The sequence below is a fragment of the Benincasa hispida genome, chromosome 11 (genome assembly GCF_009727055.1).
Source record: "Benincasa hispida cultivar B227 chromosome 11, ASM972705v1, whole genome shotgun sequence".
Classification (NCBI taxonomy): Eukaryota; Viridiplantae; Streptophyta; class Magnoliopsida; order Cucurbitales; family Cucurbitaceae; genus Benincasa; species Benincasa hispida.
In genome coordinates, this window is record NC_052359.1 from 67,801,592 (window position 1) to 67,873,680 (window position 72,089).

General features: G+C 35.7%; 1 protein-coding gene across 12 annotated transcripts; it reads right to left on the reverse strand.

The window, feature by feature from the left end:
• Positions 1-15,882: 15,882 nt before the first annotated feature.
• On the reverse strand, positions 15,883-34,771 carry LOC120090353 (regulator of MON1-CCZ1 complex). Of its 12 annotated transcripts, XM_039047954.1 has the most exons (16): positions 34,574-34,771; positions 34,269-34,338; positions 33,804-33,897; positions 33,075-33,176; positions 32,016-32,131; positions 31,668-31,930; positions 31,312-31,571; positions 30,593-30,746; positions 29,107-29,216; positions 28,907-28,994; positions 27,438-27,767; positions 27,272-27,346; positions 25,190-25,767; positions 24,771-24,879; positions 24,500-24,679; positions 22,862-23,577 (listed from the first exon to the last, which is right to left on the reverse strand). In XM_039047954.1, exons 6-16 carry the CDS (start codon positions 31,833-31,835, stop codon positions 23,368-23,370), a joined length of 2,262 nt encoding a protein of 753 aa, XP_038903882.1. In that variant the 5' UTR covers positions 31,836-31,930; positions 32,016-32,131; positions 33,075-33,176; positions 33,804-33,897; positions 34,269-34,338; positions 34,574-34,771; the 3' UTR covers positions 22,862-23,367. The 12 variants fall into 12 exon arrangements, with proteins under 12 accessions (XP_038903891.1, XP_038903881.1, XP_038903887.1 ...); XM_039047963.1 differs by lacking the exons at positions 22,862-23,577; positions 33,804-33,897 and adding an exon at positions 15,883-16,665; XM_039047953.1 differs by lacking the exon at positions 33,804-33,897 and having other exon boundaries at positions 22,861-23,577; positions 31,668-31,871.
• Positions 34,772-72,089: the final 37,318 nt, after the last annotated feature.

Sequence of the window (72,089 nt, forward strand, 5' to 3'; positions counted from 1 at the left end):
CGGATGTGGTACAATCGCTTGATTGGATATTTATTTAAAGAAGGATATCAAAATAATCTAATATGTCCTTGTGTTTTTATAAATAAATCACAATCAGGATTTGTTATTATAACTGTATATGTTGATGACTTGAATATAATTGGAACTCCTGAAGAGATTTCAAAGGTAATAGAATATCTTAAGAAAGAATTTGAGATGAAAGATCTCGAAAAAAACAAAATTTTGCCATGGTTTGCAAATTGAGCATTTAGCAGATGGAATATTTATTCATCGGTCAACTTATACAGGAAAAATATTGAAAATATTTTATATGGATAAAACAGATCCATTAAATATTCCAATGAAAGTCCGTTCATTGGATATAAAGAAAGACATATTTCGACCTCGAGAAGATAACGAAAAACTTCTTAGTCTTGAATTACCATATCTTAGTGCAATTGGTGCACTTATATATCTTACTAATAATACGATACTAAATATTGCATTTTCAGTAAATTTATTAGCTAGATATAATTCTTCTCCTACAAAAAGACATTGGAACGGAATTAAGCATATACTCAATCTCCAAGGAAGAATCGATATGGGTTTGTTTTATTCAAATAAATCAAATTTTGATCTAGTTGATTATGCAGATTTTGGATATTTATCTGATCCACACAAAGCTAGATCTCAAATAGGTTATCTGTTTACATGTAAAGGAACTGCTATATCATGGCGATGGGTGAAACAGACTATAACGACCACTTCCTTAAATCATGTTGAAATTCTTACAATTCACGAGGCTAGTCGAGAACGTGTATGGCTAAGGTCATTGACTCAACACATTCATGAAACGTGTGACTTGTCTTCTAATAAAAATCTTTCAACAATATTATACAAATACAACACAGCTTGCATAACCCAAATCAAAGAAGGAAATATTAAAGGAGATAGAACAAAACATATTTTGCTGAAGCTTTTCTACACTCATGATTTTAAAGAAAATTTCGACATCACTGTATAACAAATTTGTTCGAATGATAACCTGGTAGACTTATTTACAAAGGCGTTACCAACCACAACTTTTGAAAAATTGGTGCAATATTGGAATGCGGCGACTCAGAGATCTTAAGTGATGTTTTCATGAAGGGGAATAAATATATATTGTATTCTTTTAGGAGTATATATTATATGAAATATGTACTTTTTTTCCTTCACTATGGTTTTTTCCCATTGGATTTTTCTAGTAAGGTTTTAACGATGCATATTTCATATATATATAGGCATCTAAGGGGGAGTATTATGAATATTATAATAATAAATAGATGCCCATTGCTTAGTGTTCCAAAAGTCATGTGTCACCCTTCATGTTGTCCATGTGCCTTGTAATTAATTATTCATGCTTGGTGTCCATGTAAGTCAACATCCGACTTGCCACTTTGCCTATAAATAGTGGCACTTGGTGGATCTTAAAATCACACATACATTGATGAAAATTCCACTTCAAAATTCTACTAATTTTCATATTATCCAATTTTATAATTTTAGTTATTTTTTGTTATATTATATTTTATATATTTAATATTATTATATAAATATATTATATTTTTTTCTATATCTGTATTCCTGTTGTGCTCCTCAAATTCACAAAAATTTTTATTTTATATATTTTTAATTTATTGATTAAGAAATATGTTAGAGAAATAGAGTTATATTTCATGTTTTCATATATGTGGTTGCTAATATATCTAAAAGCTAGATTCTAATTTAAACAATTATTTAACTAGGGTTTAATCCAGTTTCTTAACTATTTTTTTATTTATTAATTTTTTTTTAAAAAAAAACAACTTTTTATTATCTAAAATCACCCAATTTACTCTTTTAAAAAAAACAACTTTTTATTATCTAAAATCACCCAATACTCTTTTAAAAAAAACAACTTTTTATTATCTAAAATCACCCAATACGTTACAATAAATACGCTTTAAATTATTAATTTTTTAAAAGTTATTAATCAATTTTATTTAAAACACATTTTTTTCTAAAAGTTTTATTACAAAATATTCATAAATGATGTCACATATGACATATATATAAAATTGTACGACCAAATTACTCATCGTCACTCGTTATTGTTATAATATGAAAAATAGCAATAATGTTGACCTTTGATATTAGAAGAAGGTATTTGGTCCACACAAATGTTTTGAATGAGAGAGAGGAAAAAAAACTTAACCCTATTTGTTAGTTTAGTACATAGTAAAAATTATTTAAGCTAGGTAGAATTGAGTGTAAATTCATGCAAAAGTGTGTGGTTGTTTTCATGACAAAAAAATAATAATGAAAAGATTGAAAAAGGGAAAGAGAGAACAGAGAATCATTCACACAAATCCATGTCCTTTATATGTTTGGACAGTTAAAGTGAGAGCTGAAATGAACAGCCAATATTTTTATCTGAATTTGGTAGTTGTTAAGTTTACAACTCTTCACATGAATAATGTTCCCTCCATTTACTTCATTTGCAGCAATATTTGGTCCACCTTCTTTAAATAAAGATGTTGACTTGACAACTCTTTTTCAAATATCTTCCCTCTATATTTTCTTTGCTTTTTTTTTTTTTACTTAAATAATCTTTTCACTTTTTTTTTTTTTTTTTTTACTCTCAAAGATCGACTTGTTTCATAGATTTTACCATAAGATTTCAGATAAACATTTAGTATCCTTATTTGTTTCACATGATTCTACTTTTTAAACCCCAAGATATAATTACCTAAGAAATTTTAAAACCTATCTTACGTGAGTTTTTTAATACCCTTCATGTAAGTGATATGAGTGTTTTTTAATTTTCTTTGCTTTTTTTAACTAAATAATCTTCTTTATCAATTTTTTCGCATTTTTTTAACTTTTAGGACCGGTTTATTTCATAAATTTTCTCATGAGATTTCAACAAACATTTAATATTCTTGTGTGTTTCACAAAATTTCAGTATTTAAAATTCAGAATATTATTATTCAAAAAATTTTAAAACTTATCTGACATGAGTTTTTAATATCCTCCATATAAGTGAAATTTTCATACCTCAACAGTAGTCTACTTAATTTGTAAATTAATATCATTTAGTTATTACTATAATTTTAATTAATTATTAAATGTAAATATATTATTTAAACAAACTTAATAAATTTCAACTATTACATTTACAAGTAATGTTTGAGGTTATTTTTACTATTTAATATAAAATTCTATCATTAACTATTAATCTTCTAATTAGTTTATATTTATTTAATTATTTTTAGTAATTAAAGTAAATAATTTAATTAATGTTTAATATAAAAATATTCATTTATTTTTATTTTAAGTGATTAAATAATTAATTAACATAACAATATATTAAAAAGTAATAAATTTAATTTATAAATAGTACCTTAATTGTTGTCTTACATTTAATTAAGTAATTATTTAATCTTCATTTCTATATATAAATTTGGTAAGTCAAACATACATATGTGTGCACTATACCATTAGAGATATATATTTCAATCAAAATTATCAATAATAAAAAGACTTGATTTCAAATTTTCCTACCTTATTTGTTGTACCTTTTAATGTCAATTTCATTCCAATTTGATTTAGGGTTAAATATGAATATAACAAAATTTCTTAAATTGAGATCAATCCTAGATGGCTTGAATTTAATTAATTTTTTATTAAAATATTTAGGATAAAGTTATAATATGTCCAAATCTAATTCAGGGTAAATGTTAGATTCTATCCATTTTTTTTTTAGATTTGGACTAGAATTCTAAAAAAACTTTATGGAATTGGATTTCGGATTAAAAAAAAATAATTATGTCTAAATTTAATCAAATTTGAAATTTGTCTAGTTTATTTTTTTTATTCAAATTGGAGCATTTTGTAGGTTATAATTTGAATCAAATATCTAATATGGTAAGATTCCAAATTGGGTAAGTTGTTATAAATTTTGTTAATTTTTTCAATATTAATCTTCTTCTTTTGTGGAGTTATTGGAAACAATGGAGGAAGGAAGAGAGATAGAAAAGCATAGATAAAATTTTTCGATAAATATGTATACATCAATAGAAAATACTATTGAAGTTGGTAAATTGAAGTTATTGAACACTGGATTGTGAAGTATATGGGTCAACTAGTGAGTTGATTATATTAACCATCTCAACCAAACTCAAATTGATAGATGAAACAATTGGGAAAAATTTCTCAATTCCACCGCAGTAATAAGCAGAAAAATAACAGAAAAATCAAAATAAGCAATAAAATTGGAAACATAACAACTAATGTGGAGAAATCCTAAATTGGAGAAAAAGTCCCAGACCAAAAAGAATTTTACTATGTGAAAAATTATTACAATCACATGGAAATCTCTATTTGATCCCAATTACAAAGAAAACACTCTCTCAAAGTATTATACTACTCACACAACTAAATTAGTATACCATGTGAGAAGTACTTTAAATTGGAATGATAAGAAACCAAAGACATAGAATCTTTTTACAGTGCTTGAAGTTTATCCGTCATCACTTCTTTTAACCTTTATGAGACAACCACTCTTCTAATATCTTGCCAAAGTCCAACAAAAACACTCTTCTAATGAAAACAATCAATTGCTTGATTTTTTTAATTAGTATTAACGAGTTGATGTTTGGAGACTTAAATCTTCAATCTCAAGAGAAAGAATATCATGTCAATTATCGATAAGTTATATGCTCATCTTGGTGATCATTTACTTGATTTCAAGTCTATATATTGTGTTTAAATATGCAACTTTATTTTAATATTTTCAATGATGCATCCAGTGGATTTATACATTTAAGAGAAGACACAAGATTTTTACCCAAGAGGGGAAAAACTATTTTTGAGAGAAACTTTTGAGTTGAAGAGGGGAATATAATGTTAAGAAACAAGTACTCTCTAATTTGTATTATATAATAATGGCCGGTAAAAAAGTACTTGAAGTAGTTGAGATATTTATAGTTTCAATAAATTAGAAAAGCATATAACAAAAAGTATCATATACTATAGATATTATAAATTTATGGATGGATTCTTTTAATTCATACACTAAAAAGAGCATATTTGTTACTTAATGCATGAATTGATTGATTTGAAAAAAAAAAAGAAGAAACAAAAACAATTAAATATATATATATATATACTATATATATGTAAAAGATACTTGTTTTAAGTGGAAACTTTTTTATATGAAAAAATTTTAAGAGACAGTTAGCAATTCAAACTTTCTACTTAAGAAAAAAATTATTAATTATTTTTATTATTATTATTTGAAAAGCTTAAACAAGGGATATTTAGAGATATTTAGACCACGAAACACAAAATTAAGCTGAATAATCTTCCATATGATTATGAACTCTAATTAACACATGCAATGATAATACTTGTCCCATCCTTTTTACATATAATAACCCCCCCAAAAAAAGACTTAAATTGATGCACTTGACTTGTGAGCTTGAGAATCAGTAAAAAGAAGTACAACGAGCGGAAGTGATTATTAAATGATAGAGAGAAAATAACATTACAAAAGTTTGAATATATAATGTATTGGTCTGGTACCATGTTAATCAAGTTTAATCAACTCAAAAAGTTGAAGTTAATGAATTAGGGTAAATTTTATCATTGTAACAAATAACGAAAAAGAAAATTTTCACAGATAAAAAATGTTAAACTGTTTATTGAAATAACAAAAAAAAATACTGATAGATATTAATAGACTTCTATCAACATCTATCAGTAGTTTTTATCATAGATTTTGATAGACTTCTATAAGCCTCTATAAGAAAAAAAATAAAATTTTGCTATTTTTGGTAAATAATTTCCTTTATTTTTCTATTTTTGAAAATCCCCCTTGACAATATTTTCTTTAGTTAATCATTCCATAATAATAAAAGGTTTAAATACTATTTTGGTCTCCATACTTTTAAATTTGGTTCATTTTTGTTCTTATATATACTTTTAAAATGTTCATTTTAATCTCTATACTTTCAATTTTAGTTGATTTTGGTCCTTGTACTTCCAACTTTTGTCATTTTGGTTATTGAACTTTAAAAAATTACCCATTTCAGTCCATTGAAAATGAAATAAAAAGACAAAAATGGTTACATTTTAAAAATATAATAACCAAATGAACATTTGAAAAATACATTGGCAGAGAAAACATTAGGTCTCTTTTTGACATTTCTTACAACTTGGCCTCAAAATTTCACTGTGGTACTTCACTGAATAGCCCTAAAGACAGAGAGAGATAGAGAGAAAGAAAGAAAGAAGTGTGCTTTTTTTGGCTTAAATTGAGAACTTCTAAGCCTTACACTCTGAAATTCTACCATTCTAAAAGTGGTCCTAAACTAAAACTCAATAGTACTTATTACTCTCTTCTTTCTTTCTTCTTTCTTTTTTTCCCCTTTTCTTTTCCTCTTTAAATGGATCTTTCTAGCACTGCTCAATTCCTCCAAACACAGCTTGAGAAGGGAAAAATTTGTACTTTTTTCCTTTTGTGCTTACAGAGTGTGTACTGTAGGGCCCCTTTGAGGTGATGCAAAGAAAATTAAAAGTGCTTTGGAAACCCATAAAAGATGAACAGAATATATATATATATATTATATCTACCAAAGTACAACTGCCTTAACTAGTAATGCTGTTGAAAAACCCAACTCAAAATTACAAAGCTTTTTTGGATTTGTTGTTTTGTAGTTTGTAGATTGGAAACAGGATGTTTTATAAGATTAGTTCTCAAACAGGATATTAATTTTGACCTAAAATTCAAGACTCTCTTAGCTAGAGTACCTTTGACGACTAATCTCCCCCTTTTTTTATTAAAAAATTAACTTTAAAATTGATAAAATATTAGTGGGGCCTTATATATGTTTTCCCCTGTATAGACTACAAATCTAAATCTTTAACTTCTTGATCGAGAATAGATACCTAAATCATATGAGATAAAAGTTCAGATTGGCTAGTCTACTTGAATTGTTTTTTTTTCTTTTGTAACAATATGCAGGTGAGAAATCGAACCTTAGACCACGAAATTGATAATATAAGTTCATTCCAGTTGAGTTATATTCATGTTAACTTTTTCAAACCGTTATTAATAAATGGTAGCACATTCAAATTTATATCACTTTAACTAGTAAATCAATATAAAGACTAAAAGAACATGTACTTATTATCTTTAAATATAGAGATTAATTATCTCACTACTATCTTTACTTTAACAATGTTTTAACCGGTTAAATTATACAGATGTTGATCGTTAAATAGAATCAACGCATAAAAAGAATAGATTGCCAATGATGACTTTTTAAAAAAGAAAATACTTTCAATACATGTATACGAAAAAATAAACGTTATTAGATACAGATGACATCCTAATAGAAAATCCCCATCGGAAAAAGTCTAACAAATTTCATATCCAATAGAAACCCTACCACAATAATTATTAGCTGCAACTCTCTGATCTCTCTACCCAAAAACCAAATTTAGGTTAAAAGTTAGAAAAATGTGGGGAAAATATATATATTTATGAGAAGAAAAAAAAAACTTGAAAGTAGAATTGGCAGGCATTCACACAGCTGGAGATGTAACCAGTTTATGGGTATAAGATTTAATGAGATATTAAAAGCAATCTGAAGCTCTCTATTGGATTCTACAATAATTGAATCTGATTCCTTTTACATTTTGTGAACCAATCATTTATTGATAAAAAGGTTTTGATTCTTCAAGTTTTTTCTTTTCTTTCTTTCCTTCTTTTTGGAAAATGACATCTGTCTCTCTTGCTTTCTCTTATAGTTATAGTGATTGGTCAACTAACTGTTATTATTCCTTCAATGCAACTTAGGAGAGATTTGCCAATTTCTCACTTTTCTTTTCCATATTACATCATATAATAAGATATTGAATTAAATACGTGAAGTGGGAGATCAAATCTCCGATCTCGAGATTGATAGTAAAAGTACTATGTCAGTTGAGTTATGCCCATTTCGATATTATGAGTTCAACAACATCTAAAGTAAAGTGAAGAATTGATTTCTTAACTTTTGATTGAGTATGTAGTGTTCTATGTTTGATTGACATTATTATATAATATAATCTCATTAGTTATTACAAAATCTTACACTAAAGAAGATTTATAACAATAATGTTGAATGTTTTTGGGAGAAGAAAAAGAAAGAAAAGAATGGTGGGATTCTTCCCTTTTTTGTCTTTCCCACTTATGGTAGTAATTTCCATTTGGGTATTTTTCTATATGTTATGAGGAAGCTATGAAATTCAGCTATGAGGTTGTATTGCAATAATTTTCTTCTCTCTCTCTCTCTTTAGACAATAATCCTCCAATATTTTCATAATGATATAATTTTTTTTAAAGAAAGATACTTAAGGACAGCATAATCAATAGGTGCACCGGAACATTTCAACTAGTTTGATACAATATTCTTAGCACCCTCATACCCAAAGCAATTCATTCCGCAAAAAGATCAATATAGAGAAGAGCGGGAGAAAAGCTCATGGGAGACCTAAGAAGTCAAGGCTAGAGGGAAGCCAGAGAAAGATTATGTAGTGGATGAAGTAGAAAACATGAAAAATAATATAAAGGTAGTTAAATTGAAGGCAATAGCGGAGGGACTATAATTTTCTTTTTAAATACAATTTGGGGTAGGGGATTTGAACCACAGACCTCATAGTTATTAATACACTCGTATGTCAATTAAGCTATGCTCAATTTGACAATGACTGTAATTTTTTAAATGTTTTGATCGATGTGACCAAAATCCAGCCAGATGCTTTTGAAGGTACAGTTATTTCTTTCGAGCCAGAGAGATCAAGCATATAGCAATCAATGCGTTGAAAAAAATGATGCTCTTCCATGTGAATTGATTCATTAAGCAGAGTTCCTTTACACACAAACAAAGAAAAGAATCCAAAGGGAGGTTTGTGTTGGAAGTGCGAACAAAATCCCACATTGGTTAGAGAAGGGAATGATCATGAGAATATAAGTAAGGACAATTATCTTCATTGATATGAGGCATTTTGGATGGTACCAAAAGTAAAGCCATGAGAATTGGGTTTATACCAAAAATGGACAATATTATACCATTATGGAGGTCCACTGTCCTTGTCAATAGTTTGTAACCACATAATGGTATGATATAGTCCACTTTGAGCATAATAACCCTTATGGATTACACCCACAAGTCTCATACCAATTTGAGATAATTATCCTTATTTGTATACCTATGATCATCTCTTTTTCTAGCCAATGTAGAATTTTGGTTGCATTTTCAACACAATTTAAACTTTGTAAGATAAAAGTTTGTAACAAAAATAGTTCAAAACTTTAATAGAGTAATGAAGAATGGAATGATATATTTTATATTGCAACAATTCTTAGATGTTTGGTAGCTACCATATTCTGTATGTTCAAAGGAAATATATTCATGTTACAAATTTGAAAGTTGCACTATAGTGTAACCTTTTATCCTCTTCTTATAATTTGAACATGTGTTGGTTTCAATTTGTTTGTTTTAGGCATTTGGAGATATTATTGCTTGCCTGATCACTCTGCCTACCCCTTCATTATAATGAGTGAGATTGAAGAAAAATAAAAGAACCTTTTAGAATGGTCCCTTGCATAAAACTAAGAGAAGTACTCATCTAAGAAATTTCGAAGGACTTTTTATCTCCTCACTCAAACATAAAGAAGGAACTTGTTAAGGATTCCACATTAAAAAAAAGGAAAAAAAAAATTAAGGGATCTCACAATCTCTAAAAGGTATGAGTTACTGCTCTCATCATCAATTAGTTTAGATCAAAGTTCATAAAGCTACCCGAATAGGCAATCGGTCCAAAAAACCAAAAATTGAGATCCAAACCCAAGAATAGTGAACCCAATGAAGGCACCATCTTGAGGAAATATGTTGAGAATCCCTGATAGCTGGTAGAAATACAAGTTATTGTAGCTTTTTATTTAGAATGATGACGGCTAACAAGTAGAATATGCGTTGATAATACTAAGAATTCATGTGAAAAGTGAGTTTGCGTCAATCAGCACTAAAAATCTCTGCTAACCTAATATTATGCGTTGTTTTGCATCAAAATGTCTATTTCCGTAGCTATCGTAGGAATCGATCGTATGTGTTGAAACCCAGACCATCGCAAAGTTGATCGCATGCGTTCATCGCATGGATGTTGCGGCTACAGAGTAATAACCATGATAGAAGGGTGATTGCAAGGTGAGTGGAATGCGTTGGTATTTCAGAAAAACAAGCATGAACGCATACCTTGGGAGTATCAAAAGGATAAGATGATGTTGACATTTCACCTACCACGCCAAAAGTGACAGTGATTCAGAGCGGGACCACCAATGTTGTCGGCGTTTGAGCTCTATAAATAAAGCCTTAGAGCCCAAATTCAAGGCATCTGAGCTTCTACCTTAAGGCGGATCCTTATGATCACAGATGAGAGCATGAACAGACACTCTTTGAGGATTCTTCACCTCCACAGCCCATTTCGAGTGACGACCGGAGTTTCATCGGAGATAGAGCTCGAGAGAGACTACTCCACCACCCATCCATGGCACCACCGACAACCTTGACGGACATCTGATGGAAGCAAGAGATTGCTTACATCTAGCCTTTCATCTTTCGTCTTATCTCTGTATTGTACTACATTTTGGCTTAAGACATTAATACATTTTGTAATCAATGCATTTCTTTAGTTCCTTCAATACCATCTTCTTCATCTTTGACATCGTTTACCTTCATCATTTAGTTATCAAAGGCGGTCGCATACTCAATCGTGTAGCCTAGAGATAGGACGCATGTAGCAACCTACCGAGAGGTGTACGTTGTGCGAGTATAGCAAGTCAATCCTCTTTGCTTAGTGCGAGGCTATCGCAATGCTTATCAATGAGCTGATAGCTATAACTACTGCCCGAGAGGGTAGCTAGTGGAACTCATTAAGCAAAGTAAGTAGTGTTCCTAGAGATAGGAATAATCTTATGCTCACGTAACCATGCGTTATAGATATAAGCATGAGGCTGACCACCGAGAGGTGTGCGATACATTAGTATGGCGAGCTGGGATTACTCTTGCGACCAAACTTAATGCCGCGGTGAATTTATCACCTCCACAATTCTATTTCTTCATGCATATATTACGCGTTAACAGTTGTCGCATCTCTACCAATCATCATAGTTAAACCTTCATTGCTTAATCTGTTTAGTTAGGAGTAGGAGTAGCACATAATCCTTGACTTTTATTTTTTTACTTTTATTCATTGTCTCAAACGCATTACTTCACAAATGTTACAAGTCCCTGTGTTCGACCTCAGATCACCCCGAGAAACTTGCGTTCTCCTTATACTTGGCGAGAAAACTTGTGCCAGGAACGTATGGTCATCGCATACATACTTAAACGCATATTGTACATTTTCTCCCAATATGACCATCAACGCATGGAGATCAACGCGTACATAAGATGCATATTTATTTTCCTCTCCTTTTCCTAACCCATCAATCCCACATCAGAAAAATCAAGGACTTACTCTGAAATTCTTCGAAGCAATAGGACAGTGTTAGGTTTTTGGCAAAATAATATAACTGTAGTTGTCCCACATAAAAAAGGTTTAGAAAAGTCATGGGCTTATCCTACATCAAAAAAGTTTAGGAAAGTCATGGACTCCAAGCCTATAAAAGGAGTTCATGCCTTTGTTTTTCAGTTATCCCAGTTAGAAACACTTAAGCTTAGTGTGCTAACTCTAAGTAAATTTCTTTTGTATTCTCTAGTTTAAGAGTGAGAAAAGAGGTGTAAGTAGTCAAAAGTTTTGAGAGAGTGTTATTGTAATTGGGATCGATGAGAGAATTATTTTGTGTGATTGTAATAATTTTTCACATAGTGGATTTTTTTCAAGATGGCCTGTCGTTTTTCTCCAGGTTTGAAGTTTTCCACATAAATTCTTGTTTTTCCAATTTTAATGCTTTCTTTTAATTTCTCTATTATTTTTTGGCTTATTCTTGTGGTAGAAATGGGAGGTATTTCCCAACAAAGGGTATCAGAGTGTCAAGTTTGTAGTTTCTTTAATTTCTAAGTATGCTTTGTAGTTGCAGCATTATCGGACCTTTCACATCAGAAAAGAATTCTTGAAACGGGCTGTGGTATTATGAATAGTGTGGGTTGTTCACTATTTGCTGTTTTACTAAGAAAAGAAGCAGATGTGTCAAGCTTTATGAATTCGGTAAAGTTTGACGTGGAGAAATTTGATGGAAGGATCAACTTTGGCCTGTGGCAAGTGCAAGTCAAGGATGTGTTGATACAAGTTGGGTTATACAAGGCCATGAAGGGAAGACCAGGTAGTGGTGCTTTTAAAGAGTTAAGTGGTGATGGTGGTCTAGGAAATTCTAGCAGTGGTTCTAGTAAAAGTTGTAAGATATTCAACATGAGCGATGAAGATTGAGAGGAGATGGATTTGAGAGCTGAAAGTGCAATCAGGCTAAATTGGCTAAGAATGTTCTTGCAAATGTGCATTCAATTTTAATAGCCAGAGAGATTTAGAAGAAGCTTGAAGCAATGTATCAAGCAAAAAGCATCTCAAATCGGTTGTACCTAAATGAGCAGTTTCATATGTTGTGAATGGTGGAAGGTACAAAAATATCATATCATCTGGCTATTCTTAATGGCATTTTTTTTAGCTGGAAGTGATAGGAATGATGATAGAAGATGAAGATAATGTACTCCAACTCATCTAGTCACTTCCTCTTTTTTATGAACACGTGAAATCAATCTTAATGTATAGGGAGGAAACTTTAGTGTTTGCTGAGATTGCTAGTAAATTTTTGTTTGAGGAAAGAAGACTGAATAGTGAAGGACATTTCACAATAGGATTCAGTACTGGGAACCAACAAGTGGAAGAAGAAGAAAGAATTCATGCATAAAAAGGTTTGTTGGGATGTGGACAGTCTGGACACATGAAAAATGATTATCCTAATAGAGCAGGTTTGTCAAAAAACTCTGAGCCGGATGCTAATGTTGTCTCCGTCATTACAGAAGATGACAATCTCTTCCATTGAAGTAAGGCAATATTCATTCTCATGGTATAACCGCTTTATCATGATAGAGGATGTGATGTTAGCGGTTCCACAAATTTGCACACGGACATTGACTTGCCGGATATGCAAGGTGTGTGGTGGAAGTTGTGGCGATGGCTGAAGGACTTCCAAGTGAGCCAAGTAGGTGGAAGTTGCATCATAAATATCAGCATGGTTTATCGACATGTGACGAAAAAGGAAAATATTGGGAGGTGGTATTCCAAGTGTTACTTTTTATGGTGAAGTAGGTTATAATTCTATGAGATGTTATAGTTGAGCCTTGGAAGTAATCATAGTGTGATCCATGGTTGAACTCTATTGGATAGGTGGTGTCCGCAGGTCAAGAGGAGCTAGCCTAGATAAGAGTTAGACGGATGGATGACTGTTTGAAGGGAGGTTCGTTGGTCCATTATTCGAGGGGAGGATTTTTGGGAATGCGACCAAAGTCTCACATTAATTAGATAAAAGGAGGATCATGGGTTCATAAGTAAGGATAACTATCTCTATTGGTATGAGGCCTTTTGGAGTGGTCCAAAAGTAAAGCCAGTAGGGTTTATCCTCACTTATAAATCCATGATCCTCCCCTTATCTAACCAATGTGGGACTTTGATCGTATTCCTAACAGACAAGTCATGGAATTCAACGAGCCCAATTGGTAATGCCATGAGTAATCTTGATAAATATAAAGACAAAACCAGTTGTGCCACTCCAAACAATATTGAACTCAAACAATTAAGAAGAAAACCGACAAACTAAGGTTATGTAAACTTTAAGATCATCTCTTTTTGGCATCTTAATTCTTGGAATTATTTAGCTTCATGCAATTGGCTTATGATATAATATTTAATTTTGAAGTTATTTTCGCTCTCTAGCCACTTCAACTTTCGGGTAAATTGTACAAGATATCCCTAAAGTTTGGGTTAAGTTTCAATTATGCACCTAAGATTTTGAAAAGTTTTATTTTTATCCTCTAACTTTGGAATTTTGCTCCAAAAATACTTTTGGTAGTTTTTTCTTTGATAAATAAATGAAAATTAGTACAATGATTAATGTATAAAATTTGAAAGACATACATGAAATCATTTAAAACATCAATAAATTTACATCAATTGACATGATAATTAAAATGTGTAAAAATTAATCATATAAATGATTTTAATGATATTTTTTAAGATGAAATAAATAGTAGCAACAATATATTCTTAATAGTTGTAAATAACATCACCTATGCCTTTTAATTTTTAAACATCAAATGTCATGTCAGTTTACATCAAATGAAAATTACATATATTTTTTTGAAAGTTTGGAATAGATTTTAAAGTTTAATGATAAAACAAAAAATTTTTAGAACGTAATTAAAATCTACTCCAAAGTTTAGGAGTATTTTGTATAGTTTAACCTTTGTTATATGAACATTTTGTTGGTATCATTGGTATGTTGTGATATGTTGATTATTAGATTTCGAAAGCTAGTAATGGTAATAGGCAAAATTATAAATAAAGAATGTGCCTAAAAACTTTCTCCTTTTGTCTAAAAAAATGTTCTTATATACTTTCAAAAATAGTAATATCATCCGTAACCTTTCACAAACACTTCAAAAGTACTATTGAAGTGTGTGTGTGGTGGACATAAAATCAATAATTTTCAAATGTAATTCTTTCAAATTTAATTCAAGCAAGCGTCCAAAAACCACTACCATGTCGTTCTACATCATTACCACATTGAATTTCTGTTCAACATTCTAAAAGATTTCACTTTAAAAAGATGGTTATGAAATGTGTTTTATGGAAGATCAATTGTAATGTTACAGATATTTTTTAAATAAAAGGGCAAAACATCAAGAACATTTTTTTTATATATAATTTAGCTATTTTTATAGGATGGTCCAATTTGAATCAATAGAACAAGGTAACTTTAGTTATAAATAATGTCCACTTTGCACTTATTGGAGTCATTTGACTCAGTGGTCCATCAACACCCACTTGAAACTAGTACGTACGTCATTTGTGGATCATAAATATTTTACATTCAAGCAAGTGGAAATTGAATAATTAGTGATGCTCAATAAAGTTTCCATTTTCTCAAATTAACCCATAACTCAATTGTATCTTCTTTTTATTTACTAATTTTAATTATTATTCTCTACTTAAACGGTAGAATTTAAAATGGCTAAAGCTTGTAAGTTTTTTTTCCCTAAAAGAAAAAAGTTGTAGCTCATGAGAGCCCAGCTCTAAAATTCTCATACTATGACAATAAGGAATTACTAAGAACAAATTCACTTCCATATTTGTTTTTTTTATTTAAAAAAAAATATATACCCCACTTTTTAAAACTTCAATCTTTTTTACCTTCTTTTTTCAATTACATCTTTTTTTTACCTTAAATTACCAAGATAGGTCAATGTACATGCAGATTAAATCTCGGTCTTCTCACTCCTCTCTCTATTTTCACTTGCTCCTCTTGCTATATTGACTTCATGTTTTTTTCCTCTCGCTCTCTATTTTATCTCTCGCTCACTTTGTGCACTTGCTCCTCTCTATAGTAGCAAAAACAAGAGTTGAGAATGCAACACATGTATAATAAAATCATTTTGATAATTTACGCCAATGATAAACCAAGTAAAAGGTTAAGGGGAAAAAACTTGGAAGTTTCAAAACCACGGCAAATTCAATTTTGGACCCAAAATTTGGGTCAAATGTACAATTACTCATAAAAGTGAATCCCTAAACGAAGACAAGAAATTACCCACCTAATTTAGAATTTGTACGTGACAGTTCTGGTTACAATTGAGACTTTAGGGTTGTTCATTGCAAATCTTTGGCAGTTCAAGTCCACTGACATCATTTTAACAACCATGTTTGTGACTAGTGTCCAAAGATCAGTTGCTGTAGTTTGTTTACCTTTGATATCGTTTAACATTATTAACCATTACAATAGAATAATGACTTTCAATCTTGATAATGTTCATTTAGGTAAAGAATTATCTGCAAGAACCTGTTTTGTTGATATCTTTGAGTGAGCTATCATCACAGTTGAGCAAGTTGTTTCATCTCTCACATGGGAAGATTCAGTATTATTTCAGTACATCAATAATCAATTTGAGGTATCCAAATCTTTGCTAGAGTGAAGTAATGCTAGCTTATTCATTTTCTCCCTTTTTTCTAGGGAGGGGGTGGCCAATCATCTCAATAGCTCTCTATATAGTCTCCTTTTTGCACCATCTTCACTACTACACCTATTTTCTTCCCTTGTTTCTAAGGAGGGTGTGGCCATCTATCTCAGGATGTTGACAGCAACATCAGACATTTCCATCTTAAAAAGTCCAAGAGCTTCCTTGACATTTTCAGCTCGATCCATGCATCTACTAGGTCTCAAAAATCTCAAGCAGTAGTACAAGAGTTCATTTCAGCGAGAATGTTATGGTACCTACTGTAATCTGAGGTATTTTTGAAACCAGGAGTTAAATCTGACAGGAATCTCAAAACTGCTGACAAATGTTGCGAGTCATTGGTTGCAAAAGCCGCTTGAAGAAACAAGGCCGGCCGGACTGTGTCAACCTGCATCACGTTTTCAGAAAGTCATTCTCAGTTTAGTAAATAGGAAAGGTAATTATTAAATGAAACATAACATAGATGTTCAAAATATATGGATCAAATTGCCAACATGTGCATGCATATATGCTCTACTTTAAAGTTGGAGGTTCAAATCCTCATATTACATACTAATACAAGAAGAAAATTTCTTCTCAATTTAATATTCAAGGAAGGCGAGGAACAAAAATTAAACATCAACAACACCGATATCGTTTGGATACATGGATAGAATCATAGAGGTAAGGACAGAATATCAATATCCACCGATTTTCTTCAAAATTGATGAAAATAAAAGAAGAAAAGAACACACAATGTTTTACATGGAAAACCCTCGAACAGGGAGAAAAAACCACGATACATAACACTTTTTATTTTTTTCTATTGAAACATACAAGAGAGGGCACAGATATAAATAGACTCGTAGGAAACCCTAATACAACTTAGGACGAAGATATAACTAAAATGTGCTTAGGGCTAAACGGTGAAAGCCCTCTATTTTCAACACTCCCCCTCAAGTTGGGGCATAGATATCAATAAGACCCAACTTGCTAACACAAAAATCAAAGGTTTGCTTGAGTAACCCTTTTAGGAGAATATCTGAGACTTGTTGACCAAAAGGAATGTATGGAATTAAGAGACTGTCACTGTCCAGTTTCTCTTTGATGAAGTGTGTATCCATTTCCACGTGTTTTGTCCTATCATGTTGAACTGAATTATTCACTATGTTTATCGCTACTTTATTATCACAATTAAGCTTCATCGGACAATCACTATCTTGATGGAGATCTGGCAGAACTTTCTTCAACCAAATTTCTTCACATATTGCCAGACTCATAGCTCTGTATTGTGCTTCAGCACTGCTTCTAGTAACCACCCCTTGTTTCTTACTTCTTCAGGTAACAAGATCACCTCATACAAAGGTACAGTATCCAGATGTCGACTTTCTGTCTACAACAGAGCCTGCCCAATCAAAGTCAGTGTAAGTTTCAATACATCTTTTGTCGATTCTTCTGAACATCAGACCCCTACCAGGAGTGGTTTTCAAATATCTCAAGATGCATTCCACAGCTTTCATATGCTCCTCGTAAGGTGATTGCATAAATTGACTCACTACACTGACAGCGTAGGATATATCCCGTCTAGTATGGGATAGGTAGATCGATTTCCCTACTAGACGCCAGTATCTCTCTTTATTGATAGGAACTTTGTCAATAGAATCACTAAGCTTAGTATTAAATTCCGCAAGAGTATCCACGGGCTTACATCCAGTCATACTTGTTTCTTTTAGTAAATCATGTGTATATTTCCGTTGAGAAATTGAATTCCCTTCTCTTGACCATGCTACTTCCATTCCTAGAAAATACCTTAATCTCCTAAGGTCTTTAATCTCAAACTCCTCAACTATTTTCTTTTTAAGTCTAACAATTTCAATGGCATCATCCCTTGACAAAACAATATCATCTACGTACACAATAAGAACAACAATCTTCCCTGATACCATCTTTTTGTGAATAGAGTGTGATCAGAGTGCCCTTGAGCATAACCTTGGGACTTAACAAAGGTAGTGAATCTATCAAACCAAGAAATTGTTTCAACCCGTATAGAGAGTTTCTTAGTTTACACACTCAGTGATCAAACTGAGCCTCAAAACCCGAAGGGGGACACATGTAGACTATTTCTAACTCACCATTAAAGAATGCATTTTTCACATCAAGCTAATGGAGCGGTCAGTCTTTGTTCACGGCCACTGACAGAAGAACACGGATGGTGTTTAGCTTTGCTACAGGAGAGTCTCTAAGTAGTCTATCCCAAAGGTTTGAGTAAACTCTTTAGCAACCAACCTAGCCTTGTACCTGTTAAGAGTTCCATCAGACTTATACTTTATGGTGAACACCCACTTGCATCCAACTGTCTTATGCTCTTTAGGAAGAAAAACATGATCCCAAGTATTATTTTTCCCAATAGCTCATTTCCTCCATAACCACAGCTTTCCACTCAGGAATAGCCATTGTCACATGTATACTGTTTAGTATTGTTATTGTATCCAGGCTCGTAGTAAGAGCCTTGAACTCAGGGGACAAATTACAGCAAGATAGATAACTATGCATAGAGTACTTAGTGCAAGATCTAGTACCTTTCTTCAAAGCAATGAGAAGATCAAGAGAGGTATCATGACTATTTATTCTGTCTGACCCTTCATCAATAACCCCACATCCATCCAACTGCTGTAGGGTTTCACCCTCTCATACTTTTTCCACACACTCTTCCTTACCCATTATAGTATCACTATCTGAGGCGGTTTCCTTAAACCTACCACTTTCAACTGTACCAGCATCGCACATAGCTTCCTTGGTACAAGCATCAGTACTGTTAAGAGATTTTTCCATTCTCACCCCCATTACACATATCATTCTCAGCACAAACATCAATATCATTAGAGACAGGAGTACGAGTACCTTGAGCTGATGTCAGGTCCGGCTCATGGACCAAAACCCGAGAAACAACAGGTGGCACTATTTTCTTCCTGAGATTTTTCCTATAGTATGTTATCCACAAGACTTGTTTGGTAGGTAGGACAGTTCATTAATACTCGAGATAGGTTCAGGGAATGAATCTAATGAAATCGAAGATGTGGACCAATTAGCCTCTTCAATAGAGCTCTCTCTCTGAAAATGACTAATGGGAAAGAAGGACTGATCCTCAAGGAAGGTAACATCCATCGAAACGAAATACCTTTGGGATGATGGGTGGAACACTTATATCTGTGATGATAAAGGGGATATCCGACAAAGACACATTTTTTAACACGAGGGGTAAATTTAGTGCAATTAAGACCATGAGTATGGACGAAGACAACACACCCAAACACACAGAGAGGAACATCAGGAATAAGGCGTGTGATTTGATACGACTCTTTGAAACACTCAAGAGGAGTGAAATTTTAGAACTCATGAAGGCATGCAATTAATTAGATGCACTGCAGTTAAGACAACATCCCCCCACAAGTAAGACGGAAGGGAGGAAGACAACATGAGGGAATGTGCAACCTCAACTAGATGACGATTATTCCGTTCAGCCACCCCATTTTGTTGTGGATTGTAAGCACAAGAGGTTTGATGAACAATTCCTTTAGATGCCAAAAATTCACGGAAGGTATTATTAAAGAACTCCCACCCGTTGTCACTCTGAAGGATGACAATTTTCGTGTTAAACTGAGTTTCCACAGTGGTATACAACTGTTGGAACACTGATGACACCTCAGACTTATCGGTAAGAAGGAAAACCCAAGTAAGGCGAGTATGATCGACAATAAAAGTCACGAACCAACATTTGCCAATAGAGGTGGTAATGGGTGAAGGACCCCAAACATCACTATGGACAAGAGTGACGGTTTGGATGGTTTAAAAGACTGAGATTGAAACGAGATCCGATGTTGTTTAGCACGAATACACACATCACAAGTCAAGGAGGAAACATCAACATTATGAAACAAATGAGGAAATAAATATTTCATATATTGAAAACTAGGGCGACCAAGACGAAAATGCAATAACATAAAATCTTTTTCAGAAATAAAATAACAAGAAACGAAACTAGTCCTATAACTGTTCCTAGGGGAAGCATCAGCATTAAGGAAATAGAGCCCCCTATCATGTCAGACAGTGCTAATCGTCGTCACCGAGCTCAAGTCCTAAAATAAAACAGTATCAAGTGAGAAAACCGCTTGACAACCCAGATCTCTCATAATTTTACTGATAGACAATAAGTTGTAAGATATTTTTGAGACATGTAACACATCTTGTAAGGTCAAACACTCAAATGGGGAGAGATGATCTTTTCCTGCAACAAGAGCGAAGGACCCATCTGCAATCCTAATTCTTTCATTGCCAGCACTCGAATAATACGAAATAAATTGATCAGATGAGCTGGTTAGGTGATCTGTAGCTCTCGAATCAAGGATCCACAGCTTTCTACCATTAATACGGTTGAAGATTAGGGTTTTAGCCCTAAGGGCATTTTAGTAATTTAGCTTTTCCCTAGTTTGTATTAGGGTTTCCTACCAGTCTATTTATATCAGTGTCCTCTCTTGGATGTATTATCAGAAAATAATAAAAAGCTCTGTGTCATGGTTTCTTCTCCTTGTTCTAGGATTTTCTACACAAACATGTGTGCTCTTTTCTTCTTTTACTTTCATCATGGTATTAAAGCATGGTGATGAAACCCTAGCCGTCGTCGATGAAAATCAACTAGGGGAGTAACAACCAGCCGGTGACAATGGCACCACCACCGTCGACATAGCCACTATTGTGCAGGCTGCCATAGAATGGTATGTTCAGACAGCCCTTCCTCACCTCCTCAAAGCCAACCGACCAGCCGAATGGAGCCCAACCGGCAGTACACCCGATCGAGATGAGCAGCTTCCAGATGGCGTCCTTCCAATCGAGTGCCATCGAGCAGATCCAGCCAGTCGCCTTCACAATCAGGCCAAGGAGCATCCAGACGGCGTCGATCGGTTTCGAGCAGACCCAGTCGATTGTCGCAGCACAACTTGTTCCTTGCATCAACGGCTTTGAACAGGTTCAGCCAACTACCCAGCCTCCGAGTCACTTCTGGCGCATCGGTTCTGCTTCGACCAACCAACCCAGTCGCGGTTGATCACCAACCATCCTCGATCAGAGCTTCGACCAACAACGTTGTTTCTAGTGGTTTAGTTCCAATGGCTCCAAGCGGCAGCAGCTACCCAGCGTCGAGCGGTGGAACCAGTGGTAACCAACAGAGTTTCTTTGAGGTTGGGGAGTCTCCTTCACCCTATCTCAAACAGCAACCAGTTCGGTCAACCACCACCATGTGCACTCTATTTCTAGGGGTCAGGGCATTACAGGTCCCACAAATCTATCCCCAACAGAGATCCAACAATGGTTCGCTCATCTTCAACAACATATAGCAGCTCTCGGGGCAGCTTTTGGGGATAATTTTGAAAATCTCCATTACTAATCCTTTGTATATCTTGGTGTTTCTAACCATCCACTCATTTTTGCTCAATCGGCTGTGTTATGGTAATAGACATATGGTAGTACATACAAGTAATAGTGAAAACTCAATCCGATTGATCTTTTGAGTCCGCTTCAAGACAGGATAACTAGTGACCCAAGACAACCACAAATATCCAGTTGTTGATGAGATTTTGTTGAACACAATTATGTGTGTTGCATATCTTAAGCTATGCGTTTATGCCCATGCGTCAGAGGTCCGTCAGAGGTCATGCGTTGGAATGAAAAGTATGCGTTAATCTAGTATGCAATGACCATGCGTTCCTATCACAAGTTTTCTTGCCTTCTCGCCAATTATAACGAGAACACAAGTTTCTCGAGTAATCCGAGGTCGAACACAAGGACTTGTAACTCAATAATGCTTGTGAAACAATGCGTTTGAGGCGATGAATAAAAGTAAAAAGAAGAAATTAATGGATTACACACTACTCCTACTCCTAACTAAACAGATTGAACCTGTCTCTTATACACATCTAGATGTGTATAAGAGACAGATATACAACAACTGTTAACGCATAGTAATGTTTATTATCTTAAATCGCTCGAGTAATCCCAGCTCATCACACTAACGCATCTGTCTCTTATACACATCTAGATGTGTATAAGAGACAGTTATTATCTTAAATCGCTCGAGTAATCCCAGCTCGTCACACTAACGCATCGCACACCTCTCGTTGGTCAGCCGCATGACTATATCTCTATAGTGCATGGTTGCGTCGAACATAAGACTGTGCCTGTCTCTAGGAACAATGCATACTTTGCTTTAGTGCGTTCCATCTCTTACCTTCTCAGGCAGTTAGATGCGGCTAATTAACCTATAGACAAGCATTGCAACAGCCCATCGACAAGCGTTGCTACAGCCTCTCACCAAGCAAAGAAGATTAACTCACTATACTCACACAACGTGCACCTCTCGGTGGGTTGCTACATGTGTCCTATCTCTAGGCTACACGATTGAGCATGCGATTGCCTTTGATAATTAAACGATGAAGGTAAACAATGATAAAGATAAAGACGATGAAGAAGATAGCATTGAAGGAATTAAGATATACATTGATTACAAAATGTCTTAATATCTTAAACTAAAATGTAATACAATACAAAGATCAGAGAAGAAATGAAAGACTCTGCATCAAGGCTGCTGGTGATGCCATGGATGGATGGTGGAGATGTCTCTCTCGAGCTCTATCTCCGGCGAAAGCTCCGATCGTCACTCGGACTGGTTTATGGAAATGAAGAATCCTCACAGAAAATCTCGCTCATGCTCTCATCTATGATCGCAAACCTCTGTCTTAAGGCAGAAGTTCGGATGCCTTGAAGTGAAGGTCCAAGGGTTATTTATAGAGTTTAAATGCTGACAACAATCATGATTGCATTCTGGCTCACTGCTACCTTTGTCGCGGTATGGGCAATGTCATATCATCTTATCTGTTGATACTCCCAAGGTATGCGTTCGAGCTTATTTCAATTGAAGTATCAACGCATTCCACCCATCTTGCGATCGGCCTTCTATTATGGTTATAACTTCATAATCGCAATCTCCTTGCGATGACCGCATTCGCTTGATGGCCGCAACTTCTCTTCGATGACCGCATTCGCTTGACGGCCACAACTTCTATGCGATGGATGCATGCGGCTGATGGCTGCAACACTCATGCGTCGAACGTATGCGTTCGCCTTTGCGATGGAGAGATTCCCCACATGCAGTCATCTTTGCGATTGCTAGGCTTCCGTGTATGCGATTGTCTTTGTGATCGCCAGGCTTCAGCGCATGCGTTTGATTTTGCGATTGCCTTCCAACGCATGCGTTTGATTCCTGCGATAGCTACAAAAATAGACAATTTGACACGGAATAACGCATAATATTGGGTTAGCCAAGATTTTCAATGCTGATCGACGCAACCTTAATTTTTCACAAATTCTAAGTATTATCACTATATTTTCTACTTGTTAACCCTCATAATTCTAAATAAAAGGCTTAAAATAACTGGCATATCTGCCAATTATCACCAGTCAATCCCGGCCCACTTAGGTCTCTCTTCCAATCTACCGATGTATTCTGAAAATCTAGTAACCTCTTTCCCTACTCTACACAACAAATTTCTTGTTTGGATCAAGATAGCTCTTGAGGGACGTCATAAATTCGGATATTTAACAGGTGAGATACCAAAACCCAGGCCTGGTGATCCTCAAGAACGCATCTGGAAAGGGGATGACTCATTACTCCAGTCTGTGTTAGTGAATAGCATGGAACCACATATAGGCAAACCCTTGCTTTATGCTGCGACCACTCAAGAATCTGGGATGCAATTCAAAAGTTATACTCAAAGAGACAAAACGCTTCTCGACTGTATACGTTACGGAAACCCTAGAACACAATATTTTACGTGGAAAACTCTAGAACCGAGAGAAAAAACCACGATACAGAACACTTTTTATTATTTTCTAATGAAACATACATGAGAGGGCATAGATATAAATAGACTGGTAGGAAACCCAATACAACTCAGGATGAAGATAAATTACTAAAATGTCCTTGGGATTAAAGGGTGAAAGCCCTCTATTTTCAACAAAAATCATAAAACTTTAAAATATTATTTCAATTCATACTTAAGCCTTTTCATTTTCTAAATAAGTCATATCTTTTTTTTAACTAAAAATCAATTTTTCATTGAAGGAATGAAAATGGACTCATTGCTGACATTTCATGTTACAAGAATATTTATAAGAGATATCGAAGAAATTACCTTAAACTTCCGTGTGTAGCGCAATGCTTCGAGGTAATATCCATCTTGCACGAGCAGAGACACATAATCATAATGTAGATAAAGCTGCCGGAGCATATCTAGACCCAGTTTCCTTGTCGGGAAATTATGGCGACCAGACTCCAGTAATTGCAAGGCAACCTCTTTAGAAGGTTCAATAATCTGTTAAAAGAGAAAAGACATCTCTAACTAGTGTATTCATTTGTGGTCACTCTCACTCTTCTAGGAAAACCTTGTAAGAAAAGATCAATACCTTTTGCTGCACAAATAATCCAATTTCTGTGTATCGTTCATTGCGAGCTAATATTTGGACTGTCAAGACATAGATGTTTGGGTTTACTTTGATCTTTTCTGAATTAACCCTACAAAAAAGGAAAGGTAGAATACCAAATGAACATACAGAGAAATGTACAAAACTGCGCTTATGGTTGATGCCAGAATATAAAACCGATATGCAAATTCGAAAACTTATATCAACAAATCATTCATATATAATTGAACAACAGTAAATTGAGTTTCTTAAAATCCTATACTTGGAACTTATCCATAGTTTATATTTCTTTATCACAGCAAGTATCAACAAGAAGCCGCTATCATTATAGAAAAGAGAGTGCAGAATGATGATAAACTTTCGAAATCACAACCATTTCACATTGAAAGAATATCACATACCTGCGGAGGAACTCGATAATTATAGCCAGCAAGTAAGAAGGATCTCCAACTATCTCTTCCTCAACGGGAGCAAACACAAAGCTGTACATCTCATCAGGTGAGATAGATGGTGACGAAATCAGAGATTCCTCATCAGAGACATCGTCATTCAACCGGTTACATCCAGGTCCAAGATGTTGATACTGTGAAGATGATGCCTGAACTTCAGTAGAACTTATTATGCCTCTCCATCTTTCCCGGTCTACTATAGACTGATGGTTGCCTGGAACTGTATTTAGTTGTTCAATGTCAGCATTCTCCTCAGAATCTGAAGATGGAAATATTGAAGTTCGATGAAGAGCTTCACTTTCCACTTCAGTAGTTGAATCACGGTTATTAGTACCAGGTACAGGGCCAGAGCCACCAACTTGAGGCATAACCGATTGTGTCCTGTCAGTTTTTGATTCCTTGACATTTGGACCTACTTTGCTTGAGCGGGTATATGATGAGACTAGAACATCTATAGCCTTAGCAACAGTGGCCACAGGCCTGTGCTCCAGAATCGTAGTTCTTGTCAAGGTCAAGCACAACTGCTTAGCCTGAACATAAGTAGGAATTATTTAGTAGTTCAAGGAAAGAAATACTTGTGACATTCCAAGAACTTGGGAACCACAACATACAGATAGCCAATACACCATACGAAATCTACATTAGGGGCAAAAACAGTAAAGGGAAGGCAGTGTCGCCTCAAAGGATGGGTGGTTAAAAGAGAGATGGTTTGTGTTAGTCTTATTCTTAAGAGGGAGTTGGTCAGTTATGAATATAAGTATTTAATAACCAAATAAATGAGAAGGGAGTCATCTTAAAATTATTTTGAGGTTTTGGCAGAGCTTTCAGACCTCTTGAATGTTGGAGTGAGATTTAATACCTTTTTATATTATCAATTAGGGTTTATAATATTGTTTGTGCTATAAAGTACACATATTGCTGAAATGGTTCTCAGTGTTGGGGTTGAGATAACTATTGACAATATTATCATCTATCGACCAACGCAAAAGCTCTTTATATATTTCTTTCATGAGAGAGATTCTATTTGGTCCGGTGGCCCCTATAAGCCCAGAAAGAATCAAGTGAATTGGAAAGAACTGATCCTCTCTTCCCACTCAGCATTGAAGATTGGGGGTTGGATCTCTAAAGCAGAACTCTACCCTTTTTGATAAAATGGCTGTGGAAATAAGCTTAAGAGGAAGAGAATCTATGAAGGAAAACCGTAGCAGCTAGCTCACTACCAAATGCAGGTACGGAATCAGCCAAAGGAAAGCCTTGGGTAGATACTGGATATTGTTAAAAACACTAGAAGCTTCGTGAGTTCCCCCCCCCCCCCCCTTCAAAGCCTCCAATAGGAGGCACATAGAAGGCACATTTGATTTCGGAAAGATACAACCTTCCTTTCTCTGTACTGTTTCCCAAGTTATAGAGTCTATCTTCAAAAAAGGAGAACGTGATTGCTGCTTGCTGGAGTGAGTAATCCTACACTTGAGATTTTGGGCTGAGAAGAAATCTTTCACACGGATTATGAAGTGGGCTGCTTTCACGGAAAAATTGAACTTATTTCAAAGAGGTCAAACTCATGATAAAATTGTATGGAATTTGGATCCAGGGGATGGCTTCTCAGTTAAATCTACCTTCTCCCATTTGACGAGCACAAAGGCTATATAAAAAGTACCCTGTGGTGAAGAAAATTCGGGGTTTTAAAATACCTAAGAAAGTGAAACTCTTTCTCTTGTATTTATTCTACAGAAGTCTGAAAATAGCTGAAAACCTTTGAAGGAAGTTCCCCCATCGGTCCATTTCCCCCTCAATCTGCTGCTTACGAACTGAAGAGACTCTCTACATTTTTGTCCATTGTTTTGATGTTTGTTNTTTTTTTTTTTTTTTTTTGAGGGGTGGGGGAGTCTCTTTCCCAGCCTAGGCTGCTCTCTTCTTTTTGTTTATAGAAGTTCTGAAGTTTCTTACAGGGGAAAAAGAAACAATTCAGAACAAAAGGAATTCTTGTATTTGAAGCACAAATCCTCAGATCAATCAGTGAAATTAAAGCTCTACCTTGCTAACTTCCAATTTCCGTCGCTGCAAGAATTCTAGAAGTGATGGCACTTCAGAGCTACTTGAAGCGATCGCCTGCCATTAAAAAAAGAACTTAAGAGCCTAAATTTTGCATGATAAATAAGTGGGGGAAAGAAAGAGAATAAATTAAAAATACAACAATAACCTCCAAGTCTATATGTATCTTCCACACTAATTTGTTAACATGATCACAAATCAGGTCTGGGACAAGAAATTTCCAACCATCCCCGTAGACGATTGCTTCATCAGGTACTGCATCAGCTTCTAAACTGGCACTACCTTGCTTACTACTTCGGACATCAATATTTGGTCCAGGAAAACCTCTCAACAATAAAGGAAGTGGAGCGGATATGGGTGCCCTTGAATCAGTAAAAATATCATAAAGGATAACTACTTTTGCATCTACTTGATGAACAAGCAACACATTGTCAACCACGCCCACAGAAATCCAACTCGAATAGATTGGTAAAGAACCCTGCAGATAACAATGACAGCAAAGTAAGTATAATAATCCTCAAGTCAAAATTTGATGTCGAAGTGTTAACTTAGAAATCTAGAGCAGATATGAAGCCTGACTAACGTACATAGCTCCCTCAGCAAAGTTTGATCCCCTATGAACCATAACACCAAAGAGAACTTGAATTTAAATTGAAACCTGACTAACAGTATAATTGGACTTCTGACAGACTACTGCATGGTAGAGCTTATTTGCGGATAATCAATCCATGCATAACCCATTCTGCAAGGGTGTATCCCCTTTTCTCCAGTTAAGAATGAAATCAAAACATGAATGAGATTTTGGTTTTTAAAATCCTTCTGCATGTTCCCACTCACTTCTAAACATTTTCATTCTAAATTAATTGCAAATATGGAACAAGAAATATTACAAGACTTCATTGAGAAAATGATAAAATATGAAATACAATTTAAGCAACCAAAGAAATAAATCCAGATAGCAAGCTGCAAGCAGCAAGGTAACCTTAGGCCTTTGTTTTGTAGCTATCTTTAGTATAGAATAACATTCTATACCAGAGTCCAGACGAAAGCCATTTCAATTATAAACCTTTTTCACTACAAGATCCCACAAGGAAACTACGTGGGAATAAACATCCCAAAGAAAGGCAGAGTATGAGAACAGACGCAAACACCACCAACGGAGACCACCTCCTAAATTTTGAGGGATCACATTAACTCCACCACATAACACATCACCATTGGCCCATTGCAATTACACTTGTAATGATCTTGTTAAATTAAAATTCACAAAAAAGAAATCTTCGTGATGTATAAACATTCTTTTCTCATGTGCGATGAACTCAAGTGAGAGAAGTAAGATTTTTAGAGAGGCTGTGTGTTGAGATTTGGAAAGTGGTTGGAAAGCAGCGAGGTTTAATGCCTTACCACAAAAGACTGAATTAAGGTACAGGTGAGTTTTTTGTACCTTAATTAGGTCTTCTGCGAACTGGAAAAATCCTTTAACCTTGGTCGTACACTGAAATTAATTATTTTTATCCACGAAAAACATTGGAACCAACAATTTAACCAATTTTAAATCTCAACAAATTTTTTTTTAAAAGAAAAAAATCTACATGGGTAAGTTTTTGAAACATATACCTGCTGCACAACCGCGTCACGATAGAACCTGTAGGTATGAAGTAGCATCGCAATTCTATCCACTTGCAAGCAATATATTCTTCCATAGCTGACAAAGTTTAGAAAATATACATATATGAGTTTTATTTTGATTAGCAACAAAAACCAATTTCTCAAAGAATGTAGAAAAAGAAAAGGGGCAAACTGATTGAAACCCCTACACAGTGATAATAAAGATGTCCTCTATAGCTAGGACAGGCTTGCTGTTAGCATCAGATTTTGCCATTGCCATTTCAAATTTTGGCAAGCGAACAATCCCTGCTGCTGAAAGCTAACCATGAAAAAAAGGCATCCAAGTCAGACAACGAGCATATATTCAAGGGATAATTGGAATTCTAGCATAGTTTAAATAATATAGCAACAAAAAAAGTTAAATACAAAATATAGCAAAAATTAGAACATGCACATATAAATTGTTACACTTAATTTAATCAGTATGTAGGTTCATAAGTGAAAAGTGATTACATTAATTATAAACTAGAACCCCAATTCTTTTTTCATTTGAGCTTTGTCTCAAGGATCATGATGAAAAAGATTATTTATAAAGGAAGTGAATATGGAGGGATTTACACATTTTATCATCTGAGAGTTGAAGGACATAGCATGAACTGGAGTCGCATCCCCTCTCGAAGTGCATTTTCATCAAAGTCGTTCATCTATGCGTTGAGTAAACTCTAACTTGAGTTTCATAATTTTCCTCCTTTAGATTGTATGGCAGTTAGCTAGTCAACAAATGAGCTAGTGCTTGCTTGGAGTTAGTACGTTAAAATGTCTAAGACCGTTATCCAATCAAGTCGAACTAAATTTACAATATTTGTTTACTTTCGTTGAGGCCTTTCTCATGTAATTTGGTATATTTAATAAAAAATAAATAAATGTATTGTTCTGACTTATTCATTATTGTATTTCCATGCTAAAATTTTATAGCAGATAATTATGTCTCCTCAAATTTTAAGAATGACAATGTTGGAGAATGGTTATCTAAGTAAGAACCCAGGTCTTACTCAGGTGAGGAGCATGAAACTTTTAGCAACCCTCCTAGGTCAGTTACAATATGGAATAATAGACATCGTCTTAAAATGGGAAGATCCTTAAAGTTTCATATTCATTTTAAAAAACATTCTTGGCTGAAATTATTTTTGCAACCTGTTTCTGAAATTAATCACACGCCCTCATCTGTTTTAACCGGTGACATTTTTCATCAACCTCTGTTTCCAAATTCCAACAAAACCATTATTCCCTATTCAACCAAAAATCTTTGATTGTATTTAATTCTTCTGTAATATTCATCCTCACTCAAAAAGTTGGATCCAAAACCTTTCGGGAGATCTTTCTCAAGTTATATATTTGTTCATCGAAATTCATCTCTGCAATAAAAATTGGTAACATTAATAGATTGAATTTTACCATTTTCTTCGGGAAACTGGAGGAAAATTCTTCAGAAAATTATCTTTATACTAAAACTGTGGGCATACTGATAACAATACAAGGTATGGAGTGCCATTCATCATAATGTCCCAGAAGTAGAAACCATATTTTATGGGTTTTTGCCAAGTAATGTTGTCAGGAACACAGAAAAATTAAAGTAAATAAATAAATTGTGGAAGTTCAAATAAACTCAGCATGTCATGGTTGTAAAACTTGTACCTGAAATCCATGAAAAGTTTTGCACTGCATTCCAGAAGCCATAAGCACCAATCGACTTTCATGTGTGTAGGCATACCAGCTCACATTCAATTTCTTTGACTCCACCAAATGAATGGACTTTGAATCAGAACTATAAGCAAACAAGTCCAGCCCACTGCAAAAAAACTTCACCTTAGGTCCTTAGCCAAACATAAATATCAACAAGCACAAAATCATAGACTATATATATGTTTTTGGACTTCAAAAAAAGCTATGACCATCCAACCTTTAACCTCAAAAATTAGATCATACAAATTCCTTCAGGCCCAAATAGTATGCCTTTTTTAGTTTAACAACCAAAAATTATTTATAAGGAACATCTAGATTGAATAGAAAAGGGGTAAAATAGAAGGGGATGGCAACAGAGCTCCAACAAAAACCTCAAAATTTGAATAGACTACATAGATGGGTCTCCATTAGCCATTACTTAAAATATGGCCAGAAGGCAGACTCTTTGATGGGAAAACCAAAATAAGCATCAAATTATAACTGTTCCAACACCTCTCCTGTCCCATTGCCTATTCCTCTATAAATTGTTCAATTTCTAACTTTCCAAAAACTCCCACACAATCACAAAGATAAAGTTTGTCAAAATGATTTTAGATTTTCCCAGCAAAATATGTATTGAAGTGGTTCCCCTTTTCACTCATAATTTTGAAAAGCCAATATTTTGCTGTTACCTGGTCTTCACAAATACAATATTGCACAAGGGACAATCCGTCCAAAAAAATCCCAGAATGCTCTCCGGCTCTGGTCTACATTTCTGACTAAAAGTTTCACCTGTTTCTCTAATCAAAAACTGTATTTCGTGGTTTGATCTTTGTATTGCAATAATCTTTAAGTCTAAGGAATATCGAATAGATAAGATGGGCCCTTCTGTAATTGCATCAGTGGTATAAGCAACAGCAGGATTAAACGGAACAGTTTTCCATGAGAAAATCTATACAAAAGACAAAGAGAAACATAATCAAAACAGGTTTAAAAAGCTCCAGATGAACTTTGAGTACTAGTGCATCAACAGCTAAAGATCTATTACCTGATCCCCAGTTCGGCAGATCAATAACTTATTTCCATCATCAAAAAATAATCCCCTTAGTCCAGGAATTCTACATCGTAAGGGTGGATATTGTATATAAGCATGTGAGAGAGCACTGGATTTGCTTAGACCAGCACTGGGTTGTAATCTCGATGGTCTTCCAGACATTTTATCAAGTCACCTCTTAACCTTGGAGAAAAGTTTCTGAAAGTGAAACCAAGCAATTTATGCAATCCAAATTAAGCTTATTCACTCAAACCTCACTGCAAAAGGAAAAATGCGAATGGCATTAGGAAAGCAGAAAACATTTGCAAATGTTCAAGTGGATCTTTATAAGACAGTTAATACCACATTCGCGTCAATGTCGTGAATGTAGAAAATTTTGCCTAGTGCTCCAAGCTTTACGACTCATCATATTGGTATTTTCTTCAATAAAGCAATGATGCTTATCATTTCCCCCGAAGCTATCCAACAACCATTTGATTAGTTGAGTGCAAATATTTCAACAAGATAAAGCCAAGGCCATTTTTTGTGACAGTTTTGTTTTTAGGTTTTGGTTTCTTAAAAATTACGCTTATAAAAACTATGCATAACTGTGTTTTTTTTTTAGTTTTGTTTTTCACTTGTATATAAACACTCTAGTAATCTTGACCAAATTCTTTCTAGTTTTTAAATTCGAACACGATTTCGAAAAAAAATTTGAAAGTAGACTAGGAAACAAATGAAAAAAAAAGGGCAAATATGAATCTATACCCCTTAACTTTGGGAGTTGTATCAACTTAAACCCTAAACTAAGAATTGTATCCAGTTAAACCCTAAACTTTGAGGGTTGTATCAATTTAAACTCTGAACTTTTAGAGTTGTATCAATTTTTAAGCCCCAAACTAATAATTGTATCAATTTAAACCCTGAACTTTCATGAGTGTATCAATTTAAATTCAGGACTATCATAAATATATCAATTTAACCCCTTAACTTTCATAAGGGTGTCCAAATAAAACATAATGGAGGGTTTAAGTTGATACAATTATGAAAGTTTAGGGTTTAAATTGATACACTTATAATAGTTTAGAGTTTAAATTGATATAATTATTAGTGTATGGTTTAAATTGATACAACCTCCAAAGTTCAAGATTTAAATTGATACAATTATTAGTTTAAGGTTTAATTTGATACAACACCCAAAATCCAAGGGTATAAATTGATATTTTCTCTAAAAGAAAAATAGTAAATAAGCATTGTTTTTAAAAAAACAGAAAACCAAAACCAAAACTGTTATCAATCAGGCCCTACAGTTATTTGTTTCCTCATATATGTTCCTTTTTATTTTTCTTCTTTTTTCCCCCTTAAAAGAAACATTGTTTCCTCAAATATGTTAAAAAAGAAATTGTAATTATTGATAGATACCGTATTTTGCATGCAAGACTTCAGTTCAAGAAATTCTTTCAAACACATATCACGTTCAACTTTTGGAACCTTTGCCGCAACACAAACCCCATATTGTTTTGCCTACACAAACAATTAATTAATTTTAAAATTGATACCATATATAATAAATGGTGTGGAAAACCAACCAGGAAAAGAACACAAATTAAGTTCGCAGTATGTTCTCTTACTTTCCTAAATCATTTGAATCACAATTCAAACAATAACAAATTATTTTTGTCAAAGTTCTTAACAGTCCCATAAACACAAAGCCACCAAATAGTATCAACTTTTTGTATACATCTCTTTCATGGTGTNACACAAAGCCACCAAATAGTATCAACTTTTTGTATACATCTCTTTCATGGTGTAAATTCACATCTTACTTTTGTGATTACAATCTTAGTTCTCTTATGTCACAATGGAGTAGTATCATGTGATCCACCATGGCTATTATTGCCCTTCTGTAATTTCATCACAATGTAATTATGATCTCCCAGTCCATTTCTGTATAGCTAGTCGTTGAGACACCCTTTCTCAGGCTGTTTGTTTTATTTTTTGTATGGCCTTCTTTCTCTAGTTTTCTTCATGTTCCTCAACGAAAATGAAGTTTCTTATTAAAAAAAAAATGATGCAACTACAAAAGTATGTGCCTAAAGAACTTCAACTAGTGGCTTTTAGAAAGTATGTCTACTAGGGAAAAGGCATAACCTGGAATTCCGTCTTTGAGCCCTGTCATGAGCGCTGATGCTATTTTGAAAAAGTTCCAAAATTAAACTCTTAACTCTCTGTTTTCTTTTTTATCCTTTTGATAAGAACTCGAGTTTTCATTGAGAAAAAGGAAAGAAAGTACAAATGCATAAGAAACACGCCCATAAAATAAGTCCACAACTATAAGAAAATACTCCAAACCAAAAGTATAAGACCAAACTAATAAATGAAAAGTTTTGGAACTGCATATATTCTTGGGAATATGAATTTCAAAGAAAGGGTGTCATTACTGATATATTTGCTGTTAAAACTTAAAATTAGCTTTAGCCTTCTTTTTATAGGAATCAAATTCATCAACAAAAATAGGTAAACTTAAACATATCTCATTGAATTTATAGAATTGCATTTTAAAGAAGAAGAACACATTCCAGTATTTATGATTCACTTTCGATCCCATTCACATACCTGAGACGCACAAGTAATTAGAACACGCTTAAGCAAGGAAGCTGTTCCTTTGTCCTTCCGGTCCATAGCACTGCGAAAAATCATATACAATATACAAAAAAACCAACCACATATGATCAATAAGCTTCTTAGGATAGAATAACAAAGCATAATTTCATTAAGAGATAATAGCCCACAATTCAAATTGTGCCCTAGAATCTCACTCCTCAAAAATTCCGACTTCTTGGGAATGTATTTTAGTAATTGACGGGAAAATTGACCCCAATCAAAAAAAAAATTAAAATGGAAAAAGACAGGTGATTTACCAAATCAAACAGCACCCATAAGAAAGAAATCGCAACTAAGCTCGCGATTCAGTGAGGGAAGATTGATAGATTTATGAACAGAGACTATGAGTGTGAAATTATAATTGGGAGACGGAGAAAGATCCAAGTTTTCTTCTGGATTTCCTTTAGACGGCAGCGTTCTTCTGGGTTCTAAGATAGACGGCGGGTTCTGCGATTTTACACGGGTAATTGACATTTTTAACCCCTTTGATAGTTTTAGTTTGAAAAATTGACCCCTTCCAAGAAATTATTTTTTTTAGTACCCTTTGAGTTTTTTTTTAATAGGTAGGTAAAAATAGGGAAATTTGCATGGATGACCCAATTTTTAGGTCTAAAATGTCAAATGACCCATTTTTAAAAAATAATGTCAATTGACCCTTTGCTTACGTCATCACAGGATGAGATTACAAAAATGCCCCTCTAGTCTATACGAGTGCGCTCAAACTCAATGGTCGTCCCACTCCACTCAAAATTATCGTGCAAGTATCGTTCAACCTCGCTCTACAAAACCATCGTCCATCTACTATTGTAATCACTAGGTTAGTGAATTTAATTTTTCTCTTCCATGTTGTGTTGCGCCTGTTTAGGTTGATTTCGTTTGATCGGTCGTCACGTTCGTAACTGGTTTCGGGGTTTAATCGATCGTGTCTATTTTATATTTTGGGTTTCGATGAGTTCTGCATTGGTTAAGGACGAAGAAGATATAGTTAGAGTCAGACAAGGTAGTGGACAATTTTTGCGAAAGCGAGATGGGCTAGAGCGAGATTAGTGAGATTAACGAAATTAGCGAGACTTTAACAGTATGTTTTGTTGGTGATTTTTTAGTATGAACCTGTTAACTGATAAATTGAATGTTCATACAATGCAGGAGTAATTTAAGATGTCAAAATCTTTGAAAATTCGTGAAGTTGATAGGTTTCCTGAGCAAGTAACTTGTCTAGCCCACGATGCCAACAAGATTGTAAAGCAGAAGCTTACCGAAAGGCAGTTAGAGATGTTCAAGAAAACAGTTTTTGGTCGCTTTCTAGACATTGAACTTGTATTCAACAACCCACTAGTCCACCATATGTTATTGAGGGAAGTGAAGAAGTCAAGAATGGACTTAATTAGTTTCTTTGTCAAATGAAAGATTGTCACATTTTCGAAGGACAACTTTTTATTGATCACTGGTTTGTAGCGGTCTCCTAAGCGAGTTGGACGGAGTGAGGAGTCCTCACAATAACTTTTTACGAGGTACTTTGGTAGTCGGTCGACCTCATACGCATTCCACTTGAATTTTCTTGAAGANAGGAGTCCTCACAATAACTTTTTACGAGGTACTTTGGTAGTCGGTCGACCTCATACGCATTCCACTTGAATTTTCTTGAAGAAGAATACAAAAAATTGGTATTTAAAAATGACGATGATACTGTGAAAATTACCCTAGGATATTACACAGAGGTTGCAATGATGGATAAAAACAAGTAAAAGAATGTTATCGATCGTACTCTATTTGACGATGTTGAAGACATAGACTACTACAATAATATTGATTGGGGTACAATTATTTGGCAGAGGACACTCGACGCTCTGAAGACCGCACTTAACAACAAAGTTGGTTTATACAAGGAAAGGGTGAAGGGAAATAAAAATTATGTTGTGAAGTACTTGCTCCGTGGATTTTCCCAAGCATTCCAGGTAGATGTTCCTTAACTTAACTTTATCTTTGGTTTAACATTAATATAGTTATAAATTTGAGTTGTTTGGATTTAGGTGTGGATGTATGAGATCCTATAGTCAATAGCAGGGAACGTTGCCACTCAAAAAAGCAAGGTAGCCATTCTTCGTATATTACGGTGGTCATGCTCCCACTCGGTGTCATTCAAAGTACTCGAGAGAGACATTTTTTAGTCTCAAAATGTAAGTGTATTCTATGTAGCCACAGTATGTTTATTCAGTAGTTAAATGTACACTAACCATCTTACTGGGTTCCTTAATGCAGATAAAAGTCAAAGAGGGTCTTGTCATGTCTGATCCTGAGAAGGAGTTTCGGGACACCCCAATTGATAGACAGGTCGTAAGACAAGCACACTCCGACACCGAGAGTTCAGGGAGCTCTAGTAGTTTAAATCGTGGAAGTAGTTTAGATAATAATAGTTCAGAAGATGGGGAAGGTGAACAGGAGGGTAATTCAGAAGGTGGAGTGAGGGATGATGAATCTGATGGGGACCAAAACATCCACCAGCCTACTTACACCCCTAGCGAGGATATGTTTCATGATGTGCTGGTGAGTGATGTACGTCCTGAGCCTGAGGAGGAGTGCTCTGTCCCGGAGGTTTCGGGCCACAGGGAGGGATGTAATGTTGATCCTGGTGTATATGCGTACCTGTGGAGCATTGACAGTTCAATATCGTGCTTGGATTCTCGTGTATCGAACCTAGAGACGGACACGAGAGACATGAAAGCACAATTGTCAACTATTTTGTCTCTATTACAGTCTATGAAGGGTTCCACGGTGTATGAGTCAACAAGGTCTCCCACTCCACAGACAGGCCAGAATGCCACTATGTCCCCCATCCCGACTGTACGTAGGTCACCTACCCCACCTGTACATAGGTCACCTACACCACCTCCACCTAAGTCNTGTCAACTATTTTTGTCTCTATTACAGTCTATGAAAGGTTCCACGGTGTTTGAGGCAACAAGGTCTCCCACTCCACAGACAGGCCACGATGCCACTATATCCCCCATTCCGACTGTACCTAGGTCACCTACCCCACCTGTACATAGGTCACCTACACCACCTCCACCTAAGTCACCTACCCCATCTCCATCTAAGTCACTGATCCCACCTTCACCTTTCAATTCATCTGTACAGCTTAATATCACTACCTCCTCTAACACCCTACATCTCGATTCACAGGTATCATCATTATGTGATTCGAAAATTTCTTTCTTCATATTGTTATTCAACATGTTCACTATTTTGTTATATTTCTGTAAGTTATGGTCGAGAGGAGAATAACAACATGTAAGAGGAAGGCCATTGATAAATACACACCTCCCGTTGAACCAAAAAAGAAAATAACAAAAGAGAAGGAAATTAAGGTTCAACTTCCTTTGGATCATCCAAATATTAAGTACCCTCTCCCTGGGGTACCTACGATACAGTTTAAGCGACGATCCAATACTTCTTGGAGCATGAGGTTCCAGTTGCTATATTGAAGGAAATGGGGAACTAGATTGCCGATAAGAATACTGACAACGAGGTTCGAGAAAATGCAGTTCGACCATTATCCAAAACCTTTTTCCAGAAGTTGACTGAACCAAGTTCATGGGTTGAGTGAGACGTAAGTTTACGATCCTTGTCCTTTTTACCAAGTACATACAATTATAAACCCTCCCCTAACGTATATCTTGTTCTGGATGCATACTCTAAATATCCTATTTGAGTTCATGAAAGATAAATTCTATAGGCGGCCAGACATGTCTATGGCTCGCTTCACCATCCTGCCAATTGGAATAATGGTAACCATTTACTGCACTTTTGAATAGGAATACGTTGGTTGACTATTATGTGTTTTAATGTTCTTTTCGCCATGTAGAGTCACCTAAATTCTCGAGATGGGTTCTACAAACATATTAAGAACAAGTCGACCTTGGATTCTACCATAGCATGGACGGATGAGACGTTACAGATTATGTCATGGGTAAATTTGATGTCAAGTGGTCAGATGTGGACTTCGTATACATGACAACAAACATTGATTAGCATTGGATGTTGATAGCATTCGATCTAAATAGAGGCCAGTTGTTCGTATTTGATTCACTACCGTCCATGACATCGAAGAAGAAGCTGAAGTCTTTCCTTGAATCGTTGACTTACACCCTACCATTGCTTCTTCACTACTGTGACTTGAAACGTTGGAATCCGGACATCGAAACATCTCATTGGAAGATATCTCGACCTACCTCTACGAATACACAGCACGGATCGTTAGATTGTGGAATATTTGTTGTAAAATTCTTAGAACATTTAGTGACTAGTAGTGCCTCATCTGTAATAACTCAAGATAAGATGACTGACTATATGATGCAATTGACATGTCAATTGTGGATGAATGCTCCATGTTATTGACGTGCATACATATTATGCATATTATGTATATTATGTATATTATTGATGTAATTTAACTAACATGTTATTTAAATTGTTAGTGTAGAACTACCATGAATATAGAACATTCATTCATGAATAGTCAACAAATTAAATTAAACTTATAAAAGGGAGAGCGAGATAAACGAGACATCTGAAGGGATTCATGAATAGACAAACTTTAGCAATCAAACTTATAAACGAGACATTTTAAAAGGGATTATAAGTGACAGTGAGATTAGCGAGAGCAAGATTCACGAGAGCGAGACGTTTCCAAAATGGTTCACGAATAGCCAATAAGTTAAATTAAACTTATAAAAGGGAGAGCGAGATAAGTGAGACATATGAAGGGATTCATGAATAGACAAACTTTAGCAATCAAACTTATAAGCGAGACATTTTAAAAGGGATTACAAGTGATAGCGAGATTAGCAAGAGCGAGATTCACGAGAGCGAGACGTTTTCAGAATGGTTCATGAATAGCCAACAAGTTAATAAACTTATAAAAGGGAGAGCGAAATAAGCGATACATCTGAAGGGATTCATGAATAGACAAACTTTAGTAATCAAACTTATAAACAAGACATTTTAAAAGGGATTAGAAATCTATACGATCGTTTATAGTCTCTACACGTTCGCTTAGTAACACTAGACGATCGCCCACAAACACCCCACGATCGCTAACAAGATACTACATGATCGCTTACTAACTACTACACAATCACTTACCAGATTCTATACGATCGCCTATCAAATGCTACATGACCGCTTAACTCTGCTACACGATTGCTTAGTAGAAGTAGATGATGAGCGACACACTACACGATCGCTTAACTCTCCTTTCTCACTTATGATATTCAGACTTCACTGCCCTCCCTTCCTGTTTCTTCCCTCTTTTTAAACCTCAGCTTCTCCCAACAACATTGACAATATTATTTTTTTTTTGATATTGCAACATAATTGGAGACCCATTAATAACAAATAATTTAATTGTTAGGAAACTGATTCTTAATAAGACTTTGATTAATGTAACCGATCGGCACAATAGCTAAACGAAGACTGAGTTCTTTATTAGACGATAAACATCAAACAAGACTAAACAATCATTTACAGTTATTACCTGATCGTTTATCAAATGCTAAACGATCGTTTATAAGTTCTACACGATTGCTAAGAAATATTAGACGCTAGCTTACAAAATACTCCGTGGTCGCTTACAAACTCCTACAGATCACTTATAATTTATTACACGATCGCTTACAGATTACAACACGATCGCTTAGAAGAAATAAACGATAATCATTAATTACATTTATAAAAGGGAGAGCGAGATACGCGAGATAGGCTTTTTTGTCCAAGTAAAAATGCTAACTTTATTTTATTAATTTTTTTTTTACAATCACTCAATTTTGATTCGAAAACTTCTTTTTAAAAAAATTATTTTAGGCTCTAAAGTTTAAACATGAAAATTATAATTTAAGTCAATTAACTTTCAAAAATATTTATTTTTAATTTTAAATTCTTAATTTTTTTAAAGAAAATTACAAAAACCATCCTTCATATATGGTGGTAGTTGCAATTATACCCTTAAACTTTCAATAAAATTGAACCATCAAAATTATATAAATGTTAAAATTGGGTTAAATTAGACCTTCAAACTTACATAATTTTATAAATTGTAACGTTTATATTGTTGGGGTTGATGCTCTAAAATCTCGTGTCCTGTAGTTTATAAACAGTTTGTACGAACGCTTGTGTTGTATAATATATGATATTTACTTCACATCTTGTATTTTTGCTCAGTTACTTGTTTTATTTGCTTTACCACAAACCAATAAACATAAAATCTCTGGTTATCTGTATGTGACTCAAGCATGTATGTGATGATATACAAGTGGATCATATCTTGAGTGATAATCAAAATGGTTTGTAGTATATAGATATAGGAGGGAAACCTTATCCTAGTAACATTACGGATGCGGCCCGCTTTGGGGAATGGTCACAAGTGTTGTGACTTGTCACAGATGGTCTGATCCTGATCATTCGTGTTGGAGACATGCGAGTGGGGGCGTCCTATACAAAGAGTTTGTATAAGACCTGACCACGAATTNCTGATCCTGATCATTCGTGTTGGAGACATGCGAGTGGGGGCGTCCTATACAAAGAGTTTGTATAAGACCTGACCACGAATTGTTAAACCTCGTTATATAACATTATTCATGACAGAGACTTTACTTCACTAGGATGACCATAGGTAACATGACCTCAATCCTGAGTAAGTTGGGAACTCCTGCCATTGAGGGGTACGAGTGGCCAGGTCGCCGATTCAAACCTACCATTTTGGGGATTCATTTGATTTGGGAGTTGAGAACTCAACTACACAAGATGGAATTCACTCCTTCCCCGAGGCAGGGGTAAGTAGATAGATAGCTCCCTTAAGGGCTGATTTCGGGACTTGAACGATGTGGCGCCACACACCTTCTCTTGGCCCGAGAGGTGTTCACACATAGTTGGACTATGTTGTATTGTTCATTAGAGGAATCCGTAGTACTTAAGGAGTGAGATGTAACTACAGGGGCATAACGGTAATTTGGCCCAGTTATACTTACAAACATCTGTGAAGGGTCATCATACCCATGATCGGTTATATCCGATGGACACAGAAATATATCTGTGCTAAAAAGATTTCAGCTGTTGGTCCTAATGCCTGACAGTTAACGGATGGTGGATCTCGTGGCTAAAGAGTTTAGTCAACTATTCATGGACCGTTAGAGCTTCGAGCCACAGGTCCATTAGGTTCCCTGGGTAGCTTGGATAAAGTCGAGAACCAGTATTTGGGTTAATTTGAAATGTTTAAATTGACAAGAGAAAGTTCGATTATATATGATATAATTGGACTGGTTAATTATATATGATATAATTGGCTAAATGTATAAGATACATTATTTTGGAGGAAATTAAATATAAATATGATTTATATCAAGTAGAGGAGAAAATACTATAGTAGATATGCAATATCAAACTATAGGATAAAAATATAATATGATTATGTTAATTAATTAACTAATTGGTTAATTATATGATAATTAAGCCAAAAATCACGTTTGGACGTGGGTTAGTGGGAATGAGTCAGTTATTGTAACCGATGTATTAAAATGAAAATAGTTTTCATTTTTGTTCAGATCATCCAAAAGAAATCAAGCGCGCGTTGGTGAAAATCTAAACGATCGCTTATGTAAAATGAGAGCCTATACGATAGTCCTTTTCGTCTAGATGATCGTTCACCTCGCACCTAAACGATCACACGCTATTTCCTACACGATCAGATAGCTTCTCTAAACGATCGTATAGTGTGTCGTTTTTGCTAAATGATCGTATACCTTTTCCTAAACGATAAGCAGTCTGCTATGCGATAGCGTCTTTTTCCCTCCCACTTGCTTATCGCCTATACGATTCGTGTTTTCTCCTTCCTCTACCAATTTCATTAAAGACCATGTTTTGGGTTCTCACTCCGAGAATATCCGGGGCTCTTTACTGGCGGTGTCATCCCCATGGCATTCGTGTTCGCGGTTGTTCGTGTTGCTACAGTCGACATTCTATTGGGTGTTGGTAGATCGTTTGGAGGGTTCCGCTGCATTGAGTTCCGAAGTTCGAAGATTGTCTTCAACCGGTATGGAACTCTCTCCCTTGTTATTTATCTTGTTCTTAGCATGCCGATAATTAGTGTTTATTTGCATAACTATTCGTATGAATGTATCATGTGTATTTCGGTCACGGTGAGATCGGAGCGATCCAAACACGCTTATGGAACTCTTAGATATGAGATCCTCCATATATAAGTATAAGAGTTCAAATTTTAACATGTTTGGTTAATTTTCTACGCTTACAAATTACAACACGATCGCTTACCAACTATTACCCGATCACAGGGCTCCACTACACGATCGCTTAGAAGAAGTAAATGATAATCATTAATTACACTTATAAAAAGGAGAGCGAGATACGCAAGAGTGTGATGCGCGAAAGCGAGACGTTTTCATAATGGTTCACGAATAGCCAACAATTTAATTACACTTATAAAAGGGAGAGCGAGATAGGCGAGACATCTGAAGAGATTCATGAATAGACAAACTCTAGTAATCAAACTTATAAGCGAGACATTTTAAAAGGGATTACAAGTAATAGCAAGATTAGCAAGAGCAAGATTCGCGAGAGTAAGACGTTTCCCGAATGGTTCACGAATAGCCAACAATTTAATTAACATTTGAAGAGATTTGTGAATAGACAAGTGGCACATAGAAAATTACAGTTTTGAGGATTAAGGTGGCACATAGAATGTTACAGTTTTGAGGATTCGTGAATAGACAAGTGGCACATAGACAATTATAAAGACAAGTAGCACATAGACAATTACAATCGACCGAAATTTGAATAATTTGGATTAGAATCAATAGGTCGCCCGAACGTCAGTGGTTCACTTCAGTTTTGTCAATTATGCCCGTAGTTCCCACAACTACCACATTTTATTTGTTTGCGTGTTTTCCTCTTGATGGTATTCATTGTACTCTTCATCGCCCGACCTATACCACTCTTCTAGGAGGTGCAATATGATTTTCCACATATCTCAGAGGCCTCTTCCATTCATATATGTGACCAAGTGGATTTACAGGCTCTGCATAAGCAACCACGAGGGAGTCAACACTATAAAATGGACTGCACAAACCATGGATGGGGATGTTTCATTCTCGCGCAACCATAATCATATGCAAACATGGGATACCGAGTGAGTCAAATTCCTTACATGTGCATTCCTTCGTATGGAGGTTCACAATACTGTCCAATTGATTGTCCCACACATGGATCCTATAACAATCAATCGGCTCAACTCGATATTGTCTGCCTTTGTCACACTCAGTTGCTAATCGTTTTCACAGTAGTCCGAGTGTGACGTCATTTGAGATGCCCAATAATTTATCCGTTCATAAAATCATGACTGGATGAGGCCTCGAACATGTTCCAATAAGCACATTATGGGTAGTTGTCGATATTATTTGGTCAATAAATTGAAATACTCTACACTATTGGACGTCATGTTATCCTTTGCTACAAGTCTAGCTTTAAAGGTTTGTACCTTTCCAGTTACATTTCTCTTTCTTTTATAGATCCATTTTCACCCTATGGATTTTACCTCTTCAGGTGGATCTACAAGGTTCCATATTGAATTAGAGTACACAGACTCCATTTTAAGGTCCATGGCTTTGACCCATTGGTCCTTGTCTACGTCATTCATTGCCTGTTTATAGGACAATTGATCCTCAACACCATCATCTGGTATGACAACCTAAGTTTTAGTTAGACCTAAGTAGCAGTTAGGTTGTATCACAACTCTCCCACTACGTTGAGGCACTCTCAGTGATTGAGAAGAACAAAACTAATTTGAAGTGCTAGCTTCTTCATTAACTCTTAATGAAGGACCAGTTGCATCAACAACCCTTGTTGATTCTTCAGTAGCTTCATTTTATACAATTTTTCTTCGTGGTTTATGATCTCTCATGTGGTCTTCCTAAAAAAAATGTAGCATTTATCAATGCAAACACTTTATTTTCTTGAAGGTCATAGAATAGACCACCTCTCATTTCTTTAGGGTAACCAACAAATTGGCATAATCTTGAACGAGGTTCCAACTTCTTAGGATTTTTCACTAACACATGTGTAGGACAACCCCATATTCTGAAATAACGTAAACTTGGTTTACACCCCCTCTATAACTCGAAAGATGTTTCAAAAACACTCTTTGAGGGAACATTGTTTAAGATGTGAACTACAGTCTTTACTTCGTACCCCCAAAACGAGTTAAGCAATTGAGCATAACTCATCATAGAATGAACTGTTGGGATTGATGTCCTAAATCTAGTGTATCTCGTTATTTGTAGTTTTGTTAACACAAATTATTTATCTAATAAAATCAGAGGTATTTTATTTGACATTTAGACAATATTAATTCAACCCAATAAACTAAGATCCAAGGTTATATGATGTCACTTGACAGTATTGGTTGACATACAGGTGATTCAGGTTTAAGTAATAACCTAAAAGGTCTGCAGTTAATGGATGAAGGTTGGGTGCCTGATCTTGGTAGCACTGCGGATACGACTCACTTTGTAATTATTACATGAGATGTAAGTATTACAAACAATATGAACCATATTGTGTATGCAAAGACATGTTAGCGGGGGTATCTTGTATAAAGGAGTTTATACATAGACCAAACCGTGAAATAATTAGTTTCTCTTTATAACACTGTTACTTGAACAAACTAATAATTCATTAAGATGACCATAGGATACTCGACCTTAATCCTGAGTGAGTTGTGGACTCCTGTTTATGACACCAATCCTTTGACCTATATAGGTAAGAGTGACCATGATAGCCGACTCAACAAGCCTACCATTTTGGGAATTTTTCTGATTAAAGAGCTGGGAACACAACTACATAAGATGGAATTCACTCTTTCCTGATTCTTGGGAAAGTAGATAAATTACTCCCTTAATAGTTGGTTTCGGGTTTTAAACAATGAAGCCTCAACCTCTCACTGGCTCGAGAATTGTTAGTTTATGTTGGGCTATAAACTATTTGTTCATTAGAGAAATCAGCGATACTTAAGAAGTTAGATGTAACTGCAGGGGTAAAATGATATTTTGACCCAGTTGTAGTTATAAGCATTTGTGAAGGGTCATCACTCTATTGATTAATTATATCCATGGACACAGAAATATATCTACAGTGCAAAGAATGCAGCTATTGGTCTTTAGTGGAGTGATCGGTAGTTAATGAATATTGATTAATTGGATTAAAGGAGTTTAATTAATTAATCTTATATCATTGGAGCTTCTAATATGTAGGTCTATAAAGTCCCCTTATTAGCTCATTAAATGATACTAATGAGGAATGATTTAAATTATTCAAATCAAATAAGAGAATTTTATATTAATGAGATTAATATATAATGGTTAATTATAGATATGATCTATAATCCAAATTATGTAAGAGAGATATATTTGAATAAGATTCAAATATTAGATTTATATGAACTGGATTCATAAAGAAATGTATACATATAAATATGAGATATTTATACGTTAATTAACTCCATATTAAATATTATTTAATTGATTAATTAATGGTTAATTAATTGATTAAAAATTATGAAAATTGGAGGTTAGTAATTAATATATGGTCATTTAATTAATGTGTCAATTAATTAAATAAGGGTTATTTAATTAATTAGAACTAAGGGTATAAAGGGAAATATTTGGAGAATGGGTTAACCCTTCTCCATATAAATATATCCTTATAGCCCATTTAGGGCAACAGATTTTTATTACACAAAATCCTAGCCTCAAACTCCACCTTCTCTCTAACTTCTCTCTAGAAATTCTCTTCCCTTTTTCCTCCTTAAAGTTCTTGGAGACCACACTTCCAAGCTCTTTGAATCCTAGAGAATAGCAAGGCAAACTAGTTGGTGGCGTCCATCTTGATTGGAGAAGCTTGAGATTATCGAAAATGGTGGAAGAAGAAAGTTTGAGGAATCATCAAAGGTAAGTTTGATTTCTTCTCTTCTTCCTCTATTCTAGCATGCATATATTTGTTTTGAATGTTTATCCTACAAATGCATGATTTGTTTTTTGTTTTTGTTTCTTTAAAAATTGATTATCTAAATACAAGGCATTCACACGATTCTGCATGGGATTCGATCCCCTCACAAACGATATCTAAATAGATTCTACTTCTCTTTTCTGATACACTGTTTTGCTGAGGTGTACCAGGTACTAAGAGTTAGGATTGAATTTCATCTTCTATCATATAGTCCTGACATTCTAAATCCATGTACTCCCCACCCCAATCAGATCGGAGTGTTTAAATTACTTTACCTAATAGGTTTTCAACTTCAGCTTTATACTCTTTGAACTTTTCAAAGGCTTCAGACTTATGTTCCACTAGGTACAAGTAACCATACTTTGAATAATCATCTATGAAAGAGATGAAGTATTTGTACCCTCATCTAGCCTTTACATTCATTGGACCATAAATATCCGAATGTATGAGCTCCAAGGGCTCTCTGGCTCTATAACCTTTTCCACTAAAAGGTCTTTTAGTCATTTTTCCTTCAAGACAAGATTCACATGGAGGTAATGAATATCTTCTAACTTGCTTAGAAGTCCATTCTTTACCAATCTCCCGATCCTATCGAGATTTATATGGTATAATCTCAAATATCAAAGATATGTATCATTGTTACTTGGAGAAATTTTTTGCCTTTTTGTTCGAGTATTAACAGTTTTAAACATCTCATGATTTAAAAGTGCTTTTGATTTAGTTGGTCTTAACACATATAAGTTGTCTTCTAGTTTAACTGAACAAATAGTCACCATTTTTCATAATGAACGCTTCAATTGAACTAAAAGAAATATAATATGATTATTCAATTAAACAGGAAATAGAAACAAGGTTCCTCCTCATTTGGAAACAACGTATAAGTTTTCTAAAAACAAAAATTTACTTCCAAAAAACAACTTAGCAACTCCCATTGCACGAGTTGAAATGGCGTCTCTAGTTCCAACCCTTAGCGTCATTTCACACTTTTCGAGCTACTGGAAGAAACTGATTCTCTGTAAAGAAGAACAAACGTGATTAGTGGCTTTTGAATCAAGTATCCAAGCATCATGGTCATTTTTTTACTAAACAAGTTTCTAGAACAAATAATCATATTTACCTTATTTCTCTTTCTTCTTCTTAGCAAGGTACTTCGGGCAATTGTATTTCCAGTGACCATCCATATTACAATGGAAGCATTTGCCTTTGTCAGCCTTAGTTTTGCCCTTGCCTTTCCTAGCAGCGGGAGCCTTCCTTTTCCCTCCTTTCTTTTTCTGAATCTTTTTAGAACCAGAGGTCGAAGGAACATATTTAGTTTTGGAGGATGAATCCTTATGGAAATTTTTGGAATGGGTAACATTTGCCTCTTCTTCTACTAGCTCCTTACCTTTCATAAAGGACTCAAAAGTCTGTAACTTGTTTAGAAGGGTAGTCAAATTGTACTGTATTTTGTTCATAACTACATTGCTGTAGAATTGAAGAAAACTCTTTGGAAGAGGTTCTAAAATAAAGGACACTTGACTCTGCTCGTCGATGATCGTACCGTTCATTTCAACGACATTGAACTGGACCATCGGTTTGAGAACATGTTCTCTCACTGATTGCCTTTCTTTCACGTGCACATTGTAAATGTACTTGAGGGCCTCGTGCCGGATTTGAATGGACAATTGTCCAAACATCTTCTGGAGGGACTCCATGATCTGACATGTAGACATCATGACCTCATGCTTCTTGGTAAGAATGTCAGATAGACTTGCTAAGATGTAAACTCGGGCCTTATCATTGACCTCCGTCCAACGGTCATAAGCATCCTTCAACATTTAGGATGCATTTCGAGTAGGGACTGAAGGACATTCCTTCGTCAAGACAAACCGCAGATCATCAATAACCATAATCGTATTTATGTTAGATTTCCACGTCGCATAGTTTTCACCGGTTGATTTCTCATTTTTAAGCAAAGATATGATTATGGAAGACATGCTGAAACATACAACAATCAATTGACCATATTAATTATATTTTGTTGAATTAGGCAAGAAATCAACGGAAGAATTCAGGATCATTAAGCACTATAATTCATTAATTTTAGCATCAAATCAAGCATGTTCATAGAATATCAAGAGGGTTTTAGAAATATCTTTGAAGAACTCCTTTGATCCACAATTCGGCTACAATTTCCAGTCCAAATGTATAGTAGACCACTAACATATCTTCCCTACTATTCTCTTGGACCTTATATTGAGTTATGGGACTCAAAATGAATAATTGAGGGAATAAAAAAGATGAGAAGACCGAGGTTTTCTGGTTTTTAAAGAAGAACACTTCTTCAAGAACTTCAGTTCTAAATTGATTGCATTACCATCAATTCTCAGCATTAAGGCTATCTTTTATTCCACTTCTTCATGCAGTCAAAATGCACAAGAAATAAACGACGCCTCCTTCCAATTTGTATGTGGAATTTAACTCAATTTTTTAAAAAATGGATAAAGCACTATAGTGGATTTTTTCCAAAAAACAATTTTATCTTAATTTTGAAACTTTTTTCAAAAATAAAATAAAAAATCAGTTTTTAATTCTTTAATTAAACTAAAATCTAATTGATTTTACAAAAATTAGTTCATTAATTATTTTTCAAATAAGACTAATAATTAATTAAAAATTTTTATTAATTTTATTAATTTAATATCAAATATTTGAAGGGAAACCATCGAAGGTTTCTATGCGGAAGTGGGGATCGTTCCCAATTTTTCGTTTTCATAGAATTTTAGAATTACATAATTAACAAAAGGATAGATTATGCATTAATCAAAACTAAATTATACAACATGCTTATACCATAAAAAATAGGGAAGAAATCACTTACCCTTTGAAGAACACTTCTTCACGTTTTCCTCGAATGGATCATGATTTCTTCTCTGATCAGAACAACACCACAACTGGAACCTTCTGTATTCTCTTGGGTTGAGGATTGGCAGGAGTTATGGGCTCTGCCCAATATTTGGAAGTGGAAAGAAGAGGAAGAAGAGGAAGAGAAGAACCTTGTCTTCTCTATGTTTTTTCTGCAGAGAGAACTTATAGGGGAAGTTCTTCCAGTTCCTATGTTCAAGAAAGAAGACGACTGAGCTAATACACCCACACACACTGCACGCCACTTGAAGAAATTAGGGGAGGGGGTTGTAACTCCCTCCCTTTATTTAAATTAAAAATAAAATAAAATTATTTTAATTAAAATAAATATATATATGTGTGTGTGTTATATCAAATACAACATATAACCTATAGTTTTATATTGTATGAAATACAATATAACCTATAGTTTTATTTTCTCTCAACAATGCATGACATTTACTATTTATACTAAATTCAATTATATGAATCTCATCCATGTAATTGATATTTGAATCATATCCAAATATGTAATTCCTTTAAAGTATTTATGGTATTTAATATAAATCATATTTATATTAAATTTAATTATATGAATCTCATTCATATTATCAGCAGTTGAATCATATTCAAATTCCTCTCAAAATACTTTATATTATAATGTCTCAAATACATTATATTAATTATATCACATATAATTAATTTAATTAATCATATTGTATATAATTTATTCACTTAATTAATTTGAACACTTCAAATTAGTCCAAATTTAATTCTCAATAAAAACCCTGTTGAGCTACATAGAGGACCTTATGGACCTGTAGATTGAAGCTCCAATGACACTTGGATAATTAATTAAACTCTTCAATTAAATTATTTAACATCCCTTAACTATCTATCACTCCACTAAAGACCGATAGTTGCACTTTTCGCACTACATATATATTTTATGTGTCCATTGGATATAATCAATCAATAGTGCGATGACCCTTCACAAATTCCTCGTAAGTACAGTTGGATGAAAATTACCGTTTTGCCCCTATAGTTACATCTAACTCCTTAAGTACCACTGATTCTGCTAATGAACAATAAGTCACAGTCCAACTATGATCAAGTCCCTCTCGGACCAAGAGAGGGTGTGGCCACATTGTTCAAGCCCTGGAATTAGCCCTCAAGGGAATAATTTATCTACTTACCCGGACATCAGGGAAAAAAAGTATTTTGTCTTGTGTAGCTGTGTTCCCAACTCCCCAATCAGACGAATCCCCAAAATGGTAGGTTTATTGAGTTGGCAATCTGACCACTCTCATCCATACAAATCAAATGACTGCTTTCATGAGCAGGAGTTCACAACTCACTCATAATTTAGGTCATGTCACCTATGGTCATCTTGGTGAAATGTAAGCCTCTACTATTAACGATGTTATATAATAAGACTAAGCATTTCATGGTCCGGTCTTATACAAACTCTTTGTATAGGATACCCCCGCTCACATGTTTTCACATGAATGATCAGGATCAGATCATTTGTAGCACTTTACAACACTTGTTACAACTACAAAGCGGGTCGTATCCGTAGTGTCACCAGGATAAGGTACTCAGCCTTATCCATCTACTACAGACCGTTTAGGTTCTTATTTAAACAATATCCACCCGAATGTCTCTACATACTTGTTTAAATTACATAAAATAACCTAAGATCTTAATTTATTGGATTGAGTGTATGCTTATAAAATAATAATTATTTTATCAATAACGATTTGTTTATACATTGTTTACAAACTACAAAATACAAGAGATTTAGGATAGCAATCCCAACAATATTAAATTAATTAAACACCAATTCCACTATCATGAATCCCTATTCATGAAATTAATATTTAAATCATATTTAAATATTAACCAATTCTCAAATTTCATTTAGTTCCATAATTAAACGCATATAATTACTAATTCCCTTAATTCGAATTTGAACGTTTCAAATTCACTCATCACACTATTCTAAGGTATACTTCGTCCGTAAGCTAGTAGGGGGACTTAATGGACCTACAGATCATAGGCTCCAACAATTCGAGATTAACCAACTAAACTCTTTAAACCAAATTAACCACCATTCGTTAACTATTAGGTCACTTCACTAAATTCTAGAAGTTGCACTCCCTTCACTATAGATATAGTATGTCCACTCGATATAACCATAATTAGTAATTTAACCCTTCATAGGTTGTTCGTAATAACAACTGGGTTAATAATTTTTTTATCCCCAAGATTATCTCTTGTTCTTTAAGTCCCACCAATTCTCTAATGAACAATTGGTTTGTAATCCAATCATCAAACCGAATCCCTCTTGGGCCAATGAGGGTGAGGCCTTTTATTCAAGACCCAGAGTCAACACTTAAGGGAACAACCTCTCTACTATGCTTAAAAAGTGAGTAGATTGAATTCCATCTTGCACCTTATGTCCCCAGTTCTCTACCTGATCTTACCTCTAAAATGGAGGCTTATTGATCAAGCGCTGTTGAGCCAACCCTCACCCATGCAAATCTAAGGATAATTCCGAATAAACAGGAGTTCGTAGTTAGCTCAGGATTAAGATTAAGTTACCTAGATCATCGCTTTGAAATAGTCAGTCTTAAATAGTAAACATCGTTATAAAGTAATAGTGACTTATTTCTTGGTCCGATCTTATGTAAACTCATTGCATAGGATGCCCCTACCACATATCACCACATGAATGATTCAGAATCACATCGTTTGTACTAAATACAAAGTGGGCAGCATCCAATAATGTTACCAGAATAAGGTACCAAACCTTATTCATATATTATAGAACGTTTTGGCTATTCACTTGAACTTGATCCATATTTATGTTTCTACATAAAGTCTGAGTATTTATATAATAGCCATAAATCTTAGTTTATTGGATTTAGTCTTTACAAGTGCAATTTACATATTCAACAACAACTATATTGAATAAACGTCAATAACATCTTTATTGCATATAGATTATGTTTAATAGTTAAACTGCGAGTTTTAGGACATACAATCCAACAAACTCCCAATTTGACTAAAAACTCCAGTGGATTTACATATATACAAATATATACAACATTGAGTAACGAGAGAATAAATATAATAAACTAAGGCATTAATTACTCAATATTTCTCTCACTTGCCCTAGTTTTGTCTATCTCATAGTCCTAGTCCTACTAGATGACTTTCGAACACTTTGGCCGGGAGGGCTTTTATAAATGGATTAGCTAAGTTGTCTTCTGAGGCTATGTGCGTGCGATCATGTCTCCTCAGTGTATAATCTCCCAGATGAGATGGTACTTGTGCTCAATGTGCTTTTCTTACTTAGGGCTTATAGGTTCTTTGGAATTTGCAACTGCTCCACTGTTGTCACAGTAGAGGATGATGGGCAGATGCATATTTGGAACTATTTCCAAATTGATAAAGAACTTTCTGAGCCACACTGCTTCTTTAGCTGCTTCACATGCAGCTACATACTCAACTTCCATGGTGAAGTCAGCAATATAACTTTTCTTGATACTTCTCCAAACTATTGCTCCTCCATTGAGAGTGAATACTGATCCGGAAGTTAATTTCCTAGAATCAACATCAGTCTGAAAATCAGATTCAGTGTATCTTGTAAGGATCATATCCTTAGCACCATACACGAGCATACACTGCTTCTTTAGCTGCTTTACATGCAGCTACATACTCAACTTCCATGGTGGAGTCAGCAATACAACTTTTCTTGATACTCCTCCATACTATTGCTCCTCCATTGAGAGTGAATACTGATCCAAAAGTTGATTTCCTAGAATCCTCACCAATCTAAAAATCAGAATCAATGTATCTTGTAAGGATCAGATCCTTAGCACCATACACGAGCATCAGTCCCTCGTTCTCTGAAGATACTTGAGGATGTTTTTAATGAAAATCCAATGATCATATCTAGGATTGGACTAACGATTCAAACTGCATAGCATATGTTGGGACGTGTACATAACATGGCATACATTAAACTCCGAACTGTTGATGCATATGGAATTCGTTTCATAACCTCAACATTTTGAGATGTCTTAGGAAATTGTTTTTTAGATAAAAGAATTCTGTAGGTAATATACCTTTATTGGAATTTTTCATTTTATAATTAGAGAACATTTTGTCTATATAAGATGCTAGAGATAATGCTAATGTTCTGTTCTTGTAGATTCGAACTATTTAGATCCCAAGAACATACTACGTTTCTTCCAAATCCTTCATTTGGAATTGCATGGGTAGTCATCTTTTAACATCAACTAGAAATTCTACTTCATTTCTAATGAGTAGAATATCATCAACATATAGAACCAGAAAAGTTACAATTTTGTTGACAATCTTCTTGTAAACATAAGGTTCATCAACATTTTGTTCAAAGCCATAAGATTTGATCGCAATGTCAAATTTCATATTCCAGGATCAAGATGCTTCTTTTAACCCATAAATGGATCTATTAAGCTTGCAATTTTTTTGCTCCTAACCCTGTTCAATAAACCCTTCTGGTTGGGACATATAGATACGCTCTTCAAGATAACCATTGAGAAAAGTTGTCTTGACATCCATTTGCCAGATCTCATAATCATAAAAGGCAATAATGGATAAGAGTATTCTAATAGATTTGATCATGGCAACTGGAGAGAAGGTTTCTTCACAGTCTATCCCTTATCTTTGGGTAAACCCTTTTGCCACGAGTCTAGCTTTGTAGGTCTGAACCTCATTAGTTTGGTCTCGTTTTCTCTTGTAAATCCATTTGCAACCAATGGGTTTTACCTCTTTTGGTTGATCAACAAGTTCCTATACTGAATTGAAGTACATTGACTCCATTTCGAGGTCACATGACTTTTATCCATTGGTCTTTATCCACATCTTCTATTGCCATTTAAAAGTCATTGGATCCTCTGAGCCATCATCAGGTATAACGATCTGAGTTTCCGTTAAACCTATGTAACGGTCAGGCTGATGAAACCCTCCCACTACATTGAGGCATTCTCAACTCTTGAGAAGGATGTGAAGAACCAGTTGTTGGGGTTGATGCTCTAAATCTCATAGGGTCCTGTAATTTGTAAACACATGTATGAACAAACATTTGTGATATAATAAAATTAGATATTTTATTCACTTCAGCTATGAAATATGAGTTATTTTAGTTGCGTTAACCACAAACCAATAAACTAAGATCCCTGGTTATTGTTGTAACTTAAGCATGTATGTGGAGACATACAAGTGGATCATGCTTTAAGTGATAACCTAAATGGTCTATGGTATATGGATAAAGGTGGGAAACCTTATCCTGATGACGCTACAAGTGTGGCCCGCTTTGTAGGTGTTACAAGTGTTGTAAAGTTCTACAAGTGGTCTGATCCTAACCATTCATGTATTAGACATGCGAGTGGGATGCTCTATACAAAAGAGTTTGTATAGGACCACGAAATGTTTAGTCTCGTTATATAACGACGTTCATGACAGAGACTTTCATTTCACTAGGATGACCATAGATAACATGACTTTAATCTTGAGTGAGTTGTAAACTCCTGCTTATAAGGGTGGTCCTTTGATTTGCATGGGTACGAGTGGCTAGATCGCCGACTAAAACCTACCACTTTGGGAATTCTTCTGATTAGGGAGCTGGAAACTCAACTACACAAGATAAAATTCACTCCTTCCCCGAAGTAAGGGTAAGTAGATAAATTGCTCCCTTAAGGGCTGATTCTAGGGCTTGAAAATGTGGTGCCACACCTTCTCTTGGACTGAGAAGTGTTTACTCATAGTGGGACTATGATATATTGTTCATTAGAGCAATCAGTGGTACTTAAGGATTTGTGAAGGGTCATTGCACTATTGATTGGTTATATCTAATGGACACAGAAATATATTTGTAGTCGAAGAGTGCAGCTGTTGGTCTTTAGTGGAATGCCTGACAGTTAACGGATGGTGGATATCATGATTAAAAAGTTTAGTCAGTTATTCACGTACCGTTGGAGCTTCAAGCTACAGGTCCATAAGGTCCCCTTGGTAGCTCAATGGATTCATGTTAAGAATCAGTTTTTGGGATAGTTTGAAGTGTTCAAATTAACAAAAGTGAATTTGATTATATATGATATAATTAAATTGGTTCAATTGTATATGTGATATAATTGATTTGATGTATTTGATACATTAATTGATTGGAGGAATTAATATAAATATGATTTATATTAAATGCCATAAAGGAGAAAAACAACTATGGTTTAAATATTACATATGATGTGAAATTAAAATTATAGGTTGTAAATATAATATGATAAATTAGTTATTATATTTATTTATAGCAAAACAATTATGAGATAATTGTTGTTGGTTATTTTTTCTCTATGAACTGAATGAGTGGGAAGTTTTATTCAGTTTTGATAACTGGTGAATAAAATGAAAATCGTTTTCATTTTTTTTTGGATCCAACGCATTCCAATCGTGCAAAGAGAAAAAGTTATACAATAGCTTTGAGAGCGAAAACGATCAAGCATCGAGTTTGCTAAACGATAGATCTTACTACTCAATGATCAAGTATCCAAGTCTAGACGATATACTTTCTCATTCTCCCACTTACGCTATCAGTTATTCGATCGTATAGTTCCTCCTTCCCCCTACCAAATTCATACAAAGCCCAAACCTCATAGATTCTCATATCGTGAATACCAAGGTAGCCTCTTGGTAGTGTCAAGTTTGCTGTTCGAGGATCGAGTGTTACTCGATTGTGTTCGAGGATATTCTAGTTCGAGTTTTCTTGGTTTGTTCGTTGCATTCGTGCACTTGATCGAGTTTTCTTGAGCGCTTGGCTGATTGATCGAGGGTATACTAGAAGAAAGGTTCTTCAAAGATTTGTCTTACTCGATCCCTTTGTGTTTATTCCTCGAAGCATGCTGTAATTTACTTGTTGATGCATAACTATTGTTGTTTGATTGTAAATGTTCTTGTTCTTTCATAATGGGATTTGGAACGATCTGCCTGCACTCAATGGTTCTCTTGTTTAAGAGTTTCTTCAATTGGTATTAGAGCCAGGTTGTTCTGATATTCCAAATTCCATTGATGTATTGAATTACATTTGCAGTCTTGATGGGTTTTATGTTTCTTCAAAGCATTTAAGAGTTAAGTGTACTTGTGGATGTGAATTGATGGATGTTTCGGGATGATTGCCTCTAGTTTTAAAGCTTTCTTTACATTTCAAGTTAATTTGTAAAGGCCCCTACGTTTTTTGGGCATAATTACTTTACTATCGAGTCTATATTCAAAGTGTTTGAGTATGTAAGAGTCGTTCGTGATGAAGCTTCAAGGCATGGAGATGCTGTTCACTTCGAGGAAGAATACCAAGGGTTGGTTGAATTGTGTAGCACAAGCTAAACGATCGTTTAGATTTGGCTACTCGATCATATAGAAAAGTTCTACTGATCATGTAGTATTTACTAAACGATCACATAGCTGATGCTACACAATCGAGTAAAGAGTTTACTCGATCATGTTGTGTTGGCTACTCGATTGCATACATGCAGAGGTAAACGATCGTTGAGTATATGATACTCGACGCATGGTAGGTGTGCAAATTAAACGATCGAGTAGGCTAGTATGATCATCGCATAGTCACTGACTACTCGATCCTCGATATAAGATACTCGACACTTGCTCCTCAATCATTTAGACGATCATGCTTCATCGTATGTTGTCTTCTACTCGATTGTTTAGGCATGCGTTACTCGAAGTGCATTGTATGATCGCGTGGCCTTCATTCTTCATCGCATAGTTAAAGGCACTTAATCCATGCTACACGATCATTTCTACTCGATCAGCGTTACTCGACGATCAATAGAAGCTGCTATACGATCAAGGAACAAGGCTTCGCTTAGGCGGTTCAAGACCCGGTTCGCTTGTTTGAACCAGATGACTCGATGTCTTATGTAATAGATAGTTTTATTCAAGTTTTTAGAGGCTAATTATCCCGATCCATTAATTTTCTTTTAATGTACATGTGATATATGTTTAATTATATGTCATAAAGTATGCCATATAGTTTTAAAACCCACCACAGGTTATGCATTTTTCCATGCATCATCTTTATATTATAAAAGTTATAATATAGTAGTTTGCATGATTAAATTACTTTAAAGCATGCTCATGCATTATATATATAAGAGTTATAATATATGCATGCATTAAGCAATTACATGCATCATCTTTATATTATAAGTGTTATAGTATAAGGGTGCATGAAGGCATGTATGCTTGGTTCATTAAAAGTTATATAAGAGTTGTATATAGTAATAAATGAACAATGCATGAAGCATGATACTTAGATTAATTTATAAAAGTTATAAATACCTAGTCTAGCTTAGCCATATGTATGGTTTTAGTTATTTCATTTTATAAGTGTTATAATTAAAGAAATTAGAAATAAAATCAATAAGAAAGACATGCATGCAAAGTTAAGCTCAAATCATGTTCTAAAAGAGTTTTAAAATTTGATTGAGATAGACTTAAGATCACGGTTCTAATAATATTAGAAACCTAAGTTTAATCTTTTAATCGATTTAATAGGATTAAATTGACTAATAAAAGACTAAATATATACCAAATCTATATATAAGGGACCTTTTTTCTAAGGCGGGCTCTGTCTAGGCTAGGGTATTTAAGCTGACGGAAACGGAACACCCCTACCTGAGAACCTACCTAGAAAGGTGAATTAGATAAATTTGCTGCATGCATGCAAATTTGATGATAGTCTGTTAAAGTGTTTAATAAGACTTGATTCAATCTTATTTAATTATCAAAAGCAAGAGTTGTTTTTTAGCAAATTAAACTTACACTTAGATAAAATCAATAGTTGGATTGTCTAAGTTAATGAATCCCTAGGTAGAACATTCAGTGGGAGGTACTTGTGGTATATGATACTTCACTTAAACCTCTACACGTTTCTCCCTAAAAATTCACACCGTGAGATCTATCCTCGGCCTTGTGGTACCCTGGGAGTGTCCCCCTAAAAGATGGTGTTTGGGTAGGTCAATACCAAGGTGAATGGAGAGAGTGTTCATAGTAAATGGGAGCGGGACGTCTGACAATATATCCCACGGTCTCTCTCATTAGGTTAGATAACGTTTTTGTGCATCGCCTCAAGGCACCCTGGGAGTGTACCTCTAAAAGATGATAATATTTGCACAACTCTTTATCTGATCTCCTGAAAATGATAAGTTGCTTTACTCTCTTATCATAATTTGCTTTTTCCCTACAGTAGGCGCATTAAGGCGGGACTCTAGGGCCTAAAATGAGGGCTTACACTTACGCGGAATTATTAAGGTTGTTGACAAATTATGGACCAAAAAATTGGTGAATGTTAGAGTAAATTACAAGCATTGTTTATGCTTAATGGTTGAGAATATTTCATCCTAGTGAAGGGGCACTTGTTCACCCCAACGGTGACTTTGTCCTGCCTCGCTGAGGCATCATTGCAAAATAGATGTCACTTCACTTAGGGTACATTAGAACTATTTTTCTAAAGCCTAAAATTGGTATTAAAAGTGGTAATGCAAATAGACTTATTAAGTTTGTTCTTGTTTTCAGCAACTTTTAATAATGACAATCGTTACTTTAGCTCTTTGAGCTGCCAAAAAATTGACTGGCGATAACTACGCTAGTTAGAAAAACACGATAAACACAATACTTATCATCGATGACCTCCGGTTCGTCCTTACGGAGGAATGTCCTCCTATTCCAACTCAAATCACCGCTTGAAATGTTTGAGAGGCCTATGAGAAATGGACACGGGTGAATGAGAAGGCCTGAGCTTACATCTTAGCCAGTCTGAACGACGTCTTGGCCAAGAAGTATGAGCCCATGGTCTCTACTCATGAGATCATGGTGTCCCTGCAGGGAATGTTCGAACAACTATCCAGGCAGCTCAAGCATGAAGCTCTAAAGTTCATCTTCAACTCCAAAATGAAGGAGGGTACATCTGTTCGACAACTATCCCCGATCTTTTTATCTTTCAGGGCACGGACAAACTTGAACTCTTCCATGTCCCACAGAAAATTCTCGTTTAAATCAATATTTATCTGCTTCTTGTCTAGGCCAGAGCTCCATGCAAATTATCCTTTCAAAGTTGCAAAACACAATCCCTAACTTCCTATACTTCGTAAGCAACGATGTTCTGAACAGTGTTGATCACACTCTTATAACTCTCCTCAATAAGTTGCAGACATTCCAATCTTTACTGAAAAGCAAGGAGAAGAAGGTTGGTGAGGCAAATGTTGCTTCATCATCTAAAAAGTTCCATCAAGGTTTGACCTCAGGAACTAAGTCTGTATCTTCTTCTTTCAACACTAACAAGTGGAAGAAGAAGGGTAGTAAGGGGAAGGGGAAAGCACAACCTGCCACTCCGCAAGGTAGGCGACCAGCGCCGGTTAAAAAGGGAAATTGTTTCCACTTCAACCAGGATGGGCACTGGAAGCAGAACTGCCAACGTTGGTTGAAGGAGAAAAAGAAGGCCAAGGCCAATCAAGGTAAATATGATTTATCGGTTTTGGAGACTTCTTTTCAGGGGATTAGATCCTGGCGGTAGCTTGAAACTGGTGAGATGACGATGCGAGTAGGCACCGGACACGTCGTCTTCGCCGTGGCAGTGGGAGGCCTCCAGTTGACTTTACAGAATATATTTATCATTTAATAATGTGTATGTTGTTCCCAAGTTAAAGAGGAACTTGATTTCTGTAAAGTCGTTGCTTGAATGTAAATACACTATCAACTTTTCAGTTAATAAAGTGTTTATTCTGAAAGATGGTGTTGAGATATGTTCAGCTAAACTGGAAAATAATTTGCATGTGCCAAGACCATTAGCAACAAATTCCCTCCATAAAATAGATATGTTTAAAACTGTCGTAACTCAAAATAAACGACTTAAAGTTTCTTCTAAAGAAAATGCCCAACTTTGGCACCTTCGATTAGGGCAGATCAATCTCAATAGGATTGAAAGGTTGGTGAAGAATAGACTTCTAAACGAATTAGAGAAAAATTCTTTACTTGTGTGCGAGTCATGCCTTGAAGGTAAGATGACTAAAAGACCTTTTACTGGAAAAGGTTATCAAGCCAAAGAGTCTCTAGAGTTAGTGCATTCAGACCTTTATAGTCCGATGAATGTGCGAGCCAGGGGAGGCTACGAGTATTTTATCACTTTTACTGATGATTATTCGAGGTATGGGTATCTTTATTTAATGCAATGTAAGTCAGAATCCTTTGAAAAATTCAAAGAGTTCAAGGCTGAAGTTGAAAACGCATTAGATAAACAAATTAAAACATTTCAATCTAATCGGGGTCGAGAGTTTTTTATTTATTTATTTTTTTTTTATTTTGAGTTCCAGAACTATTGATAGAACATGGAATCGTTTCCCAACTCTCAGCACCTGGTACACATTAGTAGAATGGTGTATCGGAGAGGAGAAACAGAACCCTGTTGGACATGTTCGATCGATGATGAGTTATGCTTCCTTACTAGGCTCGTTTTGGTGTTTTGCAGTAGAGACTGCAACATACATTCTCAACTATGTTTCATTCAAGAGTGTTGCGAGAACACCTTTGGAGTTGTGGAACAGGCGTAAAGCTAGTTTGTGTCACTTCTGCATCTGGGATTGCCCAGCACATGTGCTTGAGGCTAATCCTAAGAAACTGGAACCACGTTCAAGGCTGTGCCAATTTGTAGGCTACCCCAAAGGAACACGAGGAGATTACTTTTATGATCCTAAGGATAACAAGGTGTTTGTATCGACAAACGCTATCTTCCTTGAGGAGGATCATATAAGGGAGCACAGTCCAAGAAATAAAATTGTGTTGTGTGAGCTTTCCAACGAAACTACTGAAACTTCAACAAGAGTTGTTGAAGAGCCTACTACTTCAACAAGAGTTGTTGATGGAATTTCATCTAGTAGATCAACTCCACTTCAAGAGTGGAGGAAACCTCGACATAATGGGAGGGTTACGAACCCACTTGTTCGCTATATGAGTTTAACTGAAATCCTGGCTATGGTAGTCGATGGCGAAGTTGAGGATCCGTTGTCTTACAAGGCAATGGAGGATGTTGACAGAGATGATTGGGCCAAAGCCATGGATCTCGAGATGGAGTCTATGTACTTCAACTCAGTATGGGATATTGTAGATCAACCTAATGGAGTTAAACCTATAGGTTGTAAATGGATCTACAAGAGGAAACGAGGTGCTGATGGGAAGGTGCAAACCTTCAAAACTAGACTTGTGGCAAAGGGTTATACCCAGCTGACTATGAGAAGACTTTCTCACATGTTGCCATGCTTAAATCTATCCGTATCCTTCTATCCATTACCTCATATTATGACTATGAGATATGACAAATGGATGTCAAGACTGCCTTTCTGAATGGTAATCTTGAGAAGACCATTTACATGGAGCAACCCGAGGGATTCATAGCCCAAGATCAGGAGTAAAAGGTTTGTAAACTGAATCAGTCCATTTATGGACTGAAACAGGCATCTCGATCTTGGAACATAAGGTTTGATACTGTGATCAAATCTTATGACTTTGACCAAAATGTTAATGAACCTTGTCTCTATAAGAAAATCATCAACAGTTCAATAGTTTTCCTAGTGTTATATGTAGACGATACCCTACTCATTGGGAATGACATAGGTTTACTGACTTCAGTTAAGAACTGGCTAACGACCCGATTCCAAATGAAAGATTTGGGAGAGGCTCAGTTTGTTCTTGGAATTCAGATCTTTCGGGATCGAAGGAACAAAGTGCTAGCACTATCTTAGGCATCGTACATTGACAAGATGTTGATTAAGTACTCGATGCAGAACTCCAAAAGGGGCCTTTTGCCTTTTCGACATGGAGTTACATTGTCTAAGGAATAGTGTCCTAAGACACCTTAAGAGGTTGAGGAAATGAGATGGGTCCCCTATGCATCTGCCGTTGGCATTTGGATGTATGCGATGTTATGTACTAGACTTGACATTTCCTATGTTGTGGGGATAGTTAGTAGATATCAGTCTAATCCAGGACAGGGTCACTGGACAACCGTCAAGAACATTCTCAAATATCATCCGAGAACGAGGGACTACATGCTTGTGTATGGTTCTAAGGATTTGATCCTTACTGGGTACACAGATTCTGATTTTTAGACTGATAAGGATTGTCGAAAATCCATTTTAGAATCAGTGTTAACTCTTAATGGAGGGGTTGTAGTGTGGCGAAGCATGAAGCAGGGGTGCATCGTTGAATCATGGAGGCCGAATATGTAGTGGCTTGCGAAACTGCTAAGGAGGCTGTTTGGTTCAGGAAGTTCCTACGTTGCTAATCTGTTTACAAAGGCTCTCACAGCTATAGTGTTTGAGGGTCACCTACAGAGCATGGGTCTATAGGACTGACCGCAACTGGACTAGGGCAAGTGAGAGTATTGTTGTACTAGGCCTTTGTGCCCTAGTTTATTGTTTTGTACTTGTAATTATCTTGTACACCCCACTAGCTTTAGGACAAGTGGGAGATTTCTGGGGTTGATGCCCTAAATCTCGTAGGGTCCTCTAGTCTGTAAACACATGTATGAAAAAACATTTGTGATGTAATAATATGAGATATTTTATTCACTTCAGTTTATAAAATATGAGTTATTTTAGTTGCATTAATCACAAATCAATAAACTAAGATCCCTGGTTATCGTTGTAACTTAAGCATGTATGTGGATACATACAAGTGGATCGTGCTTTAAGTGATAACCTAAATGGTCTATAGTATATGGATAAAAGAGAGAAACCTTATCCTGGTGACGCTACGAGTGTGACCCGCTTTGTAGGTGTTACAAGTGCTGTAAAGTGCTACAAGTGGAGTGATCCTGACCATTCATGTATTAGACACGCGAGCGGGGATGCTCTATACAAAGGAGTTTGTATAAGACCAGACCACGAAATGTTTAATCTCGTTCTATAACGCCATTCATAACAGAGACTATCATTTCACTATGATGGCCATAGGTAACATAACCTTAATCCTGAGTGAGTTTTGAACTCCTACTTATGAGGGCGATCCTTTGATTTGCATAGATGTGAGTGGCTAGATCGTTGACTCAAACTTACCACTTTGGGGATTCATCTTATTGGGGAGCTGGGAACTCAGCTACACAAGATGAAATTCACTCCTTCCTCGAAGTAGGGTTAAGTAGATAAATTGCTCCCTTAAGAACTGATTCTAGGGCTTGAACAATGTGGCGCCACACCTTCTCTTGGCCTGAGAAGTGTTTACTCATAGTGGGACTATGATGTATTGTTCATTAGAAGAATCAGTGGTACTTAATGTTGGGATTTGTGTCCTAATTCTCCCGGAGTCTTGTAGTTTGTAAACTTTGTACACATTGTTATTAATAAAATAAAAGTTATTTTATTTTCATTTACTCATATCCAATAAACAAATATCCGTGGTTATTGTATGTAAACTTAAGCATGTACATGAGATATACAAGTGGATCATGACTTAAGTAATAACCTAAAAAGCCTGTAGTATAAGGATAAAGGAGGAATACCTTATCCTGGTGACACTACGGATACAGTCCACTTTGTAGAGGTTTACAAGCGTTGTGAACTACTACAGATGGTCTGATCCTAACCATTCAATGGAGACATGCGAGCAGGGGTGTCCTATACAAAGAGTTTGTATAAGATCAGACCACGAGATGATTACTGATGACGTTGTGAATGTGATGAAATAATGGTGTATAATTGCGATGATGATCTATGCATTGCACATGCAAGTTTTCCTAGTAAAACCGAAGTATAAATCTTACTAGGTTTCCTGGTAAGTCTAGGGTCGAACACAGGGACTAATAAGATACTAGCGTTAGTAAATTTTGATTCCTTTACGGTGGCAAAAACAAATAAGTTTGGTTGGTGTATTGTTTTAAGTGTAAATACTACGCGACGGATGTGAGTAAAGAGTTGATGGAAACGAGAAGAGCAATGAGTATGCAGTGAACGAGTTGATAAGGGATTTAGCTAACACTTCCTAAGATTGCGTTCAAATTATGCGATCATGCTACATACACATGACAACAAATCATCTTCCAATGTAAATGCCATAATTCCTATTTCTAGGATGCATGCGATGTATACGATAATGTCGATAGGACTTATTCCTAAGCCTCTATTCTTGTCTATGCGATGGTGAATGATGCACACATACATAAGGTGACCGCATACTATCATATCCTATCTCTAGGGTGCATGCGATACGTTAATAACAAACATAACTTATTCCTAAGTTTCTATCTCTTGCTTATGTGGTTCTAATCTGACTCTCCCGAGCCTAGATTCTAATCTGACTTTCCCAAGCCTAGATTCTATATTAACACGACCCTCCCGAGCATCTCTAAAGGATGAATGACGCATACAAAGACAAGATGATCGCATAAAGTGAAGATCTCAGGTCATGCTAGCTAAGTACTTCTCAACCCATTCGGAAATTTAACTACTCACGCGGGATATAGAGAGATTCAGCACAAGTTGAATTAAGTTTTCCATTGTCTATAGATTAAATGAAGAATACATAATAACAATAGAATGCAGAAATAAGAAGCCCGGTAGCAATGTCTTGCTTCCCATGGCCTTTACACTATCCTTTCTTTCCAACTCTGCTCAGATGATTGTCTTTGCTTTCGCAAGTGTTGGTCCTCTCTCCCTTTTTGCGCTTCCCAATAGTCTTCCGATCTGTCCAGGGATGCCCTCTCGATGTCTTCTTCCCTTCGCTCGCCTCTGCCTTCTAAGTAAAAAAAAAAAAAAAAAACTATGAACAACTACGACTATCTATCTTCTATGTGTGGCAAACTATCTGGCTAAAAACTGCTTTATCGGTGGTGGCCTTCGATATTTATAGAGCTAAAGGTTAAGAAGCTTTTCCTCTAATGATTGCAATGATGGGAGGTCATTAAATCTTCTGTTTGATGCGTCGATTTATTTTCACCAAAAAGTTGAATGTACTTGCTACATTGTGTCGTTAATGATTTGTCAACTAAATTTGGATTCGACTGTCATCAGCTTTCCGTCCCATCATGATTTATTATGCTTTCACCTTGATGTGTTGTCTTTAAGCGGCCACCTTCTTGAGTAGATTCTCGCGAGCGTATACGATCGCATGGCTTTATGGTTGCAATCTTTTAATGCGCGCGGTCGCTGATGCTTGAATTTTATGAAGTGGAAATATAGATGATATGCATTGACGGATTGCATTGTGCACTCAAGTTTCCCTAGCATAATTCAAATATAAATTCCTTTGAGTTTCCTGGTAAGTCCAGGGTCGAACACAGGTACTTGTGAAAATAGTTACGAAGACAATGTTTATGAAAACTTTGTGGCAACCTAGTAAATAAATGAAGTGTGGGTGTGTTGTTGCATTGATAAAAAAGAGTAAATAACGGTGGCAGATTTGGGAAAGAGGGTTACGTTGATTGATGCAATGAGTATGCGATGAACGGGTTGAGAAGATCTTTAGCTAGCATTACTCAGGAATGCGTCAAACTTTGCGATCATGTTACAACCATGCACAGCAAGTCATTTCCTAATGTAAATGCGATGCTCCTAAGTCTAGGACGCATGTGTTGAATACAAAATGTCCATAGAGCTTATTCCTAAGTCTCTACTCTTGCCCTATGTGTTGATGCAAAATGCATAAAAGCAAGGTGATCGCATATAATCATATCTTATTGTAAGATGCATGCGATGCGTTAATAACAAATTGTGCTTATTTCTAAGTGCCTATCTCTCGTTTATGTGTTCTAATCTGGTTCTTCCAAACCTAGATTCTGACCTGACCTTCCCAAGTCTAGATCCTGTCCTTAGACTACCCTCCCGAGTATCTCTAATAGATGAATGAAGCATACATAAACAAGATAATCACAAAGAATGAAGATTCCCTAGTTGTGCTAGCTAAACGCTTCTCAACCCATTCAGTTGTTTAGCTACCCATGCATGAATTACATAGAGTGAACAGATATAGAGGAAGATGTTCCATTCTTATAACTGAATTGAGTACAAAATGATAATGGAAATTAAAGGTAGAGAGCCTGGTAGCAATTCCTTGCTGACCGAGGCTTTTTACACCGAATCTCTATTCTGATCTACAAATATTCCCGCTTCCACGAGCGTCGACCCTCTCTCTGTCTTGGAGCTTCCGGTGCTTTCCCAAGCTTGCCAGAAGATCTATTGACACACCTTCTTCCTCGCGTCCGCCTTAAAATAAAAGAAGACTATGGACAAAGATGAGAACTTGTAAAATGATGAAATAATCGACTACTTAACCCCTTCTCTGAAGAATGCACTTGGTATTTATAGGGCATCAAAGGTGAAAGGCGGCTTCTCTTTCCTGGTTGTACAAATGAAACAACTTTAATTCCTGACTGATGCATCGGATAATTGTCACCGATAAAGATGGATGTACTTTGTGACCATTATTGGTTGTCAATTTAATTTGGATCCGACTGCCGTCAGCTTTCTGTCCCATCGATGTTAATTCTCCTTTCATCCGGATGCGTCCACCATGTTGCGGTGATTCTTCTTAGGTGAATGTTTGCGAGCACGATCAACGCAAAGTCTTGCGGTGAAGTTGCGCTCGACCAATGTATTCCTATGATCACATTCTTTGCATTGCGTTAACGCATTATTCTACACAATAATATAAAGATCAATTGCTCTAATGCATTGGATGCATGCGACCGCAATATTATAGAATTTATGCTTAATGGATGCAATTTAACATATTTCATCAACACAATCCGACATTGCAGCACTATGACAACGTGCATTTCTGCCTGTTATCAGCCGCCGAATTCCTTGGATCGCAATTTTCTTTACGCCAACACATTTTGCCTACACAAAATAAGTAAATTAGCTGCTTTTATGCGATGGGCATATGCGATCGCAATATTCTTGGTTTAACGCTTTTGGACATGAATTTGTATATTTTTATCGTCGTATTCCCTCATTGTTTTACTTATTTATGCTGTAATAACGTGCATTTCTGCTCGTATCACACCCCCAAATTTAAAACAATGCCTATCCTCAAGCATAAACAAAAAATTTTCTTTAGAGAGTCAGCCGCCTTCTCCTTACCTAGATTTCTTGAGTTGCTTTATTCAAATTTTATGAACCAAAATCTTCTTAATTTCTATCATGGTCTCTTCTTAAGATATTTCTAAAATTTAGGGACCATAAGTTTAACCTTCAAAAAGACTTTACTTGTTTCCAGGACATCGCATGATTTATTTCAAAAATTTTTTCCACTCGGGTGTTTCCAAATGATTTTTATCCTTGCATAGTTTAGATATTCTTTTTGTTGACCTTATACTAATCCAAATGCCTAGTCTTCATTTTGGCTTGCCCCACCAGGTGTCATGTGAGCATCCAACTACGAGCAAGACACTTCTTCTTAATCTAAACTCATGCCCATTTGGCAGCAGAGTTGCGATCACTTTATTTATGCGTTGATCATGATTCCTACCTTCATTTTGGCTTGCCCCCATGGGTGTCATGCGAACTTCCAACTACAAGTAGGATCCGATTTCAATGTTAGTGACTTTTTTTGGATTGTCTAAGGGTAGCAAAGTTAAAAATAAATACCGGCACCCCCAAATTTAAACGTAACAATGTCCTAATTGCTGATGGACTGAAAGAATTCATGCGATGCTCTTAGGAAGTTTCGTAAAACTCATTTTGAAAGAAAATTGGTGGGCCACTAACTTCTAGAAATGTTTCATGAAACGTCTGTCCTGAAATTAAGTGGAATCTAGTACATGCGATGAGAGATAAAGGCATGCGTTTTATCATTGAAATCATAATTGGTACAGAAAACATTGCGGTGACTAACTAAAGTAATCAATATTTAATGATTGTGTCAACTAAAGAGGATGCGATGATAAAATTAGCAATGTTAAAAATGAGGTGCGATAATGCAAAATTTGGAATAAACAAAGTCAAAGAAAGATACAACCCCCAAACTTGCTCTGTTGCCCGCATCCTCTGTGAGCTAATTTCTTCGATTGCGATGGGTTGAACGAACTAGTCACATTTTGTTGTTTATCGCGTAGCTCCACCGCAATCGTTTACCACGATCGTTGCCACAAAAAAATCGAGAGGGTAAAAAATATGAGATAGAGTTAATAATTTTTTTTTTTTGAATTGGTGGTGTAAAAAGGATATCAAAAGGTAGAGTGAGTTCATGAAATAAAGATATAAAAAGGATACTTCAAAAAAATTGCATCCCTGATAAGTTTATGTCGCATAACAACGCAGGGACTGCTCGTTTCTTCTTCAATCAGGATGCCTCAAGTCCATAAAGTTATTTTCGCGATGAAAGTCGCCTCTGTGATACAAATTAATTCTTTGCCCGTTGACCTTGAATGCATGGGTCCCTTCTTCATTAGTCAATTCAACCGCACCGTGCGGGAATACTTCTTTGATTATAAAGGGTCCGAATCAGCATGACTTTAATTTATCGGGAAAAAGTCATAGCCGAGAATCGTATAACAAGACCTTCTGTCCAACTTGGATATTTTTCTCGCAAAATCGTTTGTCATGCCAACGTTTTGTGCACTCTTTGTAGATCTTGGCATTTTCATATGCTTGAGTTCTCCATTCGTCTAGTTCGACCAACTAAATTTTCCCTGCCTCTTCTGCAGTCTTCAAATCAAAATTGAGCTTTTTCACTACCCACATTGCTTTATGCTCTAATTCAAGTAGTAAGTCGCATGCCTTTCCAAATACCAATGCATACGGGGACATGCCTATAGGTGTTTTATAGGCGGTTCTGTATGCCCACAAGGCATCGTCCAGCTTCATGGCCCAATCTTTGCGTGAAGGATTCACCACCTTCTCTAGGATTAGCTTGATTTCCTTATTGGACACCTCAACTTGGTCGTTTGTCTGTGGATGGTATGCGGTGGCGACCTTATGAAGGATATTATATTTGAGCAACAATTTGTTGATGATGGTATTAACAAAGTGGGAGCCTTCGTCACATATTATGGCACGTGAAGTGCCAAAATGAGTGAAAATATTTTTCCGCAAGAATTTGGAGACTGTCGCCGTATTGCTTGCAACACACGATACCACTTCAACCCATCTGGAAACATAATCGATGGCCAACAGGATGTATTTATGACCATTTGATGGTGGAAATGGCCCCATAAAGTCTATGCCTTATACATCGAATAGCTCCAATTCTAAGATAATATTCATTGGCATTGCATTCTTCCATGAAATGTTGCCTGTGCGTTGGCACCTATCACATTTCATCACATAGTCTCTCGCGTCCTTGAATAAAGTTGGCCAAAAATATCCACTTTGTAACACCTTTGCTGCTGTGCGTTGGCCTCCAAAATGTCCACCATACGGTAAGTCATGGCATTGGGATAGTATGTGCTGGTGAGCAGTCTCTGGTACACATAGGCGCACAATCTGGTCTGACCTCCTCTTGTAAAGATTTGGCTCGTCCGAATAATAGGATTTACATTCGTGTATAAGCCACCTCTTTTGGTGGGCTGAGTAATTCTCCGAAAATTGTTCACAGACCAGATAATTGACCACGTCTGCATACCATGGTAACTTATCTGGGAAGGTTGCGTTCACCTTCGACTGGTTGCGGTCGACTTCCGGATTTTTTAATCTTGATAGGTGGTCTGCAACCTGGTTCTCTGTCCTCTTGCGATCAATGATTTCCATGTTGAATTCTTGTAGAAGGAGAACCCATCGAATTAACCTCAGCTTTGCATCTTTCTTTGTCATTAAATATTTGATAGCCGAGTGGTCGGTGTGAAGATCAATTTGGATCCCAGCAAATAAGCTCTAAATTTCTCCAGCACAAAGATCACCGCAAGAAGTTCTTTTTCAGTGGTAGTGTAATTTGTTTTGGCAGGGTTCAAGGTTCTACTTACATATGCGATGAGGTATAACACTATTTTCTTTTGCGCTAATGTCGCCCCCATTGCATAACTGCTAGCGTCGCGCATTAACTTAAATGGCTTTGTCCAGTTCGGTGCGATCACCACTGTGTAGTTATCAATGCGTTCTTTAGTATCTTGAATGCTTTGAGGCATTGTTCATCAAAGTCAAATGTTTTCTCGGCCTTCAGCAACGCACTCAATGGTCGAACAATCTTAAAAAAGTCCTTTATAAAATGTCGATAAAATCCTAATCCTGCATGCCCCAGGAAGCTCCTGATAGCCTTCACATTTGCTAGAGGTGGGAGCTTTTCAATGGCCTCAATCTTCACCTTATCCACCTCCAGCCCTTCCTTGGAGACTTTGTGCCTGAGCACAATACCTTCATTCACTATGAAGTGGCACTTCTCCCAGTTCAGCACAAGATTTGTCTCTTCACATCTTCTCAGTATATTTTCTAAATTGTTTAGACAGACTTCATATGTTTGCCCGTACACCGAGAAGTCGTCCATAAAGATTTCCACTAAATCTTCAAGATATTCAGAGAAGATGGCCATTATACACCTCTGGAACGTGCTCGGCGCATTGCATAATCCGAATAGCATGCGGTGAAAAGCAAACGTTTCGTAGGGGCAGGTGAATGTGGTTTTCTCTTAGTCTTTAGGAGCAATCATGATTTGGTTGTAGCTCGCATACCGTCCAAAAAGCAAAAGTAATCATTTCTTGTTAGGCGGTCTAGCATCTGGTCAATAAAAGGCAAGGGGAAATGATCCTTCTTTGTCGTTGCATTAAGTTTGCGGTAGTCTTTGTAGATCCGCCAGCCAATGATGGTCCTCATTGGTATCATTCATTATTTGCATTTGGGACTACCGTCATCCCTCCCTTCTTGAGTACACATTACACGGGGTTGACCCACGTGCTGTCGGCGATTGGATAAATATTGCCTGCGTCCAACCATTTGATTATCTCCTTTTTCACAACCTATTTCATCGCAGGGTTTAGTCTGCGTTGAGGTTCAATCGACCCTTTTTTGTTTTCCTCGAGATGTATCCTGTGCATGCAATATGCAGGGCTGATTCATCTTATGTCTGCAGCGTCCATCCTCTTGCTTTTATATACTTCTTCAGGATGCTTAGCAGCGCATGCTCTTATTCTTCTTAAAGCACAGAGGAAATTATTACTGGTATAGTTTCATTTTGCCCCAAGAAAACATACTTCAGGTGGCTTGGCAAGGTTTTTAATTCCACAGTGGGTGGTTGTTCTAAGGAGGGTTGTTGTGCTTTTCTCTCTTCATTCATCGTCAATTTTTCTTTTTTGGTTGTCGTTTCCCTAATCGCATTGCAGGTTGTTATGGATGTGGTCACATCCTCTCTTTCATTTTCATCTTCGGACTCTTCTTCTTCGTTATAACTGGGTTCATTATCGGAATCTGTTAGGTCTTCTTCTTCTGGGTATTTCATGGCTTTAATAATGTCAAACCTGAGCTTCTTTCCGTTCACATTCAGCGTGATCTCTCCCTTGTACACATCAATCTGAGTGCGACCAGTGGATAAAAATGGTCGTCCCAAAATGATGGGTACATCCTTGTCCGCTTTATAATTGAGGATGATGAAGTTTGCCGGTAAGATAAATTTGTCAATCGAGACTAGGACATCCTTCACCTTCCCTTCTAGATGAACAAGGGACCTATCCGCCAGCTGGAGAGTCACCATCGTAGGTGCTAGCTGCCCCACATTCAACTGTTTAAAAATTGAAAGAGGCATTAAGTTGATATTGGCCCCGAGATCGCAAAGCGCTTGACCTATATATATCCC

Excerpts from the sequence above, each read along its gene's own strand:
- LOC120090353 (XM_039047960.1), bottom strand. The coding sequence starts at position 31,835 with ATGTCTGGAAGACCATCGAGATTACAACCCAGTGCTGGTCTAAGCAAA. Across the intron at positions 31,572-31,667 it reads TCTGCCGAACTGGGGATCAG|ATTTTCTCATGGAAAACTGT; the intron begins GTAATAGATCTT and ends TCTTTTGTATAG. Across the intron at positions 29,217-30,592 it reads AAACTTTTCATGGATTTCAG|CTTTCAGCAGCAGGGATTGT; the intron begins GTACAAGTTTTA and ends TTTCATGGTTAG.